Below are 72,089 nucleotides of genomic sequence, written 5' to 3' on the forward strand. Positions count from 1 at the left end.
GTCATTTTATGTATTTTTTCTGTTTTATGTGAAGCACACTGTATTTACCTTGTGTATGAAATGTGCTATATAAATAAAGTTTGCCTTGCCTTGCCCTGCACCCCTCCAGTTGCACACACACAAAATTGCGTGCGTTTTCTCTCTCTCTCTCTATCTCTCTCTCTCTCGCTCTCACTCTCTCTCTCTCACTCTCTCTCTCTCTCTGTCAGGGTTGCCATGGAAGGAGGTTTTCTTTGCTACCATGACAACATGAGTCCTATTTGGTCTCCCCTAACGACAACGGAAGAATGGAACAGACAGTGCCTGGGTGAAGTAGATGTTTTTGGAATGGTGACTATGTGATTCACACACACACACACACACACACACTCTCTCCCTCTCCTACCCCTACCCTTGCCAGGATAGTGTATGTACTTGTGTGTGTGTGTGTGTGTGTGAGAGAGAAAGAGTGTGTGTGTGTGTGTGTGTGTGTGTTGCATAGGATGATTCTATTATTGCCAGTGCTTCCACTTGTGTGTGTGTGGCTCTGCTTGCATCTGTAGCCCTTGAGCATTTACTTAGCGACCTGCCTGAGTCGATTACAGGTGCATTTCTGATCTGAACTGGCAGCCCAACCTGGCCACATTGTTATGATTTGGTGAGCCGAAGGGGAGAAAAGTCAGATAAATAAAACTCATGCTTATAATTAGAGCCGTGACAACAAAAAAATGACCCCAAACCACCTACAAAAACCACCGAACAACGGCTCTGCCTTTAGATACCTGGAGATTTTAAGCCCTTGAGAATCACCTGGTTTCCCACATAATAAAGTATCAATTCATTAAATTAACAAATTATTTATACACTAGCAGTCAAAAGTTTGGACACACCAAATTTTTCTTTATTTTGACTATTTTCCACATTTTAGAATAACAGTAAAGACAAACAAATCAAAACTATCTTATATTTTAGATTCTTTAAAGTAGCCGCCCTTCGCCTTGATGGAAAGGCAAAGGCTTGGGAAAGAAATTCATACACAGGCATCAACTTCACTATTTATATTTGTCTAAGAAACACTTTTCAAGCATTTAAAGCACAAGCCTTTAGATCAAAATGGCTTTAAGGTGATGAAAAACATAGTACATTCAATCAGGTGTCAGAGTCTTTTGACTGGTAGTGTAAATGATTCACTAATTCCTCTATCTATGGATGAATTCATCCATCCTTACCTTAAGTCTCTCGGACACCCCGTCAGTGAAGCTGATGGTGAACTCCTCCACCTTAGGAACCTTCAGCCTCTTCTTCTCTGTCTGGTACTCCGTACGGGTTTTCACCACCACCTGGAGAACAGAGAGGGCCGGCAGGTTAGTACTCAAGAATGGAGGTGTGGATGGAGGGAGGGAACGATGGAGGAATGAGCTACCAGCAGGGAAGAGAGAAGAGATGTTTGAATCTGACTCACAGCCTTTGTTTCTTGTCAACGCCCTTTGCTCTGTCTACGATCTTTCCTCCAACCACTGTGTATGTTCTGATAAAGCAGAAACGGCATAAATAACAGCAATCTTTCAAAAGAAGAAAGAGACGGGGAAACCACACAGTCCAATATCCTAAAATTGCAAGGATGGATAGAGTGATGGATGAATGAGTCGGTTGCTATTAGATACTGAATCTGGTGAAATATGAAAAGATACACACACAAAACACACACAATAGCACAATTGTCCATATATCCTGAGGATCACATCCTCAGGATAGCTAAATCAGCTAAATCAAAAATTGGAAGCACACACTAAGGCTTTCAAAGTAGATTTGCACTCTTTGCATTTATTTAAACATTTATGCACAGTCTTCTTCATGGGTGTGTCAAGAAGAGGAAGAAGGCTGCGGTCGATGCGCAGGCTTTAAATAAATGTAAAGAGTGAGAATCTACTTTGAAGTCTTTAGTGTGTGCTTCCAATTTTTTGATTTAGCTGTAATTAAGCCTTCCGAAATGCACCGCAAGCTGGAAACAAACAAGATTCCTAGAAGTTTTGTTTTTTTTCAGCTACATATCATGATATAAATATCCAAATAAGCAAACCTGGGTCTCAGAACTGAAGTTACCCCCAAACGCCCCCAAAAATACAAAATATCCTACAGGAAACAGTGGTGCCAGGCATCTGTCAGAGGTCTGGTTTAAGCTGCGCTGCCCTGAATCGAGGCCCCAAAATCAGAGACGGAACCGCTGTGCTCTGTAACAGCAGCCAGAGGAGTAGTGCTGCCCTGCCCCAATACTGTCAATCCAGCACTCCTCAAGCAAACAGGTTTAGAGCTGCAGTCAAAATACAGCGGTCAGGACGAGAGGGACAGAGGGAGGAGAGACAGAGATAGAGAGTGAGAAAGAGAGAGAGAGAGAGAGACAGAGACAGAGATAGGGAGGAATAGACTCAGCAAGTAAATAATCGATTATTATCTTTCTCATTTCAAACGTTCAGCTGTAGTGTGGAGGGATACTGGTAATCAAATCCTGGAAAAGCTTGGAAAATCTGGTTGGGGAAAGTGAACGGGGAACACTCTCCACTCCTTCAACAACTAATGTCGAGGTTCATTTGAGCAGAAGACTGTAGAAAACTGTACTGGGCAGATAGCAGGTGTGAATGTGTGTGGCTGTGGGAGTGTGAAGCAGGACGCTGATGAAAGAGAACATGCACGCTCTTCCACTCTTGCCTGGATAACTACAGGTTTGCTTCGAAAAAACAAATGCTAGTCCTTTGTTTTCCTAATTCTGATACAACTGATTAGTCTACAAATAAAAAAAGAAAGGGTATAAAAATGTATGCAATTGTAGCATAAATGGTTTATCAATTCCTTACTCGCAGAAGCTACAGAATAATCATCCACAGGAATATTTCAGGAGGTTTTTTTTCATATCTACACTGAATGTACAAAATATTAGGGTCATCGTCCTGATATTGAGCTGCAACCCTTTTTGCATAATCCATATCTCAATCGTCTCAAATCTTAAAAATCCTTCTCTGACTCGTCTGCTTCTCTTTATCTACATCTCCTCCTTTGTGATCGGTCTAGATTTAATAAGGGAAATCAATGAGGGATCTTACCTGGATTACCTGGATTCAGCTCATCAGTCTACTTCGTGAAAATTATTGTTTTGTACATTCAGTGTATGTTAATGTGTACCAGAGGAAAGGGGAGATACAGAGGAATAGCATGCACATGACAAGGCAGAGGAGAGGCAGAGGGAGCGAAAGAGAACAATGTCTCAATGTCCTTGTAATCCTAATTGTGCTGCTTCTGAGCGACACTGAGTCACTTTGACACAAAGGGAGGAAAAAAAAAAATGCTGCTGTGCACACAAGCTGGCTCCACTATCTGAATAACAAAGCTGTCGGTCGGCTTTATGGAGCTCTTATCTAAGTGTTGAAGGCCGCGGTAGGTGTGCAGGAGAAGACAGAGCGGCTGATTGGACCCCTGAGGCTGCGGAGCCTCGCGGGCTGCGGAGCCTCGCGGGCTCCGGCGCGGCACCGCCACATTTCAAACTTGTCACAGTCATAAATAACGTCTTAATTTTTGCCCCGACTTTCTCATCCTCTGACTCATTTCGCCGTTACAGAGCCTCTAGGTTCCAACGCACTACGTCGCTTCATTACTTCGTCTGCCCTGTAGTCGACATCCCGCTCCCTCACTTCGTATTACCTAATAAAGCGGCCATCAATCAACGTTGCCTCATTTACACAGGCCTTCGGCTGTCAACAGCTCATAGAAAATTACTGAACACTGCACCTCCAGCACTGATTAGCCAGGTCCCCACACTGTCTGCGAACTGCTGAATTTATGAACAATAAAATTTTGTCCCAACAAAGCCCGGCGCAAAATACATCATATAAATGACGCAGGCCAGAGCACTCCTGATAGAAAGAGTGAAAACATAATCACAACTCACTCACTAATTAAATCTACTATTTACAGCAGCACAGACTCGTTTATCTCCCGCTGCAGTTTCCTGTGAGAATCTATTTGCGGAGACTCAAGTGGTCATAAAAGAAGAGCAATTTCTTGAAACTTTTCCGCTCGTGGTCCCCATTCAGCCGCTATTACGAGTGAGAGCAAGCCGTATTTATTTGTGCACTCTTCTTGGCTTACTGTGACCTTTTAATATCGCTTCGACTGACACAGAGTCGCTTCTAGATCTGTAATAGGCACCACAGAGCAAGAAGCAATCCAGCTTCTGTGAGGAATACGTATCTAAAGTGACACTGGCCACTAACTGTAAGCAACGCAGTGATGTGATGCTGAATGTTTTTGAAGTCGGCCGGAATTGACTTATGTGAAATGACGCACTGAAAAGGTTATGAGGTTTTATTTTTATCAGCACTGAGAATGAATGAATGAATGACACGATGATATATGACAAGTAAATTTCAAGAAAGATACATTTTAGCTTGTCAAACTGAGAGATTAGGCTTCTCTCTCTCTCTCTCTCTCTCTCTCTCTCTGTCTCTCCATCTTCCTGTCTCAAATCACAGTATTTTCCTATTTCATTTTCCCTGTGGAAATGCTGTCAGAAGTTTTCTTTTTCTCCCCGTCTCTCTCTCTCCCCCCCCCCCCCCCTCCTTCTTATTCCTCAGACCTGTTATCACTATGATTGCTGCTTCATTTTTTTATCCCCCAAGACTGAGCTGCAGGAGAGTTCGTCTTTGGTGGAGTTGCAGTGTGTGAGGCAGTTGCAGACATTCTTTTGACATGTTTGATTCTAGTCTTGCCTTGTGAATAAAATCTATATAAAAAGCGGTTTCCAAGGAGATCCAGCCTTTTGGTAGCTGTGGTGGCTTGACATACGGTCTAATAGGACCGACTGAAGATATAATCAAAGGTTATCTCTTAGTAAGACTTGTACAAATGAAGAAATGCATTATAAAATAAGACATCTACTATTTGGAAAATCTGACACATGGGAAATTAATGAAATACTGTAGCTATCTTAACACCTTTACTTACAAACTAGCACCATTTTAAAGGATGTGATTATGTATATTTTCTATGATATTGAGCGATAAGAGACAGGCCTCATGCCCTCGTTTTGTTTAATTCAAAGTGCACAAGATACATATTGTTCCCTCGTTTTGATTAATCCCTACCCTCATTTTCATGACTTCCTAATTCGTGTGAACAAATTAATTAACACGTTCATAAATTTGCGCATGTTTTTAAAGCGTCTGCTCAATTTAGCTCCCGCAACAAGTTCCAAACTGATTTCACTCACTCACATAATTAGCTGAATATAAATGATTGCACTGATGTTTTTAGTTTAATTAATAAATAAGGGTATATTTAGTTAAATGACGCTTTTGATAAGGTATAATGGATAGATTTGTTGATTAAAAAACAACTTGGGGCATTATTAGTAGTAGGAAACACCTGACAACTGACATATTGAGAGCTAATGGGCAATCCAACATGACGGCTCAGAAAAGAGGTTGGTGTTATAAATAGATATGTAATGCATGTTATACAGCTACACACTTTGTATGGGGCTCACACACACATTTGCATAGAACATGCTATTGAGTTAATACATATTTTCCCTACAGGACGGCCACTCCCAGGCTCCACACACAGCCAGACAGATACATTTGGAAAGAAATTATATATAATTTGCGATTTTTTTCAAGTGATGCATCTCATCATGACAACACATTGAAAACTATTTAATGATCCTTTACAGAGTTAACATGCTAATCCTGCTTCCTGGAATCCCCCTCTCATTTATGAAAACAAGAACACACAGCGCAAAGAATGAATGAAAGAAACTTAAAAGTGACTCCAAAGGAGCCGAGGAGGGAAGGAGGACAGGATAAGGATGTGAGAAGAGAGACAGGTTGAATGGGATCAGAGAACGGTTGGTTGTAAGAGTCTTTACACGGTCTGCTGCTGCCTTTGAAGTGTTCCAGCTCTTTCTACCTGAGACGCTTTCTTCTCTCAGACAAGAAAGGGAGAGAAGACACTCAGGCAGATAGATAGATAGATAGATAGATAGATAGATAGATAGATAGATAGATAGATAAATTTCAAGACAACCAATCCCATCACTCAAATGTCTAACAGCAAGCTAGGAATCCTGTGTGTGTGTGTGCGTGTGTATGTGTGCGTGTGTGTGTGTGCATCCGACCTGCTCTGTATCAACAATCACACTAACCAGCCCCGGCCTCGATCTTTACAAAAGCCGATTGATTCAGTTGACTCTTGTATCGAACTTTTCTCTTCTCTCCTCCCTGACCTTCTTCCCTTCCCTCCACTTGCCTGTTGCTCTTTTCTCTGCTGCTAATGATTCCCTCTTGTGCAGAAGGTACATCCCTATCTATCTATCTATCTATCTATCTATCTATCTATCTATCTATCTATCTATCTACCTACCCAACCACCCACCCACCCATCTATATATTTACCTATCTATCTATCTATCTATCTATCTCTCTATCTATCTAGCTATCTAGCTATCTATCTATCTATCAACTAGTGTGAGGATGTGTGTCAACGTTTGTATTATTATTTTTTTTGTACTTTAATTTCTTGTACATTTGCGTTTCAGCCTTTTTGTTTCTTTGTTGTATTTGTAGAAAATATTTTGGCTACTCTTGCACTAAGCTTTCTCCATCTTTCAAAAATGACACATTGGTACAACATTCTTTTAAACTGATATTGACTATTCTATGATAAAATGTATTTTCATAAGTCAAAACGGACAGTTCATGCTAATTTTTCATGGTTAATATTAGTTAATAGCTCGGTTTTTGAAGTTATTTTGCCAATAAGCGTATGTTGAATTTTGTAAATTTTACACACAGACTAGTCAATTAGTCATTCAGATAATAACCCACCGACTACTGTGAAAAAATAGACTTCTGCACATCCCTACCATCTATCTATCTATCTATCTATCTATCTATCTATTTATTTATTCACATCCACCCTTCACCCCTGAAACCACCAGCAATCCAATCAGGATATTGGTGACCCAGCGGTGGCTTGGGTGGCGGTGACGTGTCCCTGCCCAGATGGAATCAAATCTAATACCTCTCCAATCCCTCAGCCTCAGTAGGCCACAGCAGCGTTATTGTGTTTGTGTTTGTGTGTGTGTGTGTGTGTGTGTGTGTGTGTGAGTGTGTGTGTATGTACAGACGTATGAGCACGGGGCGTACATATGTGTACACGGGTGTGTGGGTGTGTGTGAACGTACATGGTTGTGTCTACATGTGTCTACATGTGTGCACATGTGAGCGTGGATGTGTTTGTATGCAGTTCATTACCAACCCTGCCGTCACCGCCCCCGCCCCTGCAGATATCCCTGGGCAACCCTGTAGCCGGGGAGGTCAGGCAGTCATCAGGCCGGATCAGGGTAAAAAACAGCTGGGGTCGATTTGTAAAGCTGCTGATCTGAGGTGCGAGTCAAGTCACATGATCCAATAAACCTGCCTTTAGCTTTAAAAGAAAGAAACTGGTCCCAGGCCAGATCCTAAAAGCTTGATAAATGTCTGACTCTGGCTGGGTGGGGCGGGTGGCAAAAACACAACAACCTGAAGTTCAGCGAGATTAGAGAGATTTTGATCACATATAGATACTGCTGGTGAGAGGTTTGTTGTATTTTAAGGTTTACTGGTATAAATTCACACAAAGGTAAGCCTTTCTACAACACTGTTATTGTCTTCAAGATAGAAAACTGCACATGGAAGCCTCATTATAAAACTCCTCAATGGGAACTGGCATAAAAAAGGCACTAAAAATACCATTACATTTTCTTACACCATCACAAAAGGACAGAGTAGTGTAATAGGTTATGATCCATACTGTATGGGGGAAAAAAAGGCTCTGCATGCAGGATTTCCACTAAATGAACTGTGATAGCAACCATCGGCCCCCCTACGCTCCGATGTCTAATTACAGATTTCATTATTTCCCTTGGCTTCTGTTGTGTTCATGCATCACTTAACCAGGAAGACAAATTTTCACACTTACTACTGGAGACAAATCCAAAGATTTAGCAGCAAATTGACCTTTACAACTCCCACACTGTCCCATCGAAAAAGCAAATGAATTAACAGGCACGTTCGTAATTAAAGAGCGAACTGGGCGACGTTCATTACACAATGTATATACTGTTCTGTGGAGTTGGCACCCATAGCTCCCTTCAAGTATGGAAAACACAATAGTTTGGCGACATTTTGTTCACCTTAAACCGGCTCATACAGTGGCTGAGCTAACAATTTCTCAGTCTTGTGAGCACAAACCAAGTGAGCAGCATACCAAATCTGCAACAGCTGTCAAAAAGTGTATCCAAAAGCAACAAGCAACAGCAATCCCCGTCCCAGCGTCTCCTGAGGCATGTAAAAATTCATTGATAGTCAACAAAACAGCAAGCCTTCTTCTTTCCCTGCTTTCCCTTTCATATGTCAACAACAATAACTCACTGGTGTTTTTTGCAGGAGTTCATACTATACCCAAGTTATTTTCTCTCTCTCTCTCTCTCTCTCTCTCTCTCTCTCTCTCTCTCTCTCTCTCTCTCTCTGCTTATTCAGCTGCCCCTTGGGGAAACAGACTCCCATGGCTTTGTAACTTGATGACACACACACACACACACACACCTGCCTCATCGCACACCCCTGCACACACACACACACTCAGTACCATGTTCACCCAAAACACACACTTGAGCGATCACACAGTATGGTGACACTGTGACACTCCAAAGTGTGTGTGGGTGACTGTGTGTGTGTGTGTGTGTGTGTGTGTGTGTGTCTGTGTGTTATAGTTTCAATCCAATGGCAGCAGTGAGCATGTAGTGATATTTTCTAGTCTAGTGGGATTGATTTCAATAGGTGGCAAATGACTGACAGCTCACTGAGTATAATGTCATGAACTGGTGGCTGCTGACTGAAATGATTTGTCACTCACGCACATGCCCACACACACACACACACACACACACACATACACACACATACTGTACCCATACATACACACACTCGCTCCCTCAACATATGCATGCAAGGTCCATTCTGAATGTAAGTGCAGTGCAAGCGCGTCTTCCTGTGTGTTCTTGCGTGTGTGTGGGTGTGTGTGTGTGTGTGGGTGTGTGTGTGTGTGTGTGTGTGTGTGTGGGTGTGTGTGCATAGTGAGTGACAGCTCTCCCCAGTTAGCAGGTATATGAAATGGAAAGAGATTGTGCCGCCCTCAGCAGAATACACAATGAGGGTTCAGTCGGAGCCGTATGCTCCTGTCTGTAGCAGCGCCAACGGACAGTCGCTTTGGGATTTCTTTCAGTTTTCTGTGATGCCTTGACAAAAAAAAAAACACACTTCAAGAGTTTCCTTCCAAAATGAGATATCCACCTTTTGAAAAATGTGACACCACCTACTCTTACAAAATCACCTAAATTATGATGCTTTTTAAACGACAGTAGGTAACTTAAGTGCTCGTCTGACACAATAATAAGGCTTTTACACTCTTGATTGTCTCTGTTTTAGAGATATTTAACGGTGAACTTCAAGTAATTGCTGTACTTTCTGTCCCTAAATGGATATGTAGTGTTTTTTGAATGAAACTCTTGGCAACGCTGGCACAGTTTACTGCAGTAGAATTGTGACAATTAGTGAAAACTGCAGTGCCAGAATGTTTTTTAAAGGCTGCGGGGGGTATTAAGCGGCGAGTAACTGGCCAAATGTCCAGGTCGTTGCAAAGTATATGGTTTGCAGTTAACGGTTACTTAATGAAATACAATTAAAACTTGTGATAGCGGGCAGGCCTAGTGGATAGAGAGACCTGGGTGTTGGCAAGCGATCAGTGGTGTCCGAGATAATGTGCAGACAAGTAAACAAATGTTGCAGCGCCCCCTTTAGGCCAATTAGTGCTATTTTTAAAATGGCAGAATGGAGTACTGAGATGCATTACTCCCTTACGTTTCGAGAATATCCAATCAGTGATGTCCAAGTTATTGTGCGTGACGTACAGAGAATTAAACAAACATTGCAGCGCCCCCCTTAGGCCAATCAGTGTAATTTTGAAATCCGATCAGAGTCTGAGATATTGATCCATAGTTGAGACCCTATGAGATGAAAGCTTACCAACTGCTGCCTGTCACAAGAATGAATGTTCGCAATATCATCTTGGAGCGCTACAATAGATATTTGATCCATGACCCGGGGGGGGGAAACACACATTCATATTACTGTAAAATGAAAAATCTCCCTCTACTCTCGAAACGAGCCAAACAGCATCCCACAATAGATGCGTAATAAAGCCTCTATATGTGCCATGAGCATCTATGAGCTCGCCCGTCGTCTAATTCCATTAATTTTCATAATGTGCAATCAGTTCAGCTCTCTGTTCAGACCCCGCAGAAACACCAATCAGCTCTCCATGTTGAACTGCGACCATGGTAACTGGATTAACTACTGCCGGAGCAGTTACTATGGGATGTCGAGATGATAAATGACAGTCTGTCTGGCTCCAAATCTGTCTCCTAATCTCAGCTGGAAAACAAAGGACACGGCTGGGAGACAGCTGAGATGAATGGATGTGTGAATGAATGAAAGGATGTGGGTGTGTGTGTGTGTGTGTGTGTTGGGGGGGGGGGGGGGGGGGGGGGGTTGTTAAGCATAAGAGGGTTTAAGGACAGCGTAGGTCAACGACATAGAGTAAATAGACACAAGCAGATTGGGAAAAACAGTAAATAGATGCACAAACAGGCAGGAAAAAACTCTCTCTCTGTCTCTCTCTGTCTCTCTCTCTCACACACACACACACACACACACACACGCACACAATTAGGCTAGTCTCTCACCTTGTCAGGTGCTTGGCACTGGAGGCTGCCAACATCCAGTGGAGTGATGAGGGGCACATTCTGAAAGCCATCCTCCACACTCACTGGTTTGGCTCCTTTGTCTTGAAGATTACTCCCTAGTTTCACCATCTTTCACCGCCCTTATATATTCCTTTATTTCCCAGAAGACTGCTCCTGTGAATAGGAGAAAGAGGATGAAGGGTTTTTTTTTTTCCACAGTCTTTCAGATTTTATAAATGAAACCTGGCAGAGATATGATGGAAAAGATACTAATAAAGACGCTGGATATGATATATTGATCATATTTGAACTTGATTGTAGCCTCAAAGTACAAAATGAAATAAAATAAAAAAATCTATATCCAAAGACTGGCTGCTTTGTTAAGAGGCATGAAGAATTTCAGAATTGGAGCCCGCATTTCATTTATCAAGCAGGACAAAATACACACAAAACAATCAATAGTCAACTGATAAAACACTTGGAAACAAATTCTGTTTGCGCTATAATCCCGCCTCGGACCGTTAACCCCCCACAAAAAAAAAAAAACGGCAGCACCAGCAGCATCTCCCCCACCTTCCTACATGGCAAAAAACAACACAAATCCAAACAACACAAGTTACTTACAATTGATCCTCGTTTTCGGTCCGTCTCCTGTCTGCTGCGGCAGTGCTGTGGCTGTTCAAACCCGGAGACAGGCGGCGGGGAGCGGGTGAGGCTGCGGGCTGCTGATGCTGATGCTGCGGGTGAAGCAGGCTGCACCGCCGGAGACAAACTGGATGTCTAGCGGCAGCTTTCCTAACAGCAGGCAGCCCAACCCCCTAATCCAAACACAGCCTTTCACCCTGCGAGCTACACCGAGCGACTGGAGCTGCCGCTAGGGGGATTTTGATCTTCTTTTTTTTCAGTTTTTTTTTTCAGTTTTTTTTTTCCAGTCTCGTTTTGTTCTGCCAAACTGGAGGCTGAAATTAATGTTGCCTTCCAGTGATGCTCCAAAACTCCTACATCTGAAATTATAATTCTGACATTTCAAGTGATTTTGATCGGGTGCAAAAATAAAATAGACCCAGTTACAAAAGAGATTTTTGGTGTCTGTAGTTTTTATTTTCAGAAATTAACCAGAACGGAGAAAGAAAGTGTGCATCATGCATGTAATTGATGTTTTAATTAATAGGCTATGTAGCCAAGTTAAACAAAGGGTGAAATGAAAACATACAACAGTAGGCCACTAATTATTTACAGAGAATGCCAATAATATAATGCAACTATGACAACCAATTATTGACACAGCCTCCATTTTCTCCGCCCCCTAAACGTCACATCTCGGCAACTCGGGTATCTTTCCCACTTTCCTCTATTCAGAAGAACGACGCTGCCCACAGCACTTGAAAGCAGCAGCGGTAGAGCGGCTTGTATTGGTTTACAGCGCCATCTGGTATCTGATATGGGCGCTACAGCAGGACCAAGACTCGTTTTTGACACAACGTTTCCACCACGAGAGGGTGTGCAAAAATACAGTAGAGAGAGAGAGAGAGAGAGAGAGAGAGGGAGAGAGAGAGAGAGAGAGAGAGAGAGGTTAATATTATATTTTGCTGGTTTGTGTCCTCAGAAACACAAGTTACATAAACACAGTAACACTGATAGTCAGTAGACAGTGGAGGCACAGCAACACATACACACACACACACACACACACACACACACACACACACAATAATACATGGGAGGGGAGAGAGAGAGAGAGAGAGAGAGAGAGAGAGAGAGAGAGAGAGAGAGAATACTTTGACATTAAAGAAGGTGTTCTGATGTCAGGTTTGGAAAACACAGTCTGGAAGTGTGGAGTTTTATCCATCATGTGAAGAATGTGGCACCAAGTCTTTCAAAACGATCAATAGAGCAAAACTGAAACAAATTATGATGATTTTTCAAGGATAGTAGATAACTTCCATCCTTGGCTGGTAAAATCATGATGATATTTTAGAGATATTGAATGATGAATTTCATTTAATGTTTTTTTTTTAATATACTCCAACAAAATGTACATATAATGCTTTGGAAATGAACACATCAAATGTACTGTAGCTCTCTTCCTCCTGCTCTCTCTCCCTCTCTCTCTCACTCTCTCTCTCTCTATCTCTCTCTGTATCTCTCTCTTACACACATGATCCTGTTTTCAAGTTTCAGTCCTTCAGGATCCATGAGACTTGACACCTCACATTTTTCTCTGTCATCCTGTGTGACCTAGTTGAAGGATAAAGAGGTGATATGATAATCCACAGTCTCCCTTTCAGGACATTAAAGGTGCTACGTGGAGCATTTTTAAACACCAATATATCACTGTCAAATTAATCATGATACCTTGGTATGATTTTTGCAAACAAATTAGATCATGGTTGAAATGATTGGTAGACTTTATTTCATGCTATTGTTAGTGCTAGTGTTTCCCAAAATTAAGACCACATTTCCCATAAACCCTGTTGCTTCCTGTTCCTCTTTCTCTTGAAGAAGAAGATAAATGAAGAAGATAAACATGTTGGAAGTGATTTTTCCATCGGCCTTTCAGTCGTTCCACCGTCTGCCAGTGTAAGAAACTCTCAAAGCTCTAGCTCTCCCTTAGCTCTCTGTTTGTGCTGGAAGAACAGTGGCTCTCTTCCTGTTTTGTGCCATAAAGCAATCCAACAGATTTCCAGCGATATCCAACCTGGTGTCACACAATGTAAAATACAGTGTAGAGACCGGGAGAGGATGACAATATTCTCAGCGATGGTCTCCTCCATTTATGGTAATTACACTAATGTCCCTAAATTAATGTGGTAATAATTCAATGATGCTTTAAATAAACACATTTAAATAAAGCATCTGTTGTTAATAGCATTTGTGAGTTATCAAGCACAATTCTGATGAATATCAGACTAGAAGAGTGTGCTGAAAATGACATTTTTAACAGTATATATTTATGTATACCTGTACCCTAAGATAAGTCAGAAACCCAAATATCTGACAGGCATCTATCTATCTATCTATCTATCTATCCCTGTCTTTCTTTTATGGGAAGCATTAGTGCTCTTAGATGGAAAGGAACTATATAAATTATTAGTAGTCTGACAGCAGCCTCAGACACTCTAAGGCTGTATTATATACAGTATGTGTCAGCAGTCATTTCTCACTATAACATTTGATTATCATCAACAATCACAAAACATGTAGATACTGTACACATGAAGAGTTCTGTTCCAACATGAGATATCCCCATGTGAGGAAAGTGACACCTACTCCTTCAAAATGACTGGTAGCACCAACTAAAAAAAAATATATATGGCTCTGTTAAAAGAGGAAGCTTAGTTGGTGGGGACAATTATAACACTTCTACACACTGTGTGGTGAAGAACTTAGATATTGTTGAATTGAACTCTTCACATCTAGCCTTTTGTTGTGTTCAGTTCCTCAACAGTGCAGGATGCAGCCAGCTGGTGGAGTTATTGAGCTGTAAGTATGAAGTGAGTTTGGTCAGTGTTTCCCTGGAGTCTGAGATAACAAACCAAACATCTCACCAATTCATGATCCACTCAGTACTCCAGTCTGGATCAGTGGATGTATAGCACAGATTTATGGATCCGCATCATGAATGATGTAAGTGAATGAGTGAATATGCGAGTTGTGCATGAGCTTTCCTCTGTGTTTATGCACACATGAACTGAGGTTATATCAAGAGTGGGTGTGTAGGACCTCTTCACAAGGCTGGGTAGTGTGCGTGCGCGCGTGTGTGTGTGTGTGTGTAACCAGAGTCCCAAGCGGTGCACTCAATTCAGTGGCCTACTTTTACACAGACTCTTGTTAGACATGGATGAATGTGGACAAGACATCAACAGTTTAGACCAAGCTGGTATTTGTTTTAAAATGCCAAGTTTGTGAATTTTACCAAAATCTTAGCAGTAAATGCTGAGGTCTAATGTATTAACTACTGAGGTCTAATGTATTAACTACTGAGGTCTAATGTATTATCTACTGAGGTCTAATGTATTATCTACTGAGGTCTACTGTATTATCTATCTATCAGCAGAGGCAAAATGAGCTGTGAAATCAAACAGATCAAGTCTGCTTAACATACTAGGATTCTGCAGTAGCTCAGCAAAGAAATAATTAATGGTAGCAAAATAGCGGCTCATAAAATATTTACCGAACGCCTACTTCGAAGCCCGTTTTAGCAAATAGTTAAGGTGGCAAGGCGCTAATTGCAACCTGCTTTGCTTGTGCTTCATATGGAGAGGCGCTTCTTTGACTCATCAAGTCTCAGCTGCCAGAGATGGAAACACTGAATGAATGCATGTAATGGTGGCTGTCAGGTCTCATCTACTGTCAGGGGACAGTTGAACATTTAAAAGGGGAATGGCACAGTCTGATATTACATTACGTACAATAATATTACAATATTACGTTACATAGAAACACCGAACTGTGAAGACAATAGGGAAAAATGTGACACAACATGGCAGGTTGCCCATAACTGAAAGGTCATGGTTGCAGGCAACAGACTGTTTTCCTTTTGCCTTTGAGCAAAACACTGAACACTCTCATGCTCACTCAGTTTAAGTCTCTCTGGACAAGACTGTTAGCTAAAAGCCTAAAACATGTAATGTACTGGAATGTAAATAAGCACACAAGCACATAATTTCATCACAGTTAAGTTTTATTTCATTCAACATTTCACATTACAAATATTTAAAAATTATGCATACTGTTATAAATAGTTGGCTGCAAACAATTAAATAACATTAGATTTTTCTTTTTCGTTTCACTAGCACTTCTACAGACCAACTCCTAGAAATATGGACATATCCGTATTACATAACTTAATTAGAAAGGAAAATACAAAAATAGGAACTTATAAAGTGAAATGACAATAAAAATTAAGGTGATATCTTAAGTAAAAAATGCTATTAATAAATACAACAACCTTCCCATACACAGTTAAAAACTATTGAAATTTTGCCATTAAGTAACATCATTAACAGACAAATATTTAAATATTTATTTTCCTTCAGAAAATGTGAACCATATATTGTGGAGCACAATATAGCAATTAGTAAAAACTAGACACTTTAACATATTAAAAGCTTCACCTCAAAAATATAACAAAAATCTGATCAAAATTATAAAAATCAATTATACATTCCAATTAAAAATATACCAATAAACAGCTAAATACATTATTGACCTAATAATTACAATGCAATCAATCACAGTAGCTTGAAATAAACAAAATAAGCAAATGAGCACAAAACCTTTAATGTTTTAAAAATAACTTCAATTATTTATATTAGTACAAATAGTTTGATTTCTTTTCTTTTTTACAAACACCAGCATGAAAAGGATTACAATAACAGTAGAAAATGACTGTGAAAAACATATTAACATCTTCTTTAATTAAATGTCTGCAATTAAAAATGGCATTAAAGAATTACATTGCAAAGAGTCTTTATCTGGAAAAAGGTTCAAAAGAAGTATTGCACATAACAACTTGAAGTTAACTTGCAACATTTACCACATTCAAGTCTTTAAGCTCCCCTTCCTCCAGATAGGTCTATAAGATCACCTCGACAGACAGCGGGGATGAGTTCTCAAGTCTTTTAAACAGTGTTCTATAAGGATGCTCAAAGTCCTGCACTGCCAAATCGATTTAGAGTTTGTTTCTGTCTTGTTTCTCGTCTTATTTCTCTGCCCTGTGCATCCTGCAGAGGTCTGCGAATGGGGAAGCGAGGAGGTCGACACACGGGGGGAGGAGGGGGGTGGGGTGGGGGGGTGAGGTGAGGTGAGAGTGGGGTCGGGGGGTGTCCTTAACAACTTAATAGTTGAGAAACATTTGGTGCACACCACAACAATTAATTTTTAATAGCTAATTCATGTACTTGTCATTTTCTCTTTTTTTTGTCATGCATGCTAAGGATTACAATAGGAGCTAGTTGGCAAGTTCAAGAATATATATATATTTTTTTTCAAATATTAAAATATCTAAACACCAAACATCCATTCTTGTGATACGAGATTCAGCGTTAAGCGTGAACCAAATTTTGCATTCTCCTTATAATAAGTTATATTCCAGCTATGGAGAGGAAACCAAGACAGAAGTTACCATTTTCCAACTAGGATAGCCATTTTTAGAGACATTAACATCAATTCAAATTATTACTTTTTTTCTCGCCATGCTGTTATCGACCAGATTGACTGGAAACATCTAGTGTACGAAAGCTAAGACCAAGAGAGCAATACACTTTGGTCTCTCCTCTGCAGATTTGAAGTCGCATCAACACAAGTGCGCACTTAGTTGTAAAGATTCCTCAGCACTGAAATGTATAAAAAGCATAATTGAAAATAATATATATTGAAATCACTCAACTTTTTTTCTTAAAATGAACATTTCCATATATGCAGATCTCTCAGTAACAAAAGTACAAAAGCTACCTTTCACAATGTGAAAAATTGAGGTATTGCAAAAAGGAGTTTCCCCATTTGTGAAAAATGTGCCTAAAATGACTGTTGGAAAAAGAAAAAATATTTAGAAAAGTAGTGCATAATAAATGTTTATATGTGCATGACAAAATAATTTAGCTAGAAAACACTGTACCAAAAATCAGCAGGCCATGTATAAAATAATCTTTTTTTTTCATCTCATTTAACAGCAAATTCTTCACAAAGTGTTTTTACTTCTAAAATGCTCACCCACCACACCCACAAAACTAATGTCCAGGGTGCAAAACTGGTGCCACAGCACAACACCACGCCGATACGAGTTCTCACTAGTGTGTATAATAATCAAGTTTATAGTTCTGTACTAACTCCCTGACATATTTAAATGCTCGGCTAGTAGAGTCGGATACCACTGAGTGACTTAAAACTTCAAACAAATGTGAGGATTAGTTTTACTTTTGCTGTCTGAATGTGTACTGCATGTTAATTTTCCCCCAACATGACCAGCTGGCAGACCTATTTGAGACAAAAACAACAACTGCCTATCAACATACACACCTCCATCTTGAGCTACGGAGAGTGTGAGGCCTGCCTGTGTGTCTGCAGGTGCGCTTAATAGGCCCAGTTGTTTTTCACTGGTGTTCTCCCGGGTTTTGACTGCACTGTTAGATATATATATATATATTCAAGGCCAATCTTTGGTTTGCTGGAGTCCATCTGGGCTTGACAATTAAGCAAAATTGGGAATAAATGACAGGTTAAAAAACTATATATATATATGAAAAAACTCCTTAAAAGAAACAAGAAAGAAAAGAAGAACGAAAACGTAGACAGGAAATGTGCTACAGTATGACCCACTACTGCACAGCCATCTTTGGTTCCCTAAAGCCACTGGGTACAACCTACTGGAAACTGCAGTCTTGTGTTAAAGAACGAACTGCATGTGGGTCACAAGTGTGTAGTAGTAGAGCACATTGCAGAGACTATCTTCATTTATGCTTCAAAAACACTGGATGCTGAGTTGGATTAGCTCGGCTGGAGAGGGGATAGAGGGTTCGCCGGAAGGGCAGATCCCTCTACGACTCAAATGTGTGCAGATGATTTGGAAAATCAGATAAACTTTTAATTGCTTCTTTCGTTAGACGCGGCTGACTCTTGGATGCAAAGTAGACCTTTAAGTAAAGATTTGGGAGAATTGCACAGATGCATTTAAAAAAAAAAAAAAGTAATAAAGACAGGCGTTTCTCATCAGATGAGTAGCCCCATGAGAACTGCAAGAAAGGAGGCCAGTCGACCAGTCTTCTTTCGATGAGCTACCTTCACCTTAGTCCTGAAGACCTGGATTAGAGCCCCTGTGTTTAGAGACACAGAAGGGGGGTCTGATCTATGGATTTGGATCCCCAATATCCAGAACTACAAGGCCCCACCCTCTGCTAGCAGCTAGCTCAGCAGCAGGAGCCCCAGGCAGACTTGAGGAGGGGGAGTGGGGTCGGACTTATCTCTTTACCGCCAAGCCTTTCCGGCTCTTTGTAGTCTCCCTCCGCCATACATTCCCCTAATATACTGTATACTGTACGACGCTCCGTTCTGTCCCTAGCACAACCCTGGGTTGGATTACAAAAATATGGAGGTGATGAAGCAGTGAGTACAAAACTGTGCCAATGACATCACACTCTGCCTGTTGCATCACTTCCCTTTGATTGTGGTTCCAAGGAAAGGAGAACACCAGCGGGCGTTAATCTTTTCTTTCATTTGTTTTTTTTTTGTGTTTTTTTTTCTTAAATTGTATTCGGCACATTAGCAGCTGAGCTTGAGGTATTAGTTTTTGCATGTCAAAATGGAGATCAAAACCCAAATGCGTGTTGCTGAAAATCGATTTGTTTTTTTCAAGTAACATCAAAATATTTGTATGGTCTTGGAAAACATAAAAAGAGGTTCAAACATTTTGATCTGGGAGGATAGAAGAACCCATTTCATTCTGCAGTTTGCCCTCTATTCTTCAAACTTAATTGAGATTCAGCTTTGGTTAACTACTAAGGGTCTCATATACTGTATTTGCACACTTTAGACAGGAAATAAGTGCACTCTTCTTTAGCAACACCTTTCTCAATTCACATGCTCTGGAGCCTCTTGTATCAAAATGAAAATTAATCACACCTCTTAGAAATAAATAGCCAATCATATACTAGTTGAATAGCGTTTGCTCTGGAGCCTCATAACAAAATAAAAAGTAATAGCTCTGCTAAGAAATAAAAGCTCAATCATATGCCAAATTAATATTATTTGTTCTGGGGCCTTTTATATCAAAATTAAAATCAAGCATACTGCTTAGAAGTAAATGGCCAATCATATGCCAATTGAATAGCAGAGTACCATCTCTCAACCCAATCTTTCCTATATATACTTTTTGTGGACTAATAAAAAAATATTTTAAAAAAATCAAATGGATAAATTAAATTATATTACACATCTTTTTCGTTTTTCCTTGCTGGACATATTTGGATATAATTCCAGTTTTTCTTTTCTCTTCTATCTTCAAAATATAGATATATATTAACTTAAAAAAATGAGAAAAGGTTCAGTGAAATTAGAGCAAAAAGGAACCAGCAACAGAAAAGTGCATTTATTTGTACAATGATTTGCGACTCCTGCACTACCTCCCTCCTGCTCCCCTGTTGCCTCTCCCTCTCCGTCGTGCGCTCAGTTCCAGCGGAAGGAGATGTGGCGGGGCCGGTCGCCTCCCTCCTTCACCAGCGGTTTGTGAAACTCTCGCCCGGCGCGGGAGTGGATGGCCGCCCAGCAGTACTCGCAGTAGTACTGCAGACAGGTGACGTTGGCGCAGAAGAACGGCGCGAACTTCCCGCCGCAGCGAGTTCCCTGGCACTCATCGCACAGCTGGTCGTCCAGCACGTATGGCTTCACTTCCACCTGCAAAGTCAGGGTCGGGAAGTGACACCATTTTAGCAATGTTGATTCCTTTACGATCCCCTTAACGATACAATTCCTTAAAGTAAGTAAGATTTTACTGTCCCATAGCACAAAATGGCCGTAGTATCTGCAGGGATTTGATGAGATTGTTTAGCAATACCAGTGGCTCAATGATTACTTGGCCAGATGTTGACAGTTCTGACTTTCAAAACTGACTTTCCAGCCCATACTCTCCCCAACCAATGGAATTTCAAGAACCCCCAATCTCTTCCCACCACCTACTTGCATCGTCAACTGGTCAATGATGGTGGATGGTGCTATGCATTTCAGAATGCTAAAAAGCCTCTTTCAATGTGCAATATGCAAATATGCAATGATTAAGCAGCATTATCACAGTATTTTGCATGGTGATATATTGCCTCTTGTTTCTGCTGGATCTCTGCTCTAATTAGTCCACTGTCTGCTCTACAGTCTCTATTGTGAAAATGTGACTTTAATATTTGTGTCACTTACAGGCCACCATAAGCTGTCAATGTTGTTGCAATGCCTTGGTTGCCGATAGAGGTTGATAAAAGTAATAGATTATTTAATGGCCGTTCCCTCATAAAGTCTGAAACTGAATTGATTTGAAATTCTACCAGTCCGAAATGCTAATGACATAGTGAGGCTCGGGGTTAGCAGAGTGCATTCAGCTTCAATTCTGCGCAGAACGGAAGCAGTTGCCTTGTAGCTGATATGCTCATAGCCGCATAGCAAGGACAAACTAGAATCTTTATGGAAATGTAGCCACACTGTCGGTGTCTTCTGCTTTGCATTTGCCACACTCGCTATGTTGCTATACAGTTCAGGTAGGAAACTGCTCCTGTGCTGCGGAAAACTGAACTGAACACACTTCCCCCAAGATCACAATGCCTTCCAGTCACTCACACAGCATACAACAGAAGAATGGAGAGCAAAAGAACTTGATCGTAAATTAAAAATTATGCATTTTGCTGTATTTAAAAAAAAAAAGAGCAGGGGAAAAACTGATCATTAATAACAGGAATCAATAATGCAAGTGTGTTTTGATCTGGTTTGCTCTGGCAACATTGGAACTGGTTCCTCAATCAGTTTTTCAACTGGGTCTCAGTTCCCAACCCTGCCTGCAATGGGAGGGGGAGACCCAGCATACGCAGGTACAGAGACACAGTTATGTATGCAATGCAGAAAAAGCCCTTTTATACTACATGATTTAGTTTCATCCAACAAGTCAAAACGAAGCTAAAAAATATTCTACTAATAAGCAAATGGATTCTGTATATCCTCTTGCATTTTGCACTCTTGAACGAAAGCACACAGCACCTTTTATCTGTTTTGTGCCACCCAGAGAAACGGGGCAGAAAGGGGGAGAGGAGGAGAGAAGCAGAACAGGAAGTGAAGTGTGGGGGAGATAGATGGAGGAAGAAGGGGGCCGAGAGGGAGAAAAAAAACGGAGGTCTCTTTTCCTTCCACTCACCCGTTTATCGATTTCTCCATGCTGCAGCTGTACAAAGCGAGCGCTGATAGCAGCAATGTAGCTCTGCTGATTAGAGAAGGCGACGCGCCCCGCTCCCTTGGGGTACTTCAGCTCGGGGTCTGTGTCGATGCCGGCGTAGCAAACCCCGCCGTACAGACGGTCCATGATCATGGCCAGCTCCACTGCAGAGGGGGGGAGACACACGTGAGCAGCATGTACACAAAAACAAATTTGAACAGCAAGAAGACACACACAAACAGGCAAAATCCACCAAGTCAGGCAGGTGTAGCGAATACAGACGCAAGCACACACACACACACACACGGGTAGAATACATAAACTGATGCAGATGTAGCCAGTAAACACAAACACACACCCTGCACTGAGTTGATGTGAGTTGTTGATCCGAGAGCTTAAGCCATCAATACAGATGGATTAAAGTGCAGCAGAGTTTGATGGTGCAAATATGAGCGCAGGGTCCAATGGACGGCCAGTGGGTCGACTGCAAAACATATCCATCCTAACCAGTCGAGTCTCGTATTCGGTCTTAAAATCATATTTTGCTTTAAAACAAGTGCAAAATTATGCCAAATGGGGAGAGATGCTACCACTTTTTTTCCAATGTAATCCAAGACGCTTCATTCAGGGAAATTCTTTAAACAAGCTGATTTGCTTTGGAAAAAAAGTGAAATAATCTCAAGAGATGGCAGATTTTTTATAATAATATAATAATAATAAGATATTTCAACCAAAATACTTAACAGGGTCTTAAAATCTGTACTGCAGTGCATGGGTCTTATGACCTTGGCCAATGCTACAGAGATGAAGTCCATATCACAGCAGCCCAGAAAACATTAATACACAATACATATAATATTGCTATTGGGATAAAATGGGGTTTGATATGCAACACAAAACAACGTGGCTCAGAGAGTATTTTTCTGATAGGGTCGATTGTAGGTCAAAGCTGATTGCAGTAACAGTGTAGTGCCTCTTTTAGCTCTAGCCTCTAGCAGGTCTGATGTTTATTATGAACACAAGCTGATCGGCTCTCAGTGTTTCATTGAAACAAGCACTTTGTTCACAGTTGGTGTTTCAAAGACTGGGTGGAAATGAAGCGGAAGAAGCGGAGGACGGGTTCTTAGTTTTGCTTATTTGATGTTTCTTAAAAACATATGCTAAGCATAAAATGCATAGCCACATAGATGTTTAATAAACATCATAGATAGCAAAAAGAATGAACAGATCAACATAATAGCAAAATAGCGAAAGCGATCCACTTTTTTTGTGTTCTGTTTATCCTTTTGACATTTGTCTACTGAGAACTGTTAGAAGATTATATAGGCTATATCTTTTTGATGCAGAAATGCCATATAAATATTTAAGGCATTTCTGTTTTAGAGGATAATGACAGGAAAGATGAGAACCAGATGAGAACACCAATACATAGTACACACTTCAACCATCATTGTAAATTGCGATGGTAGATAAATATTTGTTCTTAATTCACCTGCCTGGTATAAAAAAGGGGTTATATAAAAAATACAATAAAAATCAAACATACCTGCACGGAGAGGGCGAGGGACTCCTCCTACAAAGATGGTCTTCCTGGGGTCCAGAGGCTGGGAGCCGTCCATCACAAAGTCGCTGTCATTCAGGTTCCACGGGCGGATCTGGACCTGTCAAACACAGAACCACCAGGGTTCAGACTCTTTGATCCAAGAAAGACACAGTACAGCCTCGAATACAGAAACCACAAGGATACAACAGCTCTCATCTCTCTCTCTCAAATCTAACTGGTAAAAAAAAGTGTATAAAAAGTGTAAGAGACAGTGAGTTATTATACGTATAGAACTGCTATTATGAGCAAGCGGGCACAGTGACCTGCCTGTAAAGTCAAGTAAAAGTCAAATCCATGAGTATTACCGAGTTCAGTATGAAACAGCAGGAGACATGAGCAGATGGGCTTGTTGTGTTTAAGTGTGTGTGTGTGTTTACACTGACCGGCTTGTCTTTGATGGTGGGGCTGGACACACAAAGATACAGCTTGCCGTCCTCCTCGATGCAGGCATCGATCAAAGCCTGCACCGAGCTCTCATCCTGGAACAGCAGGAAGGCGTAGCCTACACAAAACAGGGCAGGGTTATTCATGCTGCTAGGGGTGCAAAGTATTGACAAAACATCATATTGGAATTTTGTTTGCCGAATATTGCGACTGCATTTCTGATCACAGTGTACTGTATTCACAGCAGGACGGCAAAGCCTTTACAAACAGACGACGACTAAACCAGACTGCAGGGATACACACATATTGACGGTGGTATGACGCTTATACAAGGTTAAGACAGGGTTTTGTATCAGAGAATTTTCCCAATACAAGTCGGTTACCAAGAGACACATCTGTCTTTTTCACACATAAACGGATGTTCTATCAATTTAATGGATTGAATCTATTTAAATCCCAATTATTTGTGTCCAAAGACGCCAAAGTAATGTTCTTCCATAAAGTAATGAATTGGATCAGTAATCGTATAGCTGCATCCCTAACAAACTGTGAACTGCAGGGTTTCTATCGATTACTAGAGCGTACAGTACAGTATGAAGAAGCAGTGATGACAGACAACCTGACTTACCTTTGGGGGGGAAATAGGATTTGCTCTCTGCTTTGTGAGGCCAGTCCACAAACAGGTGGCCGAAACGGCGGAAACTGGCTGTTATCTCATCTGGAAACAAGTAGACAGAATTCACATCGGTTGGCAGTCAACAGTTTATTTTCTATAATGAAATAATAAAGGATAAACCTGCCCTGAGATACTCTTACACTATTATATATCAACGCGTTCCATATGATATTTTGTCATGAAGTGTTGTAATTAACTTTTTCAGTGTACCCACTCTCTCCCTCGTCTACTTCTACCTCACTTAGTGATTTCCTACATTTCCCAGAATGCTTTTCGACAACCCTCAGAGGTTTGGCATGAACTTGTTCCATTCAGTATGTGTAGGTGGAGAGATTAATAGTGACTGCGACAGCAGAGCAAGAGTTTTTGCAGTCAAGAAAAGGGTAGAGTCGTGCCCCAAACCCAAAATGCAACATGTCTCGTGGCAGCATTGCATTATGGTCTATTGAAGCTACCGTGGGTGTCTCTTCCTTTTCTGAAACTGATTTCTCCCTGTATGATTGCTGAATGTCAGTACAAAATGGACTCTAGAAATCAGCCCTTGCTCTTTGATTCTGAGGCACTGACACCAAAACCTGATGTTTACCACTGATGTTTTAGATTGCTGAAACACTTTCTGCTATCAAATTCAGAATATTGTAGCTGCACTGGAAATATCTTAATGTGACGTTGCGCCATCTAAGCTTGGCCAGTTATCAAAGGAATACACACCACCAAACAACAAAATGGACCACAAAATGCAAGGTGCATCGCTACTAGCTGTTTTATAACAGTGTTAAAGTGTGTTAGAGTGGATTTTTCCTTTAAAGGTAGCCTGGGCAGGAATTTCTCTAAATCAATCATTGTTGAAAAAAACAATGTGAAGACGGGCATCACTGCTGCGCTCATACTTCACAGTTTATTATTTCCCCTCCCAAATGCTTTTGCTGTGAAACTTGCCACCGTATGAGGTTGTTTCTTATTTCACAGGAAATTGAGTGAGATAGCTCACATGCTGAACCAAACGAAGAAATGACGGTACAAAGCAGCTCATTGGGGAAAATATTTGTAACATTTTTGCCAGTATAAGAATGTGCTTTCCAAACTGATTACACAATGACTAATGAGAAAATCCAACATCTTGAAATCTGCCTCTAGCCTCATTCTTCATGTTTAGGTCGGTTGTTCTTAGGGATGTCCAGCAGTCAGGCATCGCACCAACAGGTTGACCTAGAAGAATTTGTGAAATCTCTCTCCCTCTTTCTCCCTCCTACCGAAGTGCGGATACTGTACCTTCATCTATATCCGGGGGCAGACCTCCGACGAACACCTTGCGCGAGTAGCGTTCGACGCGCTCTCCGTTCTGGTGAGGGAAGCAGTGCGGCGACCCGAGGCCCGCCAGACCCTGATCGCCGCGCTCGTCGTCAGGGAAACCGTCCTCCATGGGGAACAGAGAGGAATGGCCTGAGGGAGAGGAGAGGAGGAGAGAGAAGGAAGAGGTTTACTTCCTGAGGAGAGAACTAGGAGTTAAAGACAAGGAGGGGTCATTGACGTCATGGGACAGCACCATCGCAGCAGTGACAACTGCACTTTGGCATTTTGTTGAACGCCTTTTTGTATGAATTACTGACATTTTTCACTGCCTGTAATCCACCTGGTTCTGGCTACACCTGCATGATTTGGTTGCCATGACAACAATGACTCATCTTTTTCTACACTTCCAAAGCAGCAGGAGGAGGCAATGCATTTATTTTTTTTGTATTTTACTTTATTTCTATGGCACATCACTTAGGCTGTGGCCTTGTACACAAGCAGTTTGTAGCGTGCAGCGCTGTTGCATCTGGTTTTGGAAATGGATCAAAAACTAATGCATTGTCCTACATATGAGAAAATGTTCAAAAACTTTAGCTTCCCCATTACCTCATTACACCCACTGCACAGAAACAATTCCAACCTTGTCTCTTAGAGAATAAATGAATTAGCTCATGTAGCCGCACCATCTTTTCACTCTGTACATTTTGGAAAACATGTTTAACAATTCAAACCAAGTAAGCAGAGAGGCAAAATGTGTACTGATGGCAACTCTGTTTGTGCCTGCCTCATTAACGTTACTACAGCTGCATTTTAAATAAACAAATCTGTAAATATTTCAATGAGTGTTGTGTGGTTTTCATACCTTCCAGTGAGTGTGCATTGTCACTGAAAAGTTGCAGAAACCACTAAAGCATTTCCAAAACCCATAAAAATCTGCAAGTGTGTACCAAGCCTAAGACTATTATAGTGATAACACTGTCTAAAGAAAAACCTACAAGGCACAACAAACACATAGGAATGAAAAGTAATATAAATTGCAGGAAGGTTGGGGGAGGAAAGGGAAAGGGAACGCAGGTCAGAAATGAGTCATTTTTTATATCTGTTCAAATAAAATCAGAAGAAATATAGATGTAGTCAAGAATGACAATTGGTAATAGGTCAATTTTAGTCATAAAGCATGGGGATATTATGCACTTTGAAAACATCAGAGTCATCTCACATTGCTGAGAAATGTACTGAACGTCATGTTATGTGTTGTTCTGTCTCTGTGTCTTGAGCTTAATTAGCTGCCATGACTCAGCCAGGGCCAGAAACACTGTGCTCTGTGTGTGTGTGTGTGTGTGTGTGTGTGTGTGTGTGTGTGTGTGTGTGTGTGTGTGTGGGACTGAACGAGCACGCAGGCGCACACACCCACAGCCCACTGTGAAACTATTTAGACATGCTCACTGAGAGGACACTACTCTGTGTGTGTGTGTGTGTGTGTGTGTGTGTGTGTGTGTGTGTGTGTGGGTGGGTGTGTGTATGTTCTGGAGGTTAAGCCCTCCCCGGCCTATTCCTGCTCCCATCCAACCTGCGCTGAGCTGCTTTATACAGATTTATGTAAGGGAGTTAGCCCTCAGCTTACAGTATGTACTGTGATTGTGTGTGTGTGTGTGTGTGTGTGTGTGTGTCTCAGGCCATGTGCCCGGCCATGTGTCTGTGCTTCTGTTATAGAGACTGTGCACTGTGTCTGTGTGCCTTATTCTTCTTCAGCAGGACCATAACAAATGTGACACTAACAACTTGCGATGTCCGACTTAATCAACTTGCAAAATGCGTGGGAAAATGGGAAAATGGATGGCAAAGTCAAGCATAACAAGAGAAACACAGAGTAAAGGAAGAAAAAAACCCACTTCACAAGCTCAAAACAAGACATTTAGACGATCATGCAGACAAACACCATCACTTCACCAGACGGATGCAGAGTGCAGGGTCATTCAAAACTTACACAAGTATTCATTTACCAACACACCATTACCCCATAAGCAACAAAACCATTACAGCACAGCTTAACATCGCAAAATGAATCAAAATATCCAGGCCTAGAGATTTGTACTTTGTGCTGAGAAAGATATCCATAATTATATTTTACCTCGTCTCCTGCCATAATTCCTGGCTGCATGTGGAACAAGGACAAATCAAAGAAGAGGGTGATTATAAAAGATGCACAATGTATCAATAAAGGGCCAAGTGGCCACGAGCATGGACGGGATGTTATTATTATTATGATTTTTTTTTTTCATTTTATCAAACAGCCATAAATCACTGTGGAACCGTCACCCCCCCCTTCTTTATCCATGCTGAAGTCACAGTATGATTTATTTTATTATAGCGGCAAGTCTGTTTCCTTTGAAAAGATGTGTACACAGGCTTCAGAGGTGCCAGGTAATGAGTTGTAGCTAGTTGTAGCTAGGCCATGTCAAGATACAACGCTTTTATCTCACTCCATTTTGAAAAAGACTGGGGGATGTTTGACACGTTTGCTTTCAAAAAAAAAAAAAAGGTGGACACTTGTCAGCTGACATGTCATGCCTTGGTAAATCATTGGCTAGCAGAGATGAAGTAAAAAAAATATATATATATCTTTGTGTGGAGTTAGAAAAACACCATTTCTCCAATCTCCTCCTTTCAAAGTCTCTGTCGCACTAAACACAAAGAACTCCATCCTCGCAGCTTTTGTGAATGTCAAGTTCCCCAGACTTGAAATGGTCACAGTCATTTATTTTTGTTCCTAGTTTAAATCCAGCCGCAGAAATCCAATTCCCTTTTCTGCCCTAAAACATGGGCCTATATCTAACGAAGGTCCATCAGCCCACAGCTAGGTTCACTGTCATCTGTTTATATCTCCTAAGGTCTCTGTAAGGAAGACTCTCTCTATGCCCATTCACTGAATACACTCACAGGGAAATAATGTTTCTTTGCACTGAGCTGAACTGAAATGAATGGAATTGGACCGAATTAAAATTAAGTGCAGACTGGAGAGACTGAAGCATTGACCCATCTAAAACTGGAATAGATGAAGAAATGGTCAGAACACACAAGCAATAATCCTCCGCTCCCCCAGTGGACCTCCACAACCCAGATGGACATACCAACTCTTGGGAAGGTCAGAAAGAGCTGGAGGGAGGTGGAGAGAGACACACGAAAGAGTATGAAAGAGAGAGAAAAGCAGATTGAAAGAGAGCGGAGTGTGCTATAAAAAGATGTGTGTGTGAGAGAGAGAAATAGATTGGAAGAGATGGAGGAACAAGCTTATAAAAAGCTGTGTGGGGGAGATACAGCGACAAAATGAGAGCGAGCGAGAGAGATAAAGAGAAAGAAGCATGCAATTTGTTTGTATATGCTTATGTGAGAGAAAGAGAGACACAGAGAGAGGGAAAGAGAGAGAGAAAGCTGGTGTGTAACCTCTGAATCCTGTCTATCCTCTGGCACCATCTGTCTCAAGGCTAGATGACAACTCCTGACCATGTGATCTCACCATGTGACCCGTGGATCTTTGTGACGATACTACTGACCTCTGCTGCTCTACCTCCTGGCTCAAGACCAGGAGGCCAAATCTACTACAGTGCAATTATACACAGAGAAGGAGGGAGGGAGAGAGAGCGAGAGCGAGAGAGAGAGAGAGAGAGAGAGAGAGAGAGAGAGCGAGAGAGAGAGAGAGAGAGAGAGAGAGAGAGAGAGAGGGCAAGAGAGGGGACGATGGATATTGAGCCGCTGTTGTGGAAACTGCAGCATGTCAAAAGGGACTTGCCAGATTTGATTTTTCAGCCATTAGGGAGAGAAACACTGTTATTTATATACAATTAAAAGTCATCCTTTTCTACAGCGCAACAGGACCGTAGGAGGAAATGCTGGCAGGAGTCGAAGAGCCAGCATAATGCGACAATAACAGCTGAGGAATTAATTGAGAGCGATGTGCTCGACACTTCATACTGTATATTTCAGAGACACTGGCTGAGAAGGATGTGATCAAGAGCACAAAAAAGCAAGAAAAAAAAGGCAAGAAAGCAGTAATCTCTCATTAGAAATGAATGGATGTTTTGTGTCCAAAAACCCTAAGATCCCGAAAAAAGAAACATAACATACAGACCGAGAGCGTATAGCGTTAAGATTAGGAGTTAAGCTACCTAACTGCGCTGACATATGGCTAGTCTCATCCTGATGACACTTTTCTATCTCCTTCCTGATCTCCATCCATCCATCCCCCCATTATCTCACTGATTTCAATCCCTCCATCCCCCCCCCCCCCACACACTACTTCCTCTCCATCCAATCAATCTGCCCTAACATCTCTCTTTCATCACTCCCTTCCTCCATCTACTAGTATAGTTTAAACCAGTGGTTCTCAACCTTTCTGGCACGTGACCCCTTACAACGAAGTGATGCCTACTAGCGACCCCCATTACAGACTGCATATGCAGTTCAACCAAGAATGATATTCCTTTTTCAGGTTGTTTCATTTGATTGTCAGAGTCAGGCTTAAAACTATGCAGTACTTCACAAGAAAAAAACAACAATTTTAGAAAAATCAGAAAAAATAGACATAATGGGCCTAATAAATCTGTATAGTAGAAATGTGTTTTTCCAATCCCATAAATCCACACAAAATTGTCCCGAGCCCCAGGCTGAGAAACAGTGGTTTAAGCCACTGGTACAAAGTAGTATAACCACTCAAAGGGAAGGGAAGGATTCAACGAAAATTACTTGTTGGGTGACCGGTAAACCACAACAAAAACACGAATTGGTTTATTTTTGGTGGGATTGGTGCGGGGGGGGGGGTTGTTAGTAATTTTATTCATTTTAACATTTGGAAAGCAGGGAAGGGCAGTGTAGGTGAGACACAGAAACCCACAGAAAGTTCTGGTAGGATTCAAGCCAAGGTTAGCAAGAGCACACGTGTGGCTCCAGAGGCGGCGGACAGAACCGCTCCGCTATCTCCAGGCGCCTGATGAAACTCAGTTTAACCTACATACACATTTGCCGGGGCAAAACACCACATTATTATGGGTCACCAAAGTAACTAAAAATGGGTGACTCGTAGTTGTTATTTATCAACTTCACTGGGGAAACAAATTACATCATCATCCATTAGGGGTTATGTGTTTTCAGTATTAACAGTACAGAGCTGCCAAATACATCCGTTTTGACAGCTTTCTAGTTTTAGCCTAGCCAGCTATTTGGTTGCATAACTTCAGATTAATTGATGAGTTCTGTTCCAAAATCTGAAATCAATTATTTGAAAAAAGTGACACCTACTCTAGGATAGTAGATAACCTAAGACCTTAATTGACAAAATGATAGCACTTTTACAGACTGGATCATCACTATTTTACATATTGAATGATAGATATACAGTACAGAATTTTGGATATGAACTCTTCCAATCCCTAATCTATTACCTTTCCAATTCATAATCTATCATGTTAGTGGGCCTTTGAAAGGCGGAGCAGGTTACCATACGTACCATTGAGGGGCAGAGGGTTGTCCCCTCCTGGATGGGGGAACCCCAGACGACCTGCACAGGAAGACACAGAACAGAAATCTTTAACACAATGGGGCCTACATACAACAAAATGTGACACATGGAGGCATAAACAGTTGTAACTTCATTAAAAGGAGAACACCAGTGGTTTTGACATGTCGGTCCTGTCAGTCTTTCTACGATTGGAGTTAGGCCATTTATCAGACCAATATTTGTCATGTCTTTGTTGATTCATCAATTTGTCATTAACACCAGGACACTCAAAAATCAGCATATTTCAGGAAAGATGTTATGCTTATCTGTGAGATGTTTCTATTTTGTTTTAGATGTGCAGAGATTTATTTAATTGATGGGTGCTTCTGAAATCATGCAGCACACACTGAAAAACACATCTCTATAATAACAGGGTATGGTTTAGGTTTGAAATAGCTGCTTCATATAGTACTATGTTGTGAAGCACTCTGACAGTTCATTAATATAGTTAATAAAGACAAGGCTATGACAGCTATGGGCATACTGAGTGTTGTTTCCACATCAATCTCATTAGGGCTTACAACTGCGGGACACCAACCATCTCCCTCCCTCTCATCGACCCCCATTTCCCTATCTGTGCCTCTCCCTCTAAGCTCTATATCATACATTTTGCATTGAGCCATTTGCCAGGCGCGTCTCACATGCACGCACACACGCACACACACACACACACACACACACCCACACAAATACATATTATGATGCCAAACAAGCTTCAAAGTTATGCAAGGCCAGGCTAGGTTGGCTTGCTGCAGAGGGATAATGAGAATAAAGAGCTGAAATAGTGCAGCCATTGTTGTGCGGGTACGGACCGCCCTGCGATTGGTGCATTCCGATGCCTTGGTCACACGGAATTCTACTGGCCCCTCCCCCACACCTCGCCTATTCAGCCCCACAGCACTCTGGGTAGATGTAGTACACAAACACAGAACTAGGACTCATAGACCGAGATGGACCACCCGTGGCTGCACTGGCCTTTTTGACGTTTGACTGAGTTTTTGGTGGCCATAAAGTTCAGATTGTGATGAATGTGCCTACACTACCAGTCCAGCCATAATTTTCACTATTTTCGAAATTTTAGAATAATAGTAAAGACATAAAAACTATGAAATAACACAAATGGAATTATGCAGTGACCAAGAAAAATGTTAAACAAAATGTTAAAGAAATTCATACATAGGCATCAACTTCACTATTTATATTTGTCTAAGAAACAAATTTCAAGCATTTAAGCATAAGCCTTTAGCTCAAAATGGCTTTAAGAGAATAAAAAAGTAGTACATTCAATCTGGTGTGTCCAAACGTTTGACTGGTAGTGTAGGCACATTCATCACAATCTGAACATTATGGCCACCAAAAAGTCAGTCAAATGTCAAAATTCTCCCAACTAAAATCTGACGTGCCAACCAAACGACATTATACTGTGAAGTTCAACTCCTCTCCCTACCACTACAGAATTCGAGGGTTTATCTCCCTCAGTAATTTAGCTTTATAATGTGTATGCAGATAAGTGCACCACCCAAACACAAAGTCCAGCACAGCATAACTCCGTCATATTGGGTTTTAAGAGAGTTAAACAGCGTTTGAGGAGCATGTGGGCGTACACGTACACACACACATCGCATCTACGTGTGTCTGCGGGGCTGTGTGTGTCCGCTCTGTGAACCTTATTTGCATGCTGCTGGCTGCACACAGCTACAGTACAGTAACAGTTGAAGCGTACGCATGCATGGACACACGGACACACACACACACACACACACACACACACAGTAGGAACAGAGGGATCCTTTCTGTCAGTCAGGACAATGCTGGAAGCCATTCAAAGCCACTTCTACTGTAGACATTTTCTCTCTCCCTGTATCTCTCTCTCTTTTCCCCTCGCTTCCTCACTCTCTCACTTTGTTCAATATGTTCTGCTGAAATGAGAGATTTGTGTTCTGCTCCTGTGTATGTAAATGTGTCTTGTGTATGCATGCTGTCTGCATGTATTATGTGTGTGTGTGTGTGTGTGTGTGTGTACGTGTGAGAGACAGTTGGCCTGGAGAAGAATCACTGCTCAAACGAGAATAATGTGCTGTAATTATGTTTTTTTGCTTTGCTGAGAAGGAGAAGGGAAGGACTCGCTATATCTCATTGCTACAATTGGCACGGCACTGTACAAGCTGCACTGTAATTATGAAAACAGGGAATAAACAGTATTATACTACACAGCAAGAGAAAGAATAGGATATGGAAGGCAAAGAGGCTGTGTGATGCATCCTGTGTAAGCTAAGTAAAGTATGGGGTATGAGAAAAAAAAAATCCAAGAAAGCACAGGATGACGGAGAAGTAAGAAAGAGAAAATACATGTCAATTAGTGAGAAGAAAAATTAACATGTGGCAGGTATAACATACACTAGTGGAAAAAAACGTGGAGTGAAATGAAATCTGGGAACAGTACAATTCTGTCTCCCAGACTAACAGCAGCAGAGAATAGGTTTAATATTAATAAATACGTCTTTATAGCACTTCTACACTTCTGTGTAACATGTAACATGAAAACGACATTCATATTATCAGCTATAGGGAGTTGAGGTCAACATTACTTCTGGTAGGCTTACTTCTTGTAAACTGCCATTGTAATATACACTGCTAACATTTTCCTAAGTTTCAATAATGACCTACATGGTTTGATTACATATGAAGCAGCAGCTTTTGGTATTCAGTATAGAAGACTACTTATTGTGTCGTCTACTTATGCCAAGCCCTTGGATCTATCGGATATGGGAACCGAAGCTAAGATACCCGACGTGGCTAACGAGCTATCCTTCCACTCCTCCTCTCTAATATTAAGGGAAGACTTACTAGGGTTTGACAGCAGAACATTAGAGCACAGCTGGATATGGCTGAGCTCGCCGGGACTCAGGTTGAGAGGAATACGAGGTGATACTTAAGTGTCTGCAGCTCAGAGTTTCCCTCATCTTGTTATTGTAGCAGTGCAGGGTGTGTGTTAGTTTGGTTTTTATTACTTGGCTGCCCCCTTTTTTGGGTCCCTTTTTGTTAAACCTAGAACTGCACATACACTTCCCTATGATTAAATGGCTAATCGTTAGATAAACATTACGACTGGGGGAAAAGTATAAAATAAACATACAATTTTCAAATTTCATCTTCTGTAGCAATGAAATGTCTAAAAGAGAAACATTGCATTTTCTCTGTCAGTAGGCATGGATGCACAAAGCCAATTTTTCACGGCCATTCCCAGAACTTAAGAACATAAGTATGTGCTGGTACAGAGTCCAAGGTTGATCCATTTCTTGTATTCAGACTTGGACCACTGGCTTGGGATCAGCGGACAAAAATGATTGCATTTCAGCCTTGTATCACACCAATAACTGATGCAGGTATTGGTGGATCTCATTGGTGTGAGATCTTCAGGTTACAGGATGGTCTCTCTAACCATCAGGCCCCCTGCCACCCCTAATGTGTATGTTTTTATTCTTTTTAACCATGTTATCGTTTGTTGTGTCCTCTTCGTTTTATCTGTTCCACGTCAATTACCCACGATCCACAGTATAGTCTGAGCTGAATTTAGCTATATGTCAAAAAAGAGGTGTAGTTGCCATCTAGTAATACGCCTTCTGGTCTGATAAACTGGAGAGAGATATGACTGGCGGGCTAAAAGATAACTTGAACTCTAGCCAACAACCTACGCAGCCACAGAGCCCCACCCAAAGCCTTTCAACCCCTCTATACCACATCAAAAAATGATCAATACTGCAACTACTCAAGCTATAAGCTACTCCCAACCAATAACCAGTATCAGCTACTGTACTCTCTGTTAGCCATTGGCTACACACTCTTTACCAATAATCAATGTCAGTTACACCCGCTAAACCAATAAACAGCACTGGATACTCACCAATGTCTGCTTGTCTCTTTCAACCAATAACAAATGTCAATTATACCCTCTCAACCAATTACCAATGGCTGATTCTCTTTCTCAAACAATAACAACCAGTGCCAGCTATTCCCTATACCTGCTTCCTTTGTCATCTATCAAAATCAATAGCTTGCATCGATTAGTTTAAGTGTTATTCTGAGCATGAGCAATCGCCTATCATGGTATTCAGCCAATATGCTAATGCTAAGGCTTCTAAAGAGTGATTACCAAGCTTAGGCCATGTGACCTTATGATGAAATAACTGTAGGCAAAAGTTAACCAGAAAGCAAAATAGAACTATTTCTGTTGCTTAATGGATCAATATGCTTGTACTGTTTTAACTTTAACGTATACAACAGCCTGATACAGTGTGTGCATGTGTGTACAGATGCACAGTACTAATGGAGCATGCCAGAAGCAGCTGTTCACAACACACACACCATCTGATCCACATACTGTATAGAGCTTCAAAGAAGAGGAATAGAGGGTGTTATATCCACCTAGGAATGAACAGACTAACAAACTGACACTTCTTGAAAGGTGTAATTGACTCTTCCTCTGATAAGTGCATCTATAATCTCAAACAACATCAAATCATAAGCACCATTTGCTACCGAAGCCAGATGCTTCCCATTTCCGATGCAAAATATCTCGATCTCTATAGGCTACTTCTCTCTTTAATGCAAGATGTGGAAAATATAACATTTTCTTACTGGTGAACTGAAGCCGATAGATCTCAACAACCACAACTTCTCACTAACCGCAACAGCAACATGTATTTGTTTGTATCACAAATGTGCCACACTTTTATAACAGAGTGCCACTGTGTTTAGCAGATTGTTATCCTTCAAAATGGGAAGCTTTACAATTGCAATTGTTAGACACTAATGATGGCCAACAGCTTCAGTTCCACAGACAGAGTTGAGAGCAGGAGCCCAAAATTAAGTCCTTCCATCGCTCTCACAAATCCCATCTTAAATATACAGAGCCTAAGCCTCCATCCCTGCATTCTCTCTGTGCCTCCTTCTTAAAATGCATGGGAAAACGAGGCCATATTCATGCACCACATTCAGGCACACTGTTGTAGGCTGAATTTTTCTCACCTCACAGTTTGAGAGAGGAAATATTTTTTTGAAATTCAACACTCGCCTTTCTTTCTTCTCGATTTCCTAGGCGTCATGCCGTCCTAAATAGCATCTCAAACTTGCCAGACAGTGTATCAGTTGCAGAGAGGGAAAGAGAGAGTGAGAGAGGAAGAGAGGGAGAGAGAGGAGGAAGAGAAACGCGAGAGGTGTGGACTGACTGCTGTACAGGCTGACCTTTCTCATCCATATTACTGTTGATCCTAACACCAAGAGTAGGCTCCATGAAGACACAATGTCTAGATGTGTGATCTGTGGAGGAAGTGAAACTTCTCTGCTAAGAATTGAGGTGTTAAATTTTGAATAACTGTGAATGTATGACTGGTTATCAGCCTCACCTTGCAAGGTAGCACTCCTACCAGTGACTTGGCCACTGACATACAGCCATGATACACATTTATCTCCTTTATCAAGTATGTAAGAGAGTGTAGGGTCAATATACATTTAATTGTGGTACATCAGGATGTGGATGTTCTTCAGAATTCCAAAACATATATTTTGCCATAAAAACGTTCTTATATGCAATCTATGAAGACACTTTTGAGAATGACAGGTCTATTATTATTTTGGTACTTTATACTGATATTTTGAATTGAATGAAATAAACTGAATTGACACCTACCATGTCTAAAAACATGTAACGTGAGCTAACAATGTAAATGTTCAACAATGTTGCTGTCTCATATATATATATATGTATGAGGACAGGATGGTAGGATGTGACAGTTTGTGATGAGGTGCGACATTTCTCAGTCTCCCCTGTCCTGTTCAAATGGAGGAGCAGTGTCACTACCTGTGTGTCATCGGCTTGATATAGATACACATGGAGAGGCGGGGCTAAGCCGGAAAAACACACTGATGGGTTACACACTTCCCCTGGGTGTACATTCCCATCCAAACCGCATATATCTCAATCATCGCTGAACGAAATCTAAACTGCAATTCTGTTTTGTTCCCAGCATGTCACGATGGTAACCACATCAGGTTTTTTTGCATTTGTAAACAGACTGTAAAATGTCAAATAGTTGCATTGCTAGTAGGTTAGCTGTACTCTGCAAGTGTCCAGATTATGAGTATTATTAACAATTATCAGTGTCCTTTTTCCTGCTCACACGACGCAAGAGTACTACTGATCTGTTGGCCAGAGGTTTGGTACATGTAATTCTGTGGCTGCTTAATGTTTTGTGTTCTTGATTGACAGCTGACATCTTCACCTTTCAGGGTGTCCTGCTCAGCCCTCATGATGTCGATCAGGGAGCTCTCCAGAGTGTTCATGTTGAAGCCGTCAAACGACCTGGTGCGCTCCTAAAGAGAGAACGGGGAAGAGAGAAGAGAAACTCTGTTTACCTTTAAGCAGGGAAGGGATTCGCTGAGAACACAAACTATGTTTCCGTGCCAACCTGTTTCTTATCCATACAGTTACAAACCACAAACCTGTTCACACCTGGGAGACACCTGGTGCAACCAGTCTTTTACTGTTGTCTACTGTTAATTGGAGCAAGTAAGTTTATCTACATCTTTTTTTGTTACATTAATTCAATTAACCCAAGCTGACCAGAGAGCACACTTGCACAACAGGAAGAGACTCCATTTAGTCGAAGTCATCTTTCATCTTCATTCAACATATTGTTTTGCAGTTCTGACTGCTTCACACTCTTAAACAACAATGCCTAAGCTAAGAGTCTGAGCAGTCATGACAAATGCAAGCTAAACATTAAAAGAAAAATCAATCAACAGTTGTGACAGTTAGGCATTAGCCAGGCTGCTTTTCCAGTTATTCTCGATGTGTTTTAACCTGATTCTTTTAAATGTCAAGTTAAGTGTAAATGCAGGTAGAGCTCAGAAACAGAGATTCACTACGGCAGCATGATGGAAGTCTGTGGGAAAACAAGCACTGAAGCGGACCAAGTAGGAGCTGAGCCAAATTATGATTGACAGCAACGTCACCTACAGCAAGGGCATCCATGAAAAAAGTTGGCATACCTACCATACTGGAAATGTTTGTATACACACACGCAAATAAATGGGTATACACACGCCCAACAATGTGTACACACAAACACACCCAAACACATATCCATGCACACACACACAGACACACTCTTAAAGTGGCTTGCTGATAAGGGCTCAACCTCACCAAAACAAAATACACTCTCATGTAGGGCTGCAACTAACGATTATTTTCATTGTCGATTAATCTGTCAATTATTTTCTCGATTAATCGATTAGTTGTTTGGTCTATAAAATGTCCGAAAATGGTGAAAAATGTTGATCAGTGTTTCCCAAAGCCCAAGATGACGTCCTCAAATGTCTTGTTTTGTCCACAACCCAAAGATATTCAGTTTACTGTCATAGAGGAGTAAAGAAACCAGAAAATATTCACATTTAAGAAGCTGGAATCAGAGAATTTTGACTTATTTTTCTTAAAAAATTACTCAAACCGATTAATCGATTATCAAAATTGTTGACGATTAATTCAATAGTTGACAACTAATCGATTAATCGATTAATCGTTGCAGCTCTACTCCAATGTGTACGTTCCTCTTTTACATTTGTGCCAGAAGGCAAACTGGAGCTAAAAGTCAAAACATACCATGTACTCACAACATCATGTGCTCAAATCCAGCTCATGACCTTTGACTCATTTCCCCCCCTCCATTTTTCCGATGCATACTATCTTCATAAAGCAGAAACGCCTTAAAAAATCTTGTATTCCTCATCCATGCGTCAGACATCTCCCACTCTACAGCGCCTACAGTATGACTGTTCCACTGGCTATAAGCTGTTGTTCAATTAGGCCTGTACATTATGACTAAAATGGGAATCACGATTATTTTGCTACATAGTGTGGGCATGAATATAGGCTAAGTCTTGATGATTTCAGAAACAAAATTATTTTGCTACACTTATATTAACATCTTGATAACTTATAGAGCAGTAAAACTAAATGTTTGAATATTAATTGTGAAAACCAACCAAGTATAACAATAAACTATTTATAAAGAGCTTTTCAAAACAATAGTGAGTCAGTCACGTGCTTTTCAGAAAATACAGTGCCTTACAGAATCATTAAAAGAGAGGGCAGAAGATTGCAAAAATAACATAAACAAGAGGAATAAAACATTATGCAAAAGCCTGTTCATAAAAGTATGCTTTGAGGAGCGATTTAAAAGAAAATCTGAAATCATAATATACATTATTAATTGTGCAGCCCTATGTCCAATTCACCTCCCCTGTCCTGTACCAGAGTCTAGTCTGAAAAACGTCCCGTCAACAACACCGTGTGACCGGCCCTGCCCTCGGCCTGACTGATAACCAACAGGCCTTGCACAACGAGAATCACCCACAGTAAGTAACCTATCTGTCAACCTAGTCTGTCTGTCTGTCCATTCACCCGTCTGTCTGTCTGTCCAACAAAAGTATCCGTGCCTAACCTACTAGTGAGTACTCATTTATTCGACTACCAGGTTCCACCCATACAACAAACTACAGGCCAAAGTCTGTGGAGAGCAGGCTAAAAGCAAAACAACACGGGAAAGAAAAGCACATAGCTTACAGAGGTCAAATGTTAAAGGGTTCAGAAAAATAGACCCGTGTCACTGAACCAGATCTACCATGTGACCAAGGGTCTGCCAGGAAACTAACGTTTTCATCGACTATCCAAAAAAAACTATCCCAAAAGCCACTTCCACTATCTCACCAGCTAAAATGTCTTTAGAAGACAAAAGAGCCTGGTTGGATGTCTGGCAGACTGGCTGGTAAAATCAACAAACTTCCCAGCTGCAGCCAAAATTTACCAGCATTTGGCTGGTGCGCATTTCAAGGGAGGAACATACTAAAACAGACTTGACATGGTAGAAGAGCACACCCAATGCACACTCTCTCCCTCAAAACAAATATCAACATAGGGATATAGGCCAGACTATGTCTACTATTTTCTCATATCCGCCTCAGTAACTTCTGTGGACTTAGGCTATAGCCTCAGGTAAAATAAACCAGGCATTCAAAGACAAGAGAAGCAGAAACAAGTGCAGGCCTTGGAACAAGAGACCAGTAGTTGGTATAACCTAGACAGGGACAACACACACACACACACACACACACACACACACACACACACACACACACACACACACACACACACACACACACACACACACACACACACACACACACACACACACACACACACACACACACACACACACACACACACACACACACACACACACACACACAGGCACAGGCACAGGCAGATAGACAGCAGCATTACCCCACCATTATCCTGTCACTGGACGGTTAGCTACAAGGTGCAGTATTTCTGGGGTCTGGTGCATTTCTACAGTTTAGTCTTTCTATGGCATTATGTAGACAGAACTAGTAAAAGAGCTGGTTAGCTAAATAAGTTTCTGCAATTAACCTGTTTCTCTACCGAGGACTGCTTCAAACATTGAATGCATACATCATGTTTCATCATTCTTTCTTGTGGTATTATCTACTTTGTACAGAAATATTTGGGCCGGTGTAATATCGTGGGGCAACAGCTATTATATAGTTTCAGGAAGAATAGGAATTAATTTTGTTGCTGAGGAAGACTTAGGACTCAGTATGGCGGACAGGAAGGCTGCCGCTCTGCAGTTGCTAAGCATTGGACTGGAGAGTTGCAGACGGTGATTAATCATCAGATCTGCCCATCCTCCTCTCTCAACAACTGGCCAGCTGACCAGCAAAGTACTCATCCCTGACAGATTACAGGGCGTGCGTGCAAACAAACACATACACACAGTCGTGCTCGCTCATCATACCCAGAGACACACACACACGAACACCCCCACACACACACGCACACATTAGCTGCAGGCCTATCAGACAAGCAAGACACAGGCAAGACACACACCATTTACAGGGCCATGGTTGCGTTTACCCTCCCAAACCTCAGCCCACATCATGTGCATCTATGAGAGCTTCTCCACACAACCCAAGGCTTGGGTATATAAACATAAAATAAATTACATTAGATCATTCTTTTGAGGCAACAAGGAAACGTTGCCCAGTATAACCACATAAACTGACAAAAGCATGATACAGACTTGTCTAAAACCAAACAAACAAACAAACAGGTGAGACACTACCATTTCCTCCATGGCTGTCAATAAAAAGCCTGCGTGACTGATTGATTTGCATTTTGCAGAGTGGCAGTGCCTGAAATGTAACTGAATTAGGCTAAACAAGTGGCTAATTCATTATCGAATTTGAATTATCCACCAAAAACGTCACAAAACAAAAACTTAAGCTGCACTTGGTGAACAAGAGAAAAAACAAATGCAAATTGGCTCTTGTAGCCTTCATCAGGGTTGACCAAAAAAACAACCAAATAGACTATTGTGCTTGCTACCCAAATAGTTAAAGTAGCCTCTCCGATAGTCCCTCCAAACAGGTTTTAAACATAAGTACGATTAACTAGACTTCCCCAGATAAGGCCACCTCCTACAGATTTTGATGACATGCAGAGAAGTGAGGAATGATTAAATACAGCAAGCTGTGGGTGATTTACCCCAACATTAATCTTCCATGTCACCTCTCTGTTAATGAAAAAGGGAAGAAGACAGGGGAGAATGGAAGAGTGGAGGAAAATATGGGAAGGAGAACAGGAGAATGAAAAGAGGTAAAGAGTGGATGAAGGAGAAGACTAAGGGTGGGGTTGTGATTACAAGGGTGTGATTTTTCAGGGTTTTTTGGACACCTCACATTCATTTATAAAGAGAAAATTGCAGGTTTTTCCCTTCTTTTTCCAGTCTAGTTTGTTTCTAATCACATCCCTGAGAGAAGAAAGCGAGAGAGAGGAAGGGAGGAAGGAGACGGCTGGAGATGAAAGAAGGGAATGGAGAAAGGGAAAGCAAGCGGTGAGGTAAGGCAAAGTAAAAAGAGAAGGAAAGAGGGCCGGAAAGGGAAGCAGGTTGAGCTTTTGATACTTGTGATTATGTTGCTTCCTGGTCAAAGTATTTCAAAGGCCTGCTATGACATTAAATAACCCCCTACCGTCAAAAACAACCTATTACCCAGTGTTAGCGGCTGAATTGTGTGTGTGTGTGTGTGTGTGTGTGTGTGTGTGTGTGTGTGTGTGTGTGTGTGTGTGTGTGTGTGTGTGTGTGTGTGTGTGTGTCTTCATCTGGTGCAAATGGGGCTACAGAGGCGTGGTGAATAGTGTGTCTGTGTGTGCATTTGTGGTGCAGTGGGGGCGATGGAGGTAGGGGTGAATTTTGTGTGTGTATGTGTGTGTATTTGTGGTGTAATGGGGACAACAGAGGCAGGGGTTCCAGCAGTTTTTCCATGGCTTGGGAATAGACTGAACTGACTCCTTCATCGTAAGCAGGTAGACTAAACAGAATACGACACTTTGACATAGCCTCTGCTTTTTCTTCTTCCTTTGTTTAAAACACACGTGCAGAAGACATAGGCCAAAGCCTAATTAGGGCCCGTGCACATGTGTGTGCGCACACACACGCTCTCTTTCTTCCTGTTTCAGAGCGTCTGTCAAGGGTATGAGAAGGGCACAATGAGGCTGTATGCGCAGTAGAGTCATGTGCTTGCCAGCGCAGCTCAGGCCGCTCATTAGTCTAAAAAACATTTCTCTCATTTAACACCAGCGTCACAAGGACCAGAGGTAATGGCTGAAACCCAGGGCTTCTGCAGCTTAATGGCTCAGAGTGTGTGTGTGTGTGTGTGTGTGTGTGTGTGAGAGAGAGAGAGACACACAGAGAGAGAGAGAGGGAGAGAGAGACAGAGAGAGAGAGAGAGAGAGAGAGAGAGAGAGAGAGAGAGAGAGAGAGAGAGAGAGAGAGAGAGAGAGAGAGAGGGTTTGCATGCATGCGTGTACATGTCATGAATAAGGGAATGTAGGCTACCTAGAATGACTGAGGCTTCTTCCTTCACAGTAAACCTATAAGCCTCAACATGATCCTGTTTTTATCGTGGGAGCTCCAACCCTCTCATGCCAAGCACAGCCAAATAGGCAGATGGACACTTGAATCACCTGTTGTGCTAACTGGTAAATGAAAAAGAAAACCAAAACTGTAGGCACCTGTTCTTCATGAGCTGTCAACACCATATCTGACCGCATAGGAGCCCACTTGGAGAACCACTGTTTTAGGGTTGTAATATAATTTTTTGGGGGCAATGTAGATGGGCAATGGTGAGATGTAAGGTCAAATGTCTATTCAAATGTTTCCTGGTGAAAAGATGTTCCTAAATAATTTAAGTAATGATAAAGATGCACTCCTCGAGCGTTGTTGCACATCAAAATTGCCCTAAAAGGTTGCACTGTGCATCATTGCCTTTAGCAACCTTGCCAGACAATAGAGCTAATCTCCCATCTCCCCACCAGCCTAACAGCTGATATGACCGTTAGGCCTAAACTATTACAAAACAACAACTTCCCCACTTCTACTGACCATTCACATGACGATGATTCATCATCTTTTTGGCTATACTTGCAAGAGGGTTGTGGTTTTATTCTACAAATAAAAGGGATGTTTTGATGAATTTGCTTTAGATCAAAGCAGTCTCAAACTGCACACATGTGAATGCACATGCAGACATACTTGTCTTTCACCCTCTTTTGACAGCAGTAATGAATACAGCACTGGCCACACTGATCTAATCTGAAAAGCTGCTGTGGTAGCTTCACAGTGGCTTGTCAGATACGTAATTCTCCATTCTAGTGAAAGCACTGACAATCACTGATGTATGCCCGTTTGTTTATTTTGCTATTGATCCTTCAAATACACCTAATAATCTGTCACTTTGATTTGGCTGGCAATTGGAAACATCAGAGATTGAATAGACAGTTTGACAGTTGGTGCCGCTGCAGAGCTGAAGGTTTGGTTTTATAATGCACCTTCCTACAGCAGTATGGCATTAGGCTACAGTATTTCTAAGCTACACAAACAGCAAGATGTAACCAACAATTTCCCAGATAGCTTACTGAGACAATATCCTGTGCTGGCTTACTAGCTAACCACCAGAAGGCCTTAAGGCCCCGCGGGTCTCGCCCTGGTCTTTGGCCAAATCCACCAGTCCAATTCAGCCCAGGACACCTGACACAACAGCAGGCCTCTGACCTTGAATGTCACAGGTGAGGAGGGAGAAAGGAGGAAAGGAGGGTAGGAAGGAAAGAAGGAAGGAAAGACTGCCATTCAGGCAATTGGAAAGTCTGTTGCTCTAAAGCTAGTTACAAGCTGACCGGTGTGTTAGCAGCTAGCAGCAGTGCGCCTGGCCTGCAGCCCATCCCAAATACTAAAGCTGCTCTAATACAGCAGCGGCCCTGCCTGCTGGACCAACAGCCATGGTACTGGCACATTTTCTCCCTCTCTGTGTACGCACTCATGGTGCTGTAAGGCGCTTTGGATAAAATGTCCACCAAATGGCATATGGTCACGCTCTCTCAAATTGCATCTACACATTTGCTCATACAGTACGTTCACACACACAGATCAGCTGACAGGCTCTGCCCCAGGCTGTAACAAGATGATGCCCAGCTCCATGCAGGAGCGTGGCAGGGGAGGGGGGGTCTTTGTTTTAACAGCTAGCTATTGTAACTCACCTGACAAGTGGCTTATTCATGTTTTTATGTGTTTCCCTATCAACTGACTAACACGCATGTCTCATTTGTTGCCCCCTGGGCTGAGTGTATGGCGGGGTGCAAGTGTTACAAATGTCTAGGCTACTTTTTGAGAGATGACTGTCTCTTTTGTCTCCCTCTCCTATTTAGTGTGTTACTATCATGGCTTATCAAAAAGTGCACAAGGGAATACAGTCTATGATAAACTTTGATTGTAAATAACAGGTATAGAACAATGGGAATCCTAAAACAAAAGCTACTAAACCTTCAACTGTTGTGTCGGTGCTAGAATGGAAACTATGTGAGGCAGTTGGACCAGGCTAATAGTGGAACACAGTGTGACAACAGTTCCTGATGGGGTCCATTTATCCCACAGTTAAAGGAACTACAGTATTTCCATTACCAAACTTTAGGGTGCCTTGTGTAAGGAAACATGTGTCATCAATCATCAGTGCAAGTATTGGGATAGACTGGATTGAGGACAGTTGTGAAACCACAGAATGGAAGCTATAGGTCTGCTGCCTGTGGTTGGCTAGAGCAATTCTTGGTCAGGGGCAAATAAAATGGGAGTGAGATGGCCTAAGCCAATTGGTCCTACAGCAATAGTAAATACAAACAAGAACACTGTATATCTATAGCTTGGGCCTAACACAACCTTGACAAAGATAACATCAAGATTACACAAAACAGAGGAAGCCTCTGACCACTATAAAACTACACTACACTTGGCTGCCTGAGTAATAATTCAACAGTGGTTTCTACAGCAACAGCTCCACCACTGCAATATGATATATTTCCAAACACCAAAATAACACGACTTCCACTGAGAATCCAATCACACATCCGATGGTTAATAGGCTAAGTGTCAGCGTACATCTTAATTCTTTCTTTTTTTTCTTCTCTAGACATAAATTATCAATCCCTGTTACTCTTGTTCTTTGTAAATGGGGTTATAGTTGCATAATCAGTCTCTTTCTCTCTCTCTCTCCCTCTCTCTCACACACACATACACAGACACACACACAGAGTAAGGCTATTCTACACCCACCCTCCCTCTGCCCTTGCAGTATCTAGAGGGCAGAGGGACAATGCTACTTTAGCTGATCTGATTCTAACACAAGCAAGGGCACCAGACTGCAGCTAGAGTAATGCTGGCTTTAGCTTAAATCTGCCATGGGAGTATAACAGAAGCGACTCTTGACTCCAATGCTCAAAATGGATGCAGATTCACAATTTTGGGTAAAGAGCTTGGTACACAAGGAGATGGCACCGATCCTTGTTACAAGCCTTGCTATCCAGAACCACTTCTTTTTGCTTGATACGTTTGGAAATTGCATTGAAATTTATAAATTGAGTTAATTTTACTCCTTTTACTAAATATGAGGAGTTTATTCTCCATGACCATCTCCACCATTTAGCCTGTTAGCCAATGATAAATAGCTGCTTAGGGGTTACCCTCCCTAGGCTTACTAAAGCAACAATACCCATGACATGTCAAGACATGTCAGTGTGTTTGGCCTGTGGTGCACAATGAGTCATTAACTGCAAGGGGAAATAAGGAAATACCTAGAAAGGTGAATGATAAATTGAGTTAATTTGCTTGTTTGGGGAATTTAGTTCATTGAAGCAGAAATTGTCAGGGAAAACTGAATGAAAGTGACATATGATGCCGCTGACTTCCTCCTTGGCCAGAAAACCACATTGTCCCTCACTGGTGGTCTCCAAGGCCGATTAGTAATGTTGTTAGGCTATTGACAAACAGCTGAAACAACAAAGGCAAGCAATCACTCAGACAATTTAGCACTATCTAGTGCATCCTAGATGACATTAGGGACTAGTATTAACCGACTACCTGACCTAAATTTGACAGAGCATACAGCCTGTCATCAGTGTAGATGAAGAAACATTTTGATGAGACCAATGAGCTGGCATTTTGAAGACGGGTTGCTAGGCTATGGGGGCCATGTCCTGGGTTATTAATAATGCGCTAATCCTGAAAATCATTAGGCTACATTTCACAAAACAGAACAGATTGATACCCTGAGATCTGGCAGGAGTAAAGATAAATAGGAATCGAGCTCCATCAATCTAATTCTCTTTCTGACGTTTTTTTGTTTCTGAATGGGAAATCAGATGATGATGTCTTGTCTTGCCACTGGCGTATCTAGATTTCTCTCTACATCTCAATCTCTGTCATTCTCTTTTCTCCATCCCTCCCTTCCCTCTCCTCGCTCTCACCTTCCCCATTTCTAACCTCCCTCTCCCATTTCCATTTTCCTCTCCCCATCTTTTTCGCTCCCTCCCCAACGCCCCCCCCCCCCACCACCTCGTATACGTGGCACACACCACTGCAGTGACAGAGCCACATTAGTCATCATCAGGGACCCACAGCCATGGAAGTACAGAGCCCAACGACTGATGTCTGAGCTAACACGGTGACAAATGCATCATGTAAATCCATGCCCTCCCCCCAGGCCCAAAAATAGCAGCTACACCACATACTGTAATAAAATTAGCAGCTAATATGAATTGTTGTATGGTACGTTTATGTTTTATCATTCAGGCAGTGCTGAAAATTACTCACACACAAAAGCACAAACACACACTGCACACACACATGCTCATATACACAAGCAAAAAAAAACGTGCACTGTGCATATACGATCAGATACACTAACGCACACACAAGCTAACTGATACGCGAGATATCAAATGACATCAATGCTAATGAATTTATCAGTGACAATCAATAAAAGGAATTGCTGACTTGAATTATTACAAACTGATACAATCAGACTATCAAGTGCAGGCTGACCTGGAAGGGGAAGATGTTATCGCTGCGGCCCACTCCGTCATCCATCCAGGACTTGGGGTTGAAGCCGGCGGGACTGTTTCGAGGGTACTTCTGGGATGCCACGTGGTTGTTAGGGAAGGTCTTCTTAAGCGGAGAGATGGAGTTGATGGGGGTCATCCCGCCGTTCAGCCCCCGACGATACTCTCTGCCCTGAGACCCCCCCCAGCCGCCGCCGCCGCTGCCGTAGCCTCCTCCGGGACTCCAGGAGGTGGAGGAGCCGGGGGAGGGAGAGGGGCTCTGGTAGCTGGCCGGGCCCCAGGGGGACGGGGGCTTGTTCAGGCTGTTGGACAGATGCGGCAACTGGCTGAAGGCCGCGTTCCTGTGCGGGAAGGGGGGCGGAGGGTGGGGGGAGGCCGGGGAGCGCCGGTGCTGCTGGTGCTGGTTGTGGGGGTGTTGGAAGTGGGGGTGCGGTGGGGGAGGGGGGTGGTGCTGGGACAAGGCCGCCGCCGCAGGTCCGATCTGGGGGGAGAAGTTCCCGCCGAACCCCGGGCTGACGTGGTGCGAGAAGTTCTGGAACAGCAGGGGCCCGTTGTTGGCGGAGGCCGGGTTGAAGAAACTGACGTCCTCGTTGATGATGGTGGATGGCGCCGGTGGGATGGCGGCCGACCAGTTGTTGAAGCCGGTGAGGGACGACGAGGTTGTACTGGACTGGACCGGGCCGGTTCCCCCAAGACCAGACGTCTCCTGGTAATCGAAGCCCGTTAGGACCGGAGACTCGAGACGCAGCTGCTTCTCCTTTCCGTTACTTCCTTCAGACGTGCCGTTGTCTGTCTTGCCTTCCTCTGACCGGGCCTTCTCTAGTTCTGAAATGATCCCTCCGCCACTTCCACTCTCCTGGTGACTCCCAGGGGACAACTGCTGCTGCTGCTTTTCTTGCGTTTCTTGCATTTCCTGTTGCTGCTGTGCTTTGGGCTTCTCTGGGCCCCCCAGGATTTCGTCTTGCACGCTGTTGTGGGTGGCAGAGGCAGGAAAAAGCCAGGGAGAGCCTCCCGTGGTGCCATTCCCTGCGGCTGTGGTGCTGTTTATGAAAGCAGCAGGGCTCTGCGACACATTCTGGTGGTGGTGTGGGGGCTGCAGATGCGGGTGGATTCGGACCGGGAATGCAGACTTGTTGCCAGTGTTGTTTTGAACTAGGACTCCAAACCCGTAATCCCCCATTTGTTTTCTCCCCCCACACACAAATGCTATCCCGTGATCGTTTGGTCCTATTGAGAGAGAACACACAGGATGGCATGCACTGAGTTAGCAATCTGTCCCTCTCATGCCATTTTAGATTAAGAGATTTGGCTGACAACTAGGAAATGGACATTGTCATTTTTCTTGTGACATACAAGATCTTTTTTGTTGGGTCTGTTTTACTCCCTCGATGAATTCCTGGACATATGATAATGACACTACATCGTCAAATGAATAAGCTCATTCTTGCACTGAACAATCTAGCATTCTTACAATGGGCAGCTGAAAAAAAGCCAAGCAGTTACATCTTTGGCTAATTATAACCCCGTGACGTTGCCAACTTGTAAGTCTAGAGCTGAGCTGCTGATAGCCACCGACCTGGCTAGTAAGCACTGCTGTGTCGAGCCGACACATCCTCCATTGGAGACAGCTTCCTAGCGCAAACCAATTGACAGACAATTTATCAACCGCAGTGTAACCTTACCGAATACGTTACAATACATACAAATCAGCAAAAATACAGAATAACAACAAGTCACGGACCCAACGTTCAAAAACAGGAGAAAAACACTCGACCTTGTTTGACAGCTGTCAAAAATCTATCTGGAGATAACCTTAAAATACATCATAGATGTAAGACATATTCGATGTAATCTCTTCTTACTTTGATCGAAATATTACCAATAGAATCACACATTATTTTTTCAGTATTACAGCTTTAAATATGCGTTGACAATCGCAAGTCGAGCAGTTTAAATACACCGGACGGGTTAGCTGGACAGCTAACATTAACGTCGTTAGCTAACGCTAGCTAGCTAGCTAGTTAACGTTAGCACGAATGCTAGCTGGACAGATTGGATAGCGAATAAAATCTCTTTTCACCTTTTGGTTACCACCTTCGATCCCGGTGACGACTCGGTTGAGATCCTTCCCTTGGGTCGAGAGCAAATGTGATGTCCTTGACGAAAGTGTACAGCAAGCAAAGCTTATGAGAGGTTATATTTGATAGCTGACTCGTACAGTACAGTCGGTCAGCTTTTTTTCTCCCTTCTCCTGACGTGTCCTGCTTGCTCAATGACACAGCTCTCTCTCTCCTGCCTCTAATCTGGATTCTATCATAAAAGAGATTTGCTAACGTGGCAACGTATGAAATTTATTCGGCCGCAGTTCTTTAACAAACCCTATTCGATCGGTTTCATTGTTTATATGATTTCAATATTTTCTGTCGCTAACTCTCTCTCTCTCTCTCTCCTACAGAGCCAGCCGAGTCCTGTGCTTCTTGGCTGCCCCTCTCTCCTGGAACCGACCGCGGCCGAATGACAGCGAGAGATCAGCCGCGACACACTTCCGGTTCTAGCACCGCCCCCCTCCGATGGCCACGCCCTCCACCAGCCACACCTCGACATGTGATTGGTTGCCCGGGCCCCAGCCTCGCCCATTTCTTCCACATGTAGCGGTCGTGCACCAATATGTTACCACCCACTGAGGTCGAAAATTACACCCAAAAAAAAAAAAAAAAAGAAAAAGAAAATCTCCGCCCAGTACGGTCGTGTCTTTTCACGATCCAGCTGGTATCAAGTCGTGAGAAAATTGGGATGCCCAACCCCCCTCCGAAGGGTAGAAGAGCATCCTTTTAGTCCAGCTTTTGAGCTCGTGTTCCTCCACTGTAAATGTATATGAATCAGGAAGTTATAATATCATATTAGTAGCTGCTCTGTTTGCTTTGTCGAAGCTGGTATCACTTTCTCCATAACCCAGTTGCAATTTAAATGCTCATATTCTTCTTCACATCCCCATTATTTATCACTGCCATCAGAAATATATCCTATCCTATCCTATCTATTCTATTCAGATCATCAAGCAAAAAATGTGAGACTCTCCCCTTTTCTATAATGCAGAATGGGCAAGAATAGCCCACTGAGAAACTACATATTATTCTCTATTCTGCCAGATTTTCAGCCATCCGATCCTCTCTCTCCTGCATCACACACACACACACACACACACACCCACATGATTTCCCCACCTCTCTTTATCTCTGCCTCTCTGTCCTTCTCTCTGTCCTTCTCTCCTGTATGGTCATTATCACCTCGAGGTCATCAAACAGCTCGGAGTCTGTCAGTCTCACCGGCCCTCCATTGGCAGCGTTACACACAGCCACAAATGGCTATCTAATAAATCTGTCAGTTTGAGTCCAGCTGGGAGAGAGTGATAAATTAGGGGATCTGTAGTGTTTTGCGTTATGATTAAATGTGTGTAGGAAGGATGAGCAGGCAAAGGGAGGCGGATGTGGGATGGCAGGTATTGGCAGGGTTAGGGAGTGACAAGTTTAAAGTAATCCGATTTAAAGGGAGGGGGGAAAAAAATCACATTGCAGATGTCTGATAGTAACACTATTCACATTACAGCCGGAAAATTTGAATTAATTGTGCAAATAACCGCATATGCTCTGGTTTTTGTAGGTAAAGTATAGCTTCAAAAGAGTATTTTAGTCCGGTTACAATTTAATGCAGGCATTCACCAATTTGTAAAAAAAAAATATAGATATATATATATATATATATATATTTTTTTTTAAATACGCTTCCCAACCCTTAGTATAGAAGAGGAGACACATTTCAAACAGTTTTATCTTTGTAGCTTTTCTCGTTAGTTTTGCTCTTTAATGAGGCAAACCGTCCCCTGAACCACAACACTGATAACAGCTGTGGCTGAATGGAATTCAAATGTGTGTGTGTGTGTGTGTGTGTGTGTGTGTGTGTGTGTGTGTGTGTGTGTGTGTGTGTGCGCACGTGTGTGTGTGAGTGTGTGTGCGTCTGTGTGTGGAGTGCGATCATCTCCCACTGGTGCCACTCCAGCTATACTTGTCCACCACAATGGGAATCCCATTGTGTTTTTTTGGGGAGATGGATTACATTTTAGAATGGAGCGGCATTCTACCAATTCAAGATAAACCAATAAACCTCTCATTGTGTCATTTTTACGTGTCGTGTCCCTTCAAATGTATCATGGGCAACATTTAGATGTTCTTTAACAGATAATATGAAATTCTCTGAATTTAGAGTGCAAAGTACTCTGTCCAATCATTATCTTTTCTGGGATAATCCTATTAATCTTTTCATTGTGTAATGATAATGATATAATAATGTGGCAGTTATCTTCTAAAAAAATAATCCTTCTCCCTGCTTTGCTTTTTTAATCTCATAGATCCAACAACACACTATAGCACACATACAGTACAATAACACTTATAGTGAGATTATCTACTGTGATTATATATTGTCAATCCTGGTTGTGACCTCCATCACTTCTGTCCTCCTCCCCTCATTTTCTCATTTTCTCTTTTATGGTTCGCAAACAAAAACGCTCGCAGGGAAGCTTAATCATCAGAATCAGAAGGAGGGTTTTGATAGTACACTTAGAGCTTCAATCGTGTCTCCAACTGTATCTTTACATATGGCAGAGTATCCCTCTCACAGCGGGGTGGGTGATGAGGCAGAGTACTTGGTAAATGGATTTCTAGGACAGAATAACCGGTCTTACTGGCCCCACTCGAGAGACAACACCCTCTCCTCTCTCTCTCTCTCTCTCTCTCTCTCTCTCTCTCCCTCTATCTGTCTCGCTCTCTGTCACACACACAGATTAACACACACACACACACACTAACACACACTCTAATTTCCCATCTCCAAAGCAACCCAAAAACAAACACACAAAGCACAAGGGGAAATGGCATACATATTTATGAAATTATTTATGGAATCTATATTTCTGCATATAGAATGGATGTAGCTTCACTATACAAGGTTGCTGTGTTTCCAGCTACTGAGACGCTTATTTTGCCTTCTGTATGAATTAGCTAATAGCCGGTTTTAGCATGTGTTCTGTCCCTGGCGATGGTTTTGTGTGTACGCTTCCATATATCTCTCCAAGACTGGATAGGTGCTATGAATAAAACATTGAATCCATTAAAAAATTAATCGCCTTTACCTTAGGCATAATTATGGTGCAATTCCTCTCAGTGTGTGTGTGTGTGTGTGTGAGTGTGCATCTGTGTGCACAGAAGAGGCTTTGTGCGACGCATGCTCATGTGCATATTGCTGTTGTTGTGTGAAAACCTCATAACTCCAATTTTGGGGGGAGATTTTCATGTTTTAACTTCAACTGAAGGATTATCTGGTTTTCTGTGCGTTCAAGCTCATAAAACTCTTTCATCCAATTGGATAAACTCAAAAATGCATAGTGGTCAATCAGAAAAGAAGGCTGTTTTCCTTAGATCCTAAAAAGTTGGCATTTGGGAGATATGAGGTTTTCACCAGACAACAACTTTATTTGTGTATTTGTGTACATGTTTGCATGTTTGTTGTCTGAGAGAGAGAAAGAAAAAAGAAGAGACATGTCAGATGCAACAAAGCAGCATGAGGTTGTCTTGTATAGAGCTGTGTTCCTGCCCTATGAAATATTCAGAGAGTGTACACGTTGCTAACAAAACGGTGTGGACATGCTCCTGGGAGGCTTGGGACACAACAAGGTCCTCTGTCCTTCAGTTGAGGGGGGTATGAGGTGGAGTGTGTGTTTGTGTGTGTGTGTGGTTGGGGGGGGGGGGTGTAATTGCATTAAGCAAATACAAGAGAGGAGGACTTGAGAGAGGGGGAAGGAGACACTGGAAGGATGAGAGAGCTAAGAGAAACAAGGATCAGGGATCGATGCGAAATGGATAAAGTTGTTTTGGATGTTTACAAATGAAGCATTCTAATTGAAAAGTATATTTCGAAAACTCTATAGGAAATCATGATGAAAGTTGCCTTAAGTTTATTAGTCAATATCACTAAAAGATAGATGATTCAGTCTGTGAAAGTGTTCTAAATTTCTCAAATAAGGACTTAAGTTGCCCAATGTTCTATAATTATTTATAATCTTCACATACACACAGCTTTGCAACGCATGTTGGAAGTCACAGAAGCAGACTTGACAGATGACAGAGTCTGAATTAGCTTATCAATACTGCTACTATAACCAGAGTCGATTCCTCTGAATGTGCTCCTGGTCAGTGTTGGGTTCTTCCAATAACATTCACAATCATTCATAATGTCATTTAAAACACAAACCATTCATTTACTGCTGTTCTTTACAGTGAGGCACCGCGCCACTCCTTAGTCATTTTTTTGCTAACAACCCAAGACCTTTCACATCCTTCACCCATCCAGTGTGTGTATTTTGTCCTGGTGTGCTCTCCCTGGGGACTCTGTACTAATTAAGCCAAAGAGGTCTCTGCCGGGCAGCGGGGTGAGATGAGTGTTTGAAGGAGACACACATGGACTGTGTGTGCGTGTGTGTGTGTGTGTGTGTGTGTGTGTGTGTGTGTGTGTGTGTGTGTGTGAGTGTGTCACAAAGGCCAGGCTGATTTCATGACTCCTCTGGGTACAGGGGGTATAATAAATTACAACAGAGCAGCAGCTGGGGGTCTGTGACGTGTGCACGTTTGTGTGTGTGTGTGTGTGTGTGTGTGTGTGTGTGTGTGTGTGTGTTTCCTAGATTGTGCAAATATGTGGGTATGGGCGTAACCACATATTACAAAATGCATGATTTTGCACTGTAACAATGGAAACTAGGTGAAACTGGAAAATCTGTGTGTGTGTTTTTTTTTTGTCTCATTTGAGTCTAAAATTCTATTTGATCATGGTGCAATGTCTCATATAAAGGATGATGGGATATGACAAATTATATAAAAACTTCCAACTCTCTAATTCTCTTAAAAATGTGATCAAACATTTAGAAACAGAAGCAATTTTATTTGGAGAGACACCAAGTTCAGGGAGAAAATTAGCAAAATTTGCATAATTAGCATATTTGGCATAGAAAATCAGCGCTCATGGATTACCCATTTTTGCCCCGAAGTATGGTGGTAGTGATGATAATATTCTAACCAGATTTGAGCTGTGCAGAAATTACAACCAGAAAGTTTAACAAAGAATTATGTGAAAGCCCTGAAAGATTTTACCAACTACTGCCATTGGTTTAGCTGCAACTTAACTGATCCCTGTGGGGAAATTGGGTTAAGGATATACATTATAGTATCAGTATAATTATGTTTGTCTACCTTGGACTGTGTGACAGTTTGCAAAATGTGTTGCTGTCATGTGTCGCCTCCAGCCGCGTCAAGCCAAATTCACTTGTTCATTCACTGTTAATGACAAATAAAGGGGATTCTGATTCTGCTTATTATCATCTAATTGCATTGTCATTTTTCATAAAATTCAAGGTGAGAAAAACATTCTGAAAAAAAAAGTTTTGATTTGCCCAAGGGATGTGTGTCTGTGTGTGTGAATGTGTGTTTATGTGTGTGTGTGAAATCAACTGAGAAGCTGTACCTCTACAGCAGGTTTCAGACTGGTTTCATTTACCTTCTGGGCTCTTGTCCATGCTGATGCGTTTGGCTGGTTGACAGGTCCAGACAGGACAGACCGGGTTGGGAAAGAGCAGGACAGATGCAGCGGCCATCTTGAAGGAAACATCCAACCTCAGATACTCTTCAACTGTTATGTATTATGTGATGTTCAATTCATTCCCGGAGTTATTTTGTGATCAAGTGTTATAAATTACTTTTTTGGTGTAGCCACTTTCCCTCAACTTGCCTCATCTACTTCTGCTTCAGTTTGTGATTTCCTACATTTCCCAGAATGCCTTTCGACAACCCCCAGAGAACTGGTGTGAACTTGCTGCATTCAGCTGTGGGTTATAATGTGTAGGAGGAGAGAGCGATAGCGATAGTGTCAGCGATAGTGATAGAAAAAGTGAGAATCGCACCCCTTACTCAAAACACAACATGTGTTGTGGCTGCATTGCATTCTGGTCTATTGAGGCTTCTGTCAGGGCAGAAATTGGTATCTTTACCTACACCTTTGTAGCATGCATTGTATCTTTAATGGTTACCTCATCATGTAAAGATAAATAAAAATTCCGACCAATAATACTATCACAGATTTTTGAGTAATCCCGCCCCTCTGCTCCTCCCATCAAATAAAACCGCCTTTCTCTCCCCAACTGATATCCCATTGATCCCTCCTCTCCCCTCCCCACATTATGCCCCGCCCCAATATCCTCTTTCAATAGGACATACATCAAATCATGGCAGCAAGATGCTCTAAAAATGCTGTTTCTTGACTTTAAACTCCATTGTAGCTGTGCTCGAAATATAAAAATAATTTGACCACTTATCCACGAGAATGAAAAAACACACCACCAAACAACAAAATGGACCCAGAAATGCAAGGTACATCACCAGTAGCTGTTTTTATAACATTGTTAAAGTGTGTTAGGTTGTTTTTTTTCCTTTACTGTAGCACTGAAGGATCAAAATGGCCACCTGGTGTCAGCTCACACGCTATTTATACACCTACAATGACTGCTGTCTCTGTGCTGTGTGTCTTATGTCGTCTTGTAAGGTCTGTCTGTGTGGGGGTTTGTCTGTTTTTTGGTGTTTGTCTTTCTCTTGCTCTCTCTCCTGTGTATCTACTCAGACAAACACACACACACACACACACACACACACACAGTGCTGACAGTGGCTAAAAGAAAGAGCATTGGACAGAGGAATGCTGAGTCAAGCAGACCTGAGCCATCCCCCGCCCCGCTAAAGGTACAAAACATGCGGCCTCATCAATAATGGAAAGTCTTCCATCAAGCCCTGTGTGTATGAAAGTCACTGGTGTGTGTGTGTGTGTGTGGGTGTGTGTGTTTATTTATGTGTGTGTGTGAGAGCAAGAGAGAAAGTGTGTTTAGTTAGTTAGTTTATTAAGGTGACAGGCTAGTCTTCCTGGGGTTTGTGTGTGTGAGAGAGAGAGAAATAGAGAGAGAGACACAAGAAAGAAATTACTTGGCTTATAGTATTTCAAGATCACATTAACTTAGAGGTGGAGTTTCCAAGTGTCTCTTATCAGCCGACACAGTCGTACCTCCGAGGTTACTGTGATGTCTGTGTGTGTCAGCCAGCAGATTTAGCGAAAGCCTGTCTGAATGATGTGGAGGCTGTGACAGCCAGCCTGGGGTTTCCAGTCTTTACAACACGTTACTCCCTCCAGCAGTCCTGTAATCCTCTAAATCTTAGTTTCTCAAACTGCGCTTGAGAAGGAAAGCCTGGCAAACGGCTCTGAAGGGTGAACCTGGTACATGCAGACCAGCCGCGACCACTTCGCTCTGTGCCGCTTCGCTCTATGAAAAGTCGTCATTGTGGGCGTTTCACTGGGTGTGTTTTAGGGACAAGCGTCTGAGCAAATTCTCAGTTTGTTCAACATTGTTTATGGAGACCTGTTATGTATTTTATCATTTTCTTCCTTCTCCTTTCTTAATCCGTAAGCATACAGCACACATAGTATGGAAAACGTAATCTTGATATTGTGCTTTACTCCAGCAAGCTAGCTTTCAAAGTGGCTACTGCTAAGACAAACACTCTCCAGCTTTTTGCCCAAATGTGATTGGTCCTCTCGCCGTGATTGTTGTGCTCATTTGCATAATATGACATTTTTTCAGCTTTTGTGTCGCTGGCATCAGTTTGCATCGCCACCTATCCCGTCATTTGCTTTTTATAGAAAATGAATAGGGGTAAACTGTTTGCCTCGTGAAATCGAGTCTTGTGTGTATCACTATAGCTTGGGGGGGTGAATGTGTTTGCACCAGCACTTGAAGTTAAAAACTACAATTTTTTCTCTTATTGGTACAGGGAATAATTTGAACAAGAGGCCGAATTTAATATTAACAACTAGCTAGTTATTAACAAATTACTTCACTAGTTACCTGGAGGTAGTTTTTGCTTGCTGTCTCTGGCTCTGATTGATTTTTGCATGTTTAATAAAAACCCCGTCAACCATCTTCTCTGCTGATTTTGCATTGTGTATGAAATAGTTGACACACAAATTCAAATAAATTCTATTTTTGTTTTCATTTTTTGATCCCCCTCACCATCCCACCCACCTCTGTTCATCCCACCCCAGTAAAAGATTTTAAAAAAAAATGAAAATATAGCAGCAAAACTGGGTAAAACTCTTCCTCGTCATCACAGCGTGAAAAAGCTACTTACTGGCTACTTTCACTCTTATTTGCAGCCTTGTATGCTTGTGTTGACTTCTTCTATCCAAGAAAGCCGGTAGCTCTCCTGCCCGCTGTGACGTGAGGAAATATAATCCCCTCTCACCTTTTCCTTCAGTGCTTATATCAATATAACTTTTCATTATAGCTACATTTGTAGTACTCACACTGATGTGAGTACTAACCCTCACATCAGTGTTGAAAATTCTCAAATGTAGGTTAGAGATAGTGTGGTTATTGCAGGCCCACTGAGAAAACTAAATCAGTGGAATAGGTTTTATCAGTTTTTGGCACTATTTTCTATATTAAGAATCAGTGGGAGTTGGAAGCCTGGGAAGGGATAAGTGATTCCCTCCTGTCAAAGATTTATTCTCTGCAAGCCAGATTGTTCTAGCTTAATTACTCCTCCAGATGTTTCTGTATTCGCTGTGGTCCCTTTAGACCTTAAGCTCCGCCAGACAAAAGCTAACTGAGGTTAGCTCCCCCAGGCATAATATACTGTAGCCTCTTTCTCTTTTACCTCAACTTTCTCAGAAAACTTGGTTCTGCTTGAAGGAAAATTAAACTATTAAACCACTTTTCAGGCTGCTGTCTTAAGTCCTTACTCCTCCGAGCCTCTCAGTAATGGCCCAATTCTTCTTCAGCAGCGATTACCACTTTCCCACCACTCATCTCACCACTTTACTTTAGCAGTCTGACTGCTGCTGATTGCCAAAATGTCAAATGGGCAGAACTTGTTGTTTTTATTTCACTGGTACCTGCACACCACATCAGAACGACCAAAGCATTTGGTCTGTTAAGTAGGCATCAAAATGGTGATCCCAGGCAATATTTTAAGACTGGGTTGTGCAAATATGAGGTATTCATATTTCTTATGAAATTGTGTGCTGGGGTTAAATGATCAAAATCAAAATCTTATTGTGTGTGTCCGCCGTATGAAAAATCCTGCCGGATGTATATTGGATCACCCATGATGAGACAGTATACTGTTCCGGCTAGACAGCAAGAGGCTAACTGCAATGTGTTTTAGAAAGCCGGATCCAGTTTCAGGCCGTCTACCTTCGCTTAATCCAATGACGAGCAGCATGTACAACGCTTAAAGAAGAATATGATCCAAGCATAGGGTTCAAACTGAATAGAAGGTCATTGATCCACAAGAGTTCAGGGTTTACGGGATTTCATTAATCCCATTCGATGTCTGGGTAGGTGATGATTGCTGTACGAGCTGCGTTAGCGTATTATCAAGTAGAAAGACTTTGTGACCTTTCCAGTGAGCGACAGCGCGAGGCGGGGGCCTTTGGTAAAGAGATTGATTTCCCCCCCCGGGCCCCCCCAGGATCTGTTGTGTTTATTGACCTCAGTTTGCAGAGTTCACAATCTGGCCCATTTGTAGTTAGAGCCATTGATTGGAGTATAACACATAGATGATCAATCTGTTAAAATCGCACTGGCTGGGAGCCTCGCCAGTTACCAGCCTCTGGGGTCGCCCGCTACATACAGCAACGTGACCGGGGTGTGATCCTGGAGCCATCGGGGGTCGTGCACACTCTGCACATGTGCAAACAAAAGAGCATTTTGTGCCCACACACGCATATCTGTTCATCATACACATAGAGAGCATGTGCATTGAGTCACCCTACATTCAATTTAAAGTGTTCTCTGTCACACACACACACACACACACACACAAAATGTCATTGCATTCAGCAATCAATACCTCACAAAATCCATAATGAACTGTTTAGCATATTCTTTGATCATTTGCAATACGGCCCTCAGAAGAACCTTTTCATATTAGATGGGGAAGGTCACATTTTTCCTTGTTCTTCTTTTCTTTCACTATTTGTTTCTTTGTGTCCAATATATCAGAACAGCTGCCTAGCTACAGTATATATCATATAATAATGGCTACATCCAGCCGGATGTGAGTTACATTTCACGGAGATTGAAAATTAGGTGATAACACCCGTTACAAATGATAATGATATTCCATTGTTGCTTCTCTCCATAGGGAAAGTACAAAAGGTGTATTTCCTCTGACATCTGTGCATCTCATTCAATCATTCATTCAGTCTCACTCAGTGAGTGGTCAAGCCTGAGCAATGCTGCTAACACCATGACATGCTAACATGAATAAAATGCTTTTTTATCATTGCTTGTGATCCCCCTATCTGTCTGTCTCAACACAGTTACAATCCCCCTCTCTGTCTCCCTCTCAATCTCTCTCTCTCTCTCTCTCTCTCTCACCCTCTCTCTCTCTCTCTCTCTCTCTCTCTCTCTCTCTGTAGTGGACAGATGGTATGATCAAACCCCATCAAACATTTACAACCTCACAGACACAGAGGCAGCCTCCGCCTCAGCGCACTTACTGCCTTACATCAGAAAAGCCCACCCATACCCACACACACCCCCATACACCCCAACACACACACACACACACACACACACACACACACAGACACACATCCCTATAGCCACGAGCTCAGTCATTTTTCCGAGTATGAGTTTGACAAAGCTTTGACTGAATGGCAGCTCTTCTCCTCTGTGCTCATGGCCACTGACTGATTGCCTGCATGGATCCTGCACACGCCACCTCACCTCGGCCCCCGTGGTTTTTGTTATTGCTGAAATCTCGGTTAATTACTTTCATCAGGACATATTACTGGGGCCTTGAGTCCCCCGATGTCCTGTATTTCAAACAGAAGGAGAAAGACTCCGGAGAGGAGGGGAGGACAAGGATGACGAGTCGAGGGAGAGAAAGAGAAGAGCAGGAGGAGGAGGATGACGGTATTGAGGAGGATGAGAAGAGAGAAACACAGATGATTAGTAGGAGGAGGAAGAGGTGGAGGAGGAGGCGGAGGAGGAGGCGGAGGAGGAGGAGGCCCAAAAAGGAAAATGGATAGCTGCGTTGCCGTCGTGCTCGCCTGTCCTTCAGGCTTTCTGTGAAACAACAGCCACAGTTCTGCCCCCAAAGATGATAAGATTCAGCCGACTGCCTCACACTGAAGAGATTTAATCCGATATGACTTACAGGACCATGGGTGTATAAATTCTTTGTACTGTTGGCCACATTGGCGAACAAACCCACAACTCGCAGCAGTATAAGTGTCATGTCCTATCCACTGAGCTGCACTGAACAATGTTATTTATCCTGTGTACAAATTGTAAATTTCTGTGCAGTGAATCCGCTGATCAGGAAAAGATGGTTCTGTGAACGACGATTGCACTCGCAGTCACACACACAAACAAACACACAGACACACAGAAGTTGACACAAATCTAAATAATGATCACAGTCTGTTTCTATACCAACCACAGCGCAGAGATTCGGTTGCCAAGTCAACCATGGTCGCCTCGATGACAACCATGCAGCAGTCGGCTCGTCTTCATCTCTATTCTGCATTGAACTGCATCATGCTTGCTGCTTGGTTTGCAGTGAATTTACATTTTGCTTCACTTCAAAAAAACGAGTGTGTGCACATGTTTCAGGGGCTGGTTCCAGGTTAGCATGCTTGGGCATCACCTCACATGTCTTTGAATCACTGGTTTTGACCATGAGCTTATACATTAGGTCCATATTGTACGTTTGTGACATGGGTTCAAATCCCAGGTTCTCAGTGTGGCTTGATTTGGTGAAGATTCGTTAAGAATCAGGCTAGGAAATGTCTGGAGAAGTTTCTGAAACATACTGATAGTCTAACTCAGTGATTCTCAACCTTTTTCATATCAAGGACCCCTGATTTAGTACACATTACGACCACGGACCCCCATTTGATGAGATTTTGTCTCTTGGACCCAAATATGAGAATATTTTTATTGTTAGATATGATTTTGTCCGGAATTCCATGAGTATCTGTATTGTAGATGGAGCGATAACAGTGAAACTATGGTCCAAATAGTAATTCTTCTACGTTCTCTAATGGTGTTTCTTGTAAATGAAATAATGGTTAAGTTTAACACTTCATCAATCTGCTGGGGACCCCCTTGAATCCTCTCAAGGACCCTTGGTGGTCCCCGGACCCCACGTTGAGAACCATTGGTCTAACTCACAGCTGGAATACATTTAACACATTGTTTCAGTACAAGCAGTGAGCTACTGTACATAGAGCCATAGTATAATGCTTGGTAGATGGCAGAGAGGCTGTGATATTCTGTGAATCTTTATTGAGTAATTATCTCAGAGGAGGAATTCTGCCTCTGAATTCAGCATCATTGGAGAGGTGCCGAGTGGAGATTGGGATAATCACACATAGTAGAAAATGGAGGTAACCTGTAAGATAGCAAAACTTCAAAGACTCCAAGTAATGAGGAAAGGATGTATGCGCGACAACATATTGGTGGAGATTTTAAACTATGCATTAACCAGTAAGACGATACTATAATGATAATATTCACATACTGGCGGTTCCAAATAGCCGTCAGAGGTAATTTTTTTTCTTTTTTTTTTTTAACTTCAGTATCCAGAAAGCATGTAAGGTGACATCAACACCTCAGCACGGTCATACCATCACTTTATACTAAAGGATACCAAAGGGACAAGAGAGGCAATAGATCTAGCATTGGTTGGAGTTCAGCTTTCTCTGGATGCAGCGCTCACTTGCTAGTGTTGAGGACACAGAATGTCATTTGGGCAAATAGGGAAAATCTACGGCTTAGGCTGGTAGGATGGGTGTATTTTTACTATAAAGACTTGCCTAGTGCAGCTTAAACCTTTTTTTTTTAGAGTAAAATGATTGCCTTGGATTCTGCAAAATGTTGCCATTAATACAAAGTTGTAAAAGGTCTTCCATTGGGAGTGATAAACACCGGTATATGGGCCGGCTGCTGCATGATCTGCAACCCAAGCAGAAACATAACGTGACCCGGTGGCTCACAGTTGGGGATGCGTGAAGGGTGATACATTATTCTATGTGCACAGCCACAAAGCGTCTGCAGAGCTTTAGCAGTGTAACAGTCATAGCATGAACGTACCCACGCACTAACTGTCTAACTGGTTCTTCAAAAGTCTGTGTGGTTACACAAAGAACCACCGTCTACTAAAGCAGTGGTTCTTAACCTTTTTGGGGGGGTTACCAAGTTAAAACCAAACAGTTACCAAGTTAAAACCAAACAATAATTTTCCCTTTTCAGGTTGTTTCATTTGATTCATTATCAGAGGAGGCAGAGAGGCTGAAAACGATTCAGTATTTCACAAGAAAAAAAGGAAAAACTAGAGAAAAATCTGAAAAAATAGACATGATAATAATTTTTTATAGTAGAAATATGCCTTTTTCCTACCCTATAAATCATCTCGCGACCCTCCCCCAAAATGGTCTTGCCTCTTCTTCCTCCTCTAAAATTATCTTGTGACCCCACTCCCATTTAGTGGATGGTTCTTCATGTTCCTCATACAGTTCTTTGGGATATTAAAGATGTTGTTAATAGTCACTGGATGGTGGGTGATGCCATAAATTTGGAAAATAACCAAACCCGTCCATGGTCTGGGGGTGGGTGGTTAAATGCCTACTAGCCTATATATATTGTGCAATTGCAAATGAGCCTATCCAAGGGTGTTTCAACAAAAACACAATGCAGTTGTCTCAGCAAAGGACTGCAGAAAAGGTTCTTTAAAGAACCTTCATCTGAGAGGTTCTTTGTGGAACAAGAAATGGTTCTTTTATGGCATTACTCCAAAGAACCATTTCCGGTTCCAATTGGTACCTTTATTTTTCTGCGTGTATACACACACACACACACACACACCCACACATGTGTGTGCTGTCCATGCCGCTTATTGTCACACCTCAGCCTATAATTAGCCATGTGAGTCATCATGGCATCTATTCAGACCGGTAATTAGCCACAATGACACTGGGCACACTGGCCACCAGGCAGAGAGTGCTGGCACAGAATAACACAGAGGTCACAGTATCACTACACCTATCTGTATACCTGTCTGTTGTCTGTGTGCTGAAACTGGCCGAGATAGAAAGCTTACTCCAATGTCTTCTGATGCTGTTAGTGTGTCAGTTGATAAGACACATTAAAGCTCCATCTGTCATTCCAGTTGATTTGAAAATATAGGTCAAATAATCTCTCTCTCGCTTTCTCTCGCGTTCTCTCTCTCTCGCTTTCTCTCATTCACCTGAGGTCACACACACACCCAAACACACACACACACACACACACACCTCCGCCCATAGCAGCTCAGTCCCAGACCCAGCGATGAGTCTAAATGCTCTCCCAGTGTTGATTCTAGCGCTTGACTCACTCTGCAGTGTGCCTGCAGTCATTGAGATGCACGGCAAGGTCTAAACAGAGCTCTGCCAAGTTGTAGGCAGCCATTAAACCACCGCCACCTCTCACACACACACACGGACGCTCACATACATACACACACACACACACACACACACACAGATTGAGTGAGATGTAAATTCTTCTGTGGTCTAAATTCTGAAAATATGTATATTTGGTGTTTCGTTTTGCTCCAAATAAAATCTAATTCAATATACAGTGTGTTATGCATGTGAGTTAACCTGCAGGTGTTGCATTTCACATTAAGATAGTATGTATGTATAATTTTACTTTTTACTCACCACCAACATTGGTCTTTGCTACTTTTTTGAAAGGATGGATGACGCTTCTCATGCAAGCAGTGTATCACTCAAAGTTGTTTTTGATGCGATTGGATTATAATGGGAGAGACCGAAGCTTCAGATTGTGTTGTAAAGTGGGAAAGGATGGAAATGGAAAATGTGTGCATGAGAAAATCACCAGACCTTTTCTAAACTGCAGACAGATGTTGGCAGTGAGCAGAAAGTGAAATTACACCCGTGCTATGCTTTAAGCGGCATCTGGTGGCAGCCATTGTTGAAGCCTCTCCAACTTGCATCTACGCTAAATTAGTACTAAAGGATTAGCCACAGTATGAAGTATTCCTGTTGGGGATGATGCAACTATATAGAAGCAGTTCAACAAGTATGTTAAAAGTAGAGCTTTTAAAGGGGCATTACGGAGTCTGTGAGTGGGGCGTCCTGGTGGCTCAGTTGGCTAAGGCATGTACCAAAAGACTGTGACTTCCTGGGTCTGAATCTGGCCTGGGGCCTTTGTCACATGTCATCCCCCTCTCTCTCACTCCTGTCTATCTCCACTGTCGGCTTTAAAATAAAGCCAAAAAGTAATCTATGACTTTAATCAACCTCAATCAGGAGCCTGTCCTCCTGAAATGTTGTGAAATGAGCACGATATGTTACATGCTCTGCGCACAAAAAGTGAGAGAAATGTGTTTTCCCGTCACAAAAGGACTATGTGAAGGAAGGGCAACTAGAAACAGGTAAGTAGTCTGACATAGGAATAGCAAGGTGGAAAGTAAGAGCGTTACAGCTGGGTGGTGGATGGCCGTTTACATTTGTAACCTGGGTTACAAATGTAACCCTGGTTACAAATGGGCTTTAATATTTCTCTTTTTAATCATGACCTAAACATTACCCTAACCTTAACCAAATTGGTTTAGTTGCCTAAACCTAACTCTAACAACCAACGTTGTTTACTTGCCTAAACTAACCTTTTCACGTAACAGGTGAAAATGACGTGTTCAATTTGTGCTATTGTCACATAATCCAATCATGATAGAAGAACATAATGTTTACATTATTTGTGTCCTCAACACATTATCTATGTCTCAGAGTTTGTGCTCATTTCACAAAATTGTGAGACAACATCATAGCCTGTTATTGACCGAAAGTCACATTTTCACAATAGAGACGAGTAAGCTAGCTAATGAGAGCAGAGATCCCACAGAAGCATCTAATGAAAAGGTAATTTATCACAGGGCAAAACACTGTAATAATAGCACTGCTTTGTCATTAGCTTTTTTGGCTTGGGATGCTGTTCGCTCGCTTGTAGCACCGTCCTCCATCATTCAGCAGTTGCAAATGCAAGTGTGTGTGTGTGTGTGTGTATGCGTGTGTGTGAGAGGAGGGGGGCTGGGGGGAAGAGAGTACAGGCCGGAAATTGAGTTCTGAGAGCCACAAATGTCAAAGCCTGGTGAAGTAATTGTTGAGTCATTGGTATTGATCAACAACTCTATCAAACTCCTGCAGATATATTAAGGTCATTTTTGTGCTATGGGACAGTTAAAAAATCTCACTTGATGCACCCTTAAGACGACAAAATCTACATTCATGACACCTACATTCAGCTGTCCTCTATTAATGGAAGTGTTTTTCAGTTAATTGGAGGACCTCGAGTAAGGTAACTGTATACAGGTCTGGTGTACAGGAGACCAATTAGCGTGTTGTCGCACCTCAGATGCTGCAGTTCAAGCTGCCGTTGAACCCAGTGACTTCCCAGTGAAACACCGCCAATTAGAGTCCATCCTGATGTGACAACACACAGACAGACACAAACAGACAGACATACTGTACATATACACACATACAACATTTTGAGTGCACTTCCATATTCGCACACATACATTCAAGGAGAACGCCGACACATTTCCATGCGTACAAGCAGTAGGACGGGGACATAAACACACTTTTAGCTTGCAAATAGATGCATATACACACAAAAAAAACATGTATGTAATGTGCAGCCTGATTGGTGGTCTGTCAGGAGGGTTTAGTGGAACAAAGGTCATAAGGCAGCAGAGGTTTTCTGCATGTGTGAAGGGCGAATGGCCGGCGATTTGAAGGGACGACCATGTGTTTGTATAACAGAGCCGGCCAACTGAGCGTGATCGAAACTGATAATTAATTTTAGCACATTTTCTTGTATGTTCGTCTCGACTCCATCAGCGGTGAATTCATCAGTGTATTCACCACATTCAAGCTTTTTCTCTGTGTGGATATCAGTGTTTGCTGTTCTGGTGAGCACACTTAAACCTTGTCGTTGAGAGGGAGGAGGGGCAGGAAAGATACTAATTGAAATGTGTACATTTGCTTTTTGGGCATTCACCTGCGATTTGCAACAATTAAGCAGGTAGCTGGTCAGTATCCTGCACAAGGACACTTCAACAAGACATACTAGCTGCTGCAAGGATCAAACCTGAGACAGAACAGCCTCCTCAGCCAGTAAACTGAACAACTTATTGTTGCTGTTTTTTAATCTCATGAGAGAATTTGCCATTTTCCCCTCAGTCCATTCTACTATCTACTATTCTGTCTGTTAATCTTCCTCTGTGCTTGCAACCCTCACAGCAGAGTGGACATGTTGCTCCTTGTAAGAAAAATGATAATCGCCTGATCCCGCCGTTATAATTGGGGTCAAGGAGAACCCATCATTTATGAAGAAATATCCCCCCTCTCATATCTCTCTCTCTCTCTCTCTATTTTATCATCTTCTGGTGAGGGTGTCATGGCACCCAGAGAAACTGTGACCTTGCTGTTCCGCTCCAATTCGTATCCATTTTTGTGTGTGTGTGTTTGCGTGCGTGTGTGAATGCGCGCGTGCATGTGTGTGTGTGTATGTAGTCATCCAAAAAGACCCCATAGGAGGTACTTGTCCCACATAGCCACCCGACAGAAACATCTCAGAGGCCCCTAACAACTAGACCACAGACCCCAACATACATATGCACACACACACACACACACACACACACACACACACACTCACTCACACAAAATGAACACACCCAGAGGCAGAAACAGTGGGAAAGAGAAAAGAAGAGAGAGAGTGAGAGAGAGAGAGAGAGAGAGAGAGAGAGAGAGAGAGAGAACTGCACTCTCAGTACTACTAGCCTCATTTTCTGGGAAGCTCTTCAGAAACCCCACAGTGGAGGAGAAACTGCACAGTCACTCCTGACAGGGTGCCATTTTGTTTCAGAGGCGGTGCTGCACTAGTGCAGAGTATCAAGGGTGGGACTGAGTTACCCATCCAGGCTCAAGTAACAGTCTAAAAACCTCTCTCTCTCTCTCTCTCTCTCTCTCTCTTTCTTGCTGTCTCACTTTCCTCTCTCACTTCCTGTAAAGTTGAATATTCGGAGTTACAGTATTCCAGTATACGCCATTGTCAGAGCCGCACTTCTCTCCCTCTCGCTCCCTCCTGTCGTTCTCTATTTTTCACAGTCATTTCCTGTCATGATGCCTCCCTTTGCGATGTGTAGCAACAATAAAACGATGAGATTACCATGACAACATGAAGGAGTGATGTGGGGGTTATTTCTGAGACCGCACGGTCCGCGTCAACGAACTCGATGACACCGATGAATCATCAGAGAACCGGGACTGAGGCTCGTCACACCCGTCCTCCTCCTCCTCTTCCTCGTCATTCTCAACCTCCTCCTCAACCCCTTTTTCCAGTTCTACTAAACGTTCAGTAAATGAAATGTATACGCGTGAGTATAGATACACGTATAGACAGATACAGTGTTTCCCCCCCGAAATCTGAGTGGAAAGTGGGTGGAGCTGAAAGAAAATGTATATGTATATTTACATATGTATGTGCATTTGTATTTGTTTCTATTGTGAATATTACACATCATCCCCTTACCCTACTCTTTGTGTATTTCAAACACAACATCATCTTCCTCATCTATATCTTCCTCTTTCTTCTCGTCCTCTAGCTCAAATCTGAACAACAAATATTATGGTTTTCAATATTTAAACTTATTCAGTCGTGCTTCAATTATCTGGCCATGCAGTACTGTTCTCAAAAGTGGACTTATAATATTAGATCATTTAAGTTTTCCTTGTAATTTAGGAAGTATTGGGATTTTTTTTACCTTTATTCATCCAGAGAAGCTTTGCATGAATGCTCTTTTTCAGCAGCAATAATTCACATTCATAGCTACAGACCCAATACAGCCCAAATGGAACGATTGGGGGTTGAGTGCCTTGCTGAAGGGCACCTCGTCAGTACTCTTCCCTCACACAGGTTTTCCTTACAGGACAGGGTGAATTGAACTGGTGACACTCCTCACTGCCATTACTGCTGCTTCACTAGCAAAACTTCCTTATTTTTGTCCTTTCCATTGCCCTCTTGCCCCCTATACTTCTTCCTCTTCCTCTCTTTTGTTACCTTTACTTTTACTCATCCTCTCCCACTTTATTTTTACCTCCCCATCATCCTCCTCCTCCTCCCCCGCCTTCTGTCCTCTGCTGAGGTCTTGCAAGTGCATTCCTCCATTGTCGCACCCACTGCCTCGCCATAGCAACAGAAATGATTGTGTGGCAGCTTGTATATCAAGGCAGGGAAAAGAGGTGGAGGGGCAGATGGAGGAGAGGAGAGGAGGAATGAACGGAAATGATTGGAGAAGTGAAGAGAGGAGAGGGGGGAAGAAGAGAGGAGAGGAAAGGAGAGGACAAATAACAGAAAAAAGATGGAGAGGAGAGGCAAAAGAGGGGATGAAGAAAGAGGGAAGAGAGGAGAATAGTGAAGGAGAGAGGAGGATCAGATGTCAAACGGAGGGATGAAGGAGACAGACAGAAACAAAGGAGATGGAGAGAGGAGACACAGAAACAGTCGCCTGCTCTGGGAAAGATGGAGAGGGAAAACGCTAAGCTTTGGTATCTGAAAAGATAACTAGGTCAGTCCTAATCTGGGGTTGAGTTCAGCATATAAATAAATAATGCACTCAGCTCCACAGTTAAAACCCCATCTAGGTGCTAAATCCTCCAAATGAAAGCCCAGGGTACCACACCATGCGACAATACATGCAGGTGCTGTCCTGTAATCTATATGGTTGTGATCAGAATACCAATTTTACAAAAAAGTACAGTGGCATTGGTTCAGCCTGACTGATACTTTGCTAAAGCATCATAGTGATGAATGGACATGTAACGACAGAGACAGATGTTGTGTTTGGCCTAGAGAGACTGACTGGAAGAGAGGCTGCAGCTGAGATACAGCAGAGGATATGGAGAGGAGCTGATCAGCAACTGTGTGTGTGTGTGTGTGTGTGCGTGTGTGTGTGTGTGTGTGTGTGTGTGTGTGTGTGTGTGTGTGTGCGTGTGTGTGTGTGTGCGTGTGTGTGTGTGTGTGTGTGTGTGTGTGATGCCTGGACCTTGTCGTGGAGATGGCACCGCTGGAGATATGAGGTGCATTAGACAGATGGACCGTGTGATAGGTCACATCTGGTAATGGGAGGGGAGGAGGAGGAGGAGGAGAGGAGAGGAGAGGAGAGGAGATGAGGGGAGGAGAGGAAAGGAAAGGAAAGGAGGGGGCAGTTTTTGTCTCCTTGATCTGATCTTCTGGGGTACTTTGGTACTTTTCAGGGGCAAGTATGAAATGATACAGCTGCATTGCAATTTGCATTGTAAAATAGATTTATTTTATTTCAAATCATACCACACGTCCCAGGATGGTGCCATTTTCTTCTCTCGGTAACCAACCAGTCGATCTTCCACCCCTCCATTGTTGAGTCTTTTACGATTTTGGTTGTTTTATTTTTTGTTGATGCAGTGGTTTGTCTGGGCTCAGCATCTTCCTCTACTGCTGGCTGTGTGGTGCCAACATTTTCTACTGCTTCAGCCTGCTTACTTGGTTGTTTTCTCCGTTTTACTCGCCCAGAAACCAGTGGAAAGAATCACCCTAGCAGTAGTTGCATTCATGTGTGAATATTCAACAGCTCAATTACAAAAAAGCGAACAAGGTGAAATGCAAGAAAGCATACTCCTAATTATCTAGGACATTTTCTGCCCCCTCATTTTTAATTTCACAGGCAACTTTCAAGGTCATTTTTGCCCCGAGCCTCTGTTCTGACCCCGGTGTCTGCACACATTTTTCTTTTGTAATCGGGTTTCCATAACATAGATCTTGTTCCGAGGAACAACATCTACCTCCTACTTAACCCCATACTGAGATCTGGGACACTGCTGTGTTGTCTGAGACATTTCTTTTACACCATTAGCCTCTGCCTCTTACATGTATTGTCCTTCTCCCTAATAGGCCATTATAAAGTTACGTGTCACTTTCATTTTTCTGTGTGTTGAAAAGGACAAACTGAACAAAGACTGCAGCCAACACCTTCCCTGCTGGCAACATGTTTTTAGTTCTTCAACCTGAACTTGAAGTGGCTCAGTCACTTTTTTAGCCCCATTCACACCAAGATGGAAATCACTAAGGGAGACGTATCATTGCATATATAGGTGACGTCTTGTTTTCTTCTTCTGGAAAACCAGGATACCATCTGTAATGCATACATAATGTCTGTATGTCTGTGTCACTGTCAATTAGTTCCAATTATCATAACATAACACAGATAAACCCTCCCAACTTGCAATCAGCATTGGTGATTTCTGTGTTCTCACATGCATTAAAGGTTTACTTGGCACTTTACAGGTTGAGCGAGTTTCATGACCTTCCCTCCCATGAAACCCTTTCTAAACCCGTACTAGAAATGTTTTTCAGAAGGCTGTTTTTCTAAATTCCTAGAGGGTTGACATTTGTAGATATTTACATCTAGATCAATCATGTCATTAAGAGAACTCTGACTCTACATGGCTGCATAATATAAAACGTTTGAGGGAGTGGAATTGTTTTGGTTGGCCAGTATGATGTGTAAATGTACCAGGTCAGAGAGGGTTGGCTGTAATGGGTGATCTGGTTCCTCGGGACAATGGGTGACCTCACTGTGTGATTGGACACCAGCACTGGTATCTCTGGTTACCGTTGTCGTAGTAACGAATGCTAATGCCGCATGTCCTGATCTCTGTTGATGATGACAGCCTGGTTTGGACAGTTAATCCCACGCTATCACCGGAATCTATCTTCTTTTTTTTCATTTTCCATTAACTCTTCTAACCCTTCCTTCCTCCTCTCTCTCTCTCTCCCTCTCTCTCTCTCTCTCTCTCCCTCTCTCTCTCTGTCTCTCTCTCTGTCTCTGTTTCTAACCTCTCTCACTCTTTCTCTATCTCTCTCTCTTTCTCTCTGTATGAAGGGGACAGGACTCACGTGTGAAACTCAGTGTTGTCCTTTAAAACCAGGCTGTCCTGACTTATTCAAATATGCTAAAAAGACTGAACATTGTAACACAACCAGGACTGACCACATTTTTTGTGCCTGTGCCAACATTTTTATTGCCTGTACCAACAGGATTATAAAGCAAGCTTGTATTATCTCTTCTGACTACTCCCAT

The 72,089-nt window shown here is 42.3% G+C and overlaps 2 protein-coding genes across 3 annotated transcripts; both read right to left on the minus strand.

Moving 5' to 3' along the window:
* Nucleotides 1–1,208: 1,208 nt before the first annotated feature.
* LOC139666676 (neuronal vesicle trafficking-associated protein 1-like) lies at nt 1,209–10,942 on the minus strand (the record flags this gene model as incomplete). The annotated part of the gene is made up of 2 exons (XM_071545983.1): nt 10,814–10,942; nt 1,209–1,319 (listed from the first exon to the last, which is right to left on the minus strand). Coding segments are annotated over exons 1-2 (240 nt in total), but the record flags the coding sequence as incomplete, so codon positions are not given.
* A 4,554-nt stretch (nt 10,943–15,496) lies between these two features.
* Nucleotides 15,497–50,235, minus strand: cpeb4b (cytoplasmic polyadenylation element binding protein 4b). 2 transcript variants are annotated; one of them, XM_071545958.1, is made up of 11 exons: nt 49,826–50,235; nt 47,729–48,972; nt 37,508–37,598; nt 31,176–31,226; nt 27,804–27,827; nt 25,652–25,822; nt 24,332–24,421; nt 23,703–23,821; nt 23,263–23,377; nt 21,699–21,880; nt 15,497–20,203 (listed from the first exon to the last, which is right to left on the minus strand). In XM_071545958.1, the coding sequence occupies exons 2-11, from the start codon at nt 48,923–48,925 to the stop codon at nt 19,976–19,978; spliced, it is 2,268 nt and encodes a 755-aa protein (XP_071402059.1). In that variant the 5' UTR covers nt 48,926–48,972; nt 49,826–50,235; the 3' UTR covers nt 15,497–19,975. The 2 variants fall into 2 exon arrangements, with proteins under 2 accessions (XP_071402059.1, XP_071402060.1); XM_071545959.1 differs by lacking the exon at nt 27,804–27,827.
* Between the last annotated feature and the right edge of the window lie 21,854 nt (nt 50,236–72,089).

Source organism: Centroberyx affinis, unplaced genomic scaffold, assembly GCF_046629955.1.
Source record: "Centroberyx affinis isolate AG114_WGS23_722 - 3 ecotype Tasmania unplaced genomic scaffold, CSIRO-AGI_Caff_v1 ptg005081l_1, whole genome shotgun sequence".
Taxonomy (NCBI): Eukaryota; Metazoa; Chordata; class Actinopteri; order Beryciformes; family Berycidae; genus Centroberyx; species Centroberyx affinis.

Excerpts from the sequence above, each read along its gene's own strand:
- cpeb4b (XM_071545958.1), bottom strand. The coding sequence starts at position 48,925 with ATGGGGGATTACGGGTTTGGAGTCCTAGTTCAAAACAACACTGGCAAC. Across the intron at positions 25,823-27,803 it reads GAATTATGGCAGGAGACGAG|GCCATTCCTCTCTGTTCCCC; the intron begins GTAAAATATAAT and ends CCTCTCCCTCAG. Across the intron at positions 23,822-24,331 it reads ATCCTATTTCCCCCCCAAAG|GCTACGCCTTCCTGCTGTTC; the intron begins GTAAGTCAGGTT and ends TGTTTTGTGTAG.